Genomic DNA, 72,089 nt, shown 5'->3' with positions numbered 1-72,089 from the left:
ATACGTACTCTTTTACTACTGGTTGTGAATGAAACGGAATAGGAGACCCTTTATCTTATCGGGGCTGTAGTTGACAATGAATATCTGTTAATAAGTTAGTATTTCAGCACAATCGTAGTTAATCTGAGAAATTTTCTAACAAGTCTACTAATCCTCCCCCGCTTACATTCTCTGCGTAAATCGGATTTATCTCTACATCCTTTGATAGTTTCTGTACCCTGCTTTGATAGGACACAAAACTATATTCCTTTCTACTATATGAAACTCAGCACTCTTTCATGCGGATCTAAATCTATCATAATCTCTCGGATCTCTCTACAATAGCTGCCCAACTTACTTAATATTACCTTATCTGGTATAGACTTACTGTATCATTCCTTTCCACAGTAGTTTGAGCATGTTTGCATGAAACGTTTTCACTTTCCGTTCTACATTTATCCGTCATCTAGTTCTATTTCGACCTTATAATACGTAAGGACCCTTCCAATGTAACAACAATTTATTATGTTTCGTAGGTAAACAATACAAGTACCGTACTACTGCCTAACTCTCCTATCATCTGCCTTCTATTGTATAAGTTGTTTCTAGCACTACTTTTTGCTCAACTGTTGGGAGCTATTCTACACGTATCATCCACACTTTTCTTGCAAATCCATCATAACATACGGTAAGTGGTTTTAACCTCATATCTCCTCTTCCCCCCCATTTTTCCCCCATTTCGGTCCACATTTTTCTACCGGAAATAACCCAGGGAGTCCCCCTTTTTGCGGCTTCGGTGCCTTGTTCTCCTTCCAATTCTGGTCCCCCACTCACTACCTTTTAAACTTTGTTAAAACTCCCTTAAATTCTCTCTCTTCCTGGGTTTTGGGGTGTTGTTGTTCTGCCTTTGAAAAACCTACTAATTTTTTTCCATAAGTTTCTTTTGGCCCCTCTGCTTTCCTCTGGCACTCCAAAATCTTGTACATATTTAAGGCCTTGCTACTCTCTCATTTTAATACTGGGAGTGTATGCTTTGGTATTAGTAGATAATCTACCATAGTAAAAAGTCCTTTTTTTTCCTATCGTTAGGTTCGACGGAAAACGTGTCGCAGAACTCTCTTAAAGGGGGATCATAAAAGGCATTTTTCCTAAGGGAAATTTCTTACTTCCCCTTAGCTATAGTACTTTGAAAAATTTCTACGATGACGTCCCCCTAACCTGATTTCCCCCAGAAAAATTCCCCAATCCCCTATCACTAGTTTTCCTTATACCAAAAATGGCCGACAGAACGAATCATTGGGAACTTCATCACATTTTCTTAAGACATTGGGGTAAATCAACGTTATTTTTGTCTAAATTTGGGGGGGAACTCTATTAAAAAATCTTTCCTTTTTCAAACTAACTAAACCTTTACTCCCTGTTAATCGCCTTCCCAGCCTTCTTTCTCCCAACATCAAAAAGTGTATTTTCGTTGCTTTTTAAGATTCCTTCTAGATACATTAAAATCTGAGAGGGAATTTTAAAAGCTTTACTTGTTTTCTTAACTTGGCTTGCCCCCTATTTTTTTTAACTGCTGGCTGCTACTAAATGGGGTTCCCTACGCCCCTTACTTTCCCCAATTTTAAATCTTGGTAGGTTATTAAACCAACCCCTTTATGTCCCCTGAAATACGGACAATCAATTCTTTTAGTACATCTCCTATGTTCACTCCATCTATTTTTACTTACATCTAGGGGTTTTTCTCTAAAACCTAAAATTGTTTACTAATTTCCGTTTCACTATCACACGTAACCTTTTCGTAGCGATTCATCCTCTTTTACAAGTACCGGGTTTGTAGGACTGTACTTACACAAGATCCCTAACCCCTAACACACTGTTTATAATATATTTCCATCTCGACCTATTGACTTACCCTTCTTATCTCTATTTTCCTCCCCCTTACCCCAGACGGTCCGGCCTTTACCTCTATTTTATTTTTATATTTCTATTCCCCTTTACTATTTTCCTGTTCCTGCCTACTTCTAACTGTGTCCCATTAGATGTTCCCGCCGTACTTTCCATTGCAGTAATTGAGCATCCCCTTTTCGACCCACTTATTACACTTCGAAAAAAAAGGGTTGAAAACTCTACTCTTTAGACAGTGCTACTACCTCTTTATAGTCCAAATTTAGACTACTAGGATACTGTCTTGAGGATTTCATAGGTTTATAGCTGGCCCTTTTTGGTTCGATTCACAAAATATTGGCCTCTGGTTTGCCCCCTTGCATTTCTGTACATCTTTAGCTTTAACAACTTCTTACTACTAAATTCTGGTTAGTGTTATAAAACATCAAAAAATTGGTCCAAAATAAATCAACATTTTGTCGTTTTCTCTCCCTTCTCAATTAAGCCAACCTTTAAAATATCTACTTTTTTGGCTAGAAACACACAAGGTCTCATTATCCGGGGCCTCTCAGTTTAAACTTTTTTTATAGCCTCGCGTGAGTTCAAAGAGTAGAAAAGGGTTTTCAGTTTTTTCAAAACCTTCCTATCTTCCAAGGAAAACCCTATCAAAAACCTTCTGCGTACCCTTTAAAAGGACGGTAATTTAAGTGACCATATCTTTTTTCCCATTGCGAAAAGGTATTTTGTACAATTCAAGTACGCACCAGGGAATCTTTTTCCCATAAAGGGAGAATTTTAACCCTTTACCTTTTCTTACTCATTTTCAAAAGTCTGTTTTAAAACTTGCTCGTTTCTATTTCCTACTTTCTGTTCCTCTTTTGTTTTAATTTCCCTAGCAACTTTAATTCCCTTTTCCATTTAAATTAATTCTAATTAAGTTTAACTCAACTTTCCTTCTCAGTTAAAGTACTAGTCTTATATTCTATTTTTTCTTCTGCAACCTAACTTCTAACTCTAATTTTTCCCATTGTTTAATCTTCTTTTTCGTTTACTCTTAATCTCTCTGCTTCTAAAACTTTTTTTTTTTCTTTCTATCTTTTTTTTCTGCAACCTAGCCCCAACTCAAATTATCTTTTCGCCTTTTATTTGTCTTTCCCATTTCCCCAGCCTGCTCTTCCTTAAAAAGTTACGTAACCCCTCCTTCAAAACCCTAAACCCCTTTCCACCTTCTTTAACTTATCCCTGGGCTGTTTCCCTACTTTAAACCTATTAAAAACACTACAGAAAACAGCTACTTAAAAACCGGAGACATAGTTAAACAATCGTGGGGATAAGACTACTAGTTTACACTAAGGTTTAAAAACTTTACACTGAAGCCAAAAAAAAAGTATAACACAGATATTACACAAAACGTCCCACTAAAAATAATAAAACACTAATTTGGAACGTCATGTGAATAAAGGTTTGCATAGGAAAACAACAAAGGAGTGACAGTAGGCTGCAAAAATACCCTACCCTTACAAATTCAATCAACTGTAATGGTGTTAAATTTAGGAAACAAAAAAAAACCCCCCCCCCCAAAAGTGTTTACCCAAAGAAAAAGATGGTAAAAAAACAGTGTAGATAAAACAAAGAGTGGGTTAAAAAGTATATGAAAGTAAAAAAGCTTTAACACACAAAAAAAAAAAAAATCTGTATTGGTATGTAACAGCACATATAACCAATAGGTCACTGGGGAGTGGGCGAGCAAAGTAAAAGGAGTGGTAATTCCTTGTCAAGGGCGGCCCTCAGCCCAAAAGGGATATGATGGTTAATCATGGTGACACAAAATAAACCCAAAAGAAAAAATAAAGGAACGAAAATCACCCAGAAACCCAAAGGGCGTATCAAATGTCACAGTCTGTGACCCCAAAAAAATGGTTGCTGAAGTTTGGATTGTCCTTTTTGTCTGGGTAAGCCCCTCACTCTGAAAAAATTAATAAAAAAATTTTTATGTGTACAATAAAACAAAACAAGAGGAAACTTTTAAAAAAAAATTTGCAGTTAAAAGGGTGTTATATGTTCGAATAGCTACTGTGTTGGGCGACCAATCCCCTTTGAACCTGTGAAGGAAAGGGGCCCTACCCCGGGGGACATAAAAATCGAAAAAATCAACATTTTTCAAATTTTCAAATTTATTTTCAAAAAATGATTATTAAAAAGAAAGTATGAAAAGGGAAAAAAAAAAAAAAGATTTAAGAAAGAAAAAAAAAAAAAAAAGTTTTAGTATTTCCCCCCCCAAAAATTTTTATAGCCATTTAATTGAGGACAGGTCTTTTTGTAATTTTGAAATTTAAGTGACAAACAAAAAAGTTCAAATTCAAAATCAGTCCCCTTTAAACCGGAATACGTTGATTTGTGTTTTGGTCCCTATGGTGGAGGGGATCCCCCTGGGATTCAGGGATAACAAAAATCATCGTCTTTTGGGGTTTTCGGCAAACCTGGCGAAGCTTGGCTGGGAATATCCAATCCAGGCGAGTGAAGACAAGGACCCCGGGGATTGTACTCCGGGGTTTTGACATCACCAGGTAAAATGTTTTGGGAAAAAAGTAAAATATATAACTATGGTAAGCACCATAGCAAAAAAAAATAAGTCAGGGGGGGGGATTTTTAAAAAGCTTTTTGGGTACACCCTACCTCCCTAGGCTCCCTAAATAATACGTGCTATTATCAAAAAATGTGTATAGTTCTAGTCACGATTTTAAAAAACGTCACTTATTTCTTCCATTTTACAAAGATTACTTCTTAAAGATTAAAAATTAAGTATGAAAAAAATATGAAAGTTATGATGAAAAAAATTTTAGATACGGACATGATAAATGCAGCTATTATTACAACTACAAATAACAAAATTCAATTTTAAATCAAAGTTAATGATAGTTGGCATCCTTTTAAAATTTAAGCCATACACTAAAGGACAGTATGTGTTGCAATAGCTGTCACACAATTCAAATTTCAAAAAAATTACAAACTGGACTAGACTGCCGATAGATTTTTACATAACAAAAATGCATAAAGGCCGTTATAAAAACAAAAGTTTTAAAAAAGTTTTTTAAAAAAAACTTTTTAAAATCATGTTACCCCAAATTTTTAGTACAAATTTTACATCTTTTAAAAGAAACATTTTTGATTCTCTTTCCAAAAAAATTTTCAAAAACTGAAAAATTTAATAAATCATTTTACATACCGAAATAGCTAAAATCAATGCCGAAAAAAAAAATGTTACAGAAATTTTAGAAGAAAAAAATTTACCAAAAAAAAATCGTAAAGCAAAAATCTACCAAAAATCTAAAAAAAAATTTTTACCCGTCGGCATAATTTCTGCAAGAAAATTCAGAATTTGATTTGTCTTAAATGTAAGGGGTGTGCGCAAGGTTTGCCAGCTATTTAAAAGGGTAATGTCCCCCCAAATATAAATTTATGGTTCACGGCTAAGCGTGGGCTCTTACATTTCTATTTTTTCCCGGGGTTACGATAGCCGGGGGAAAATTTAATACTTTGGGGGGGAATTTAAATTGAAATTTGAGGCCCCTTTTTGTGGTTTTGGGGGTAAAAAAAAAATACTGAAGTTTTTAAAATAAAATTTCTTATTATGAAAGAATTTAAAGGAATTTTAAAGGAAAATTTTAAATTAGAATAAGAAAAAAAATGGAGGTATTTATGCGGAAAAATAATTTTCCTCAATAATCAAAAATTTTCAAAAAGATGAGCAATCCCCCATTTTCAATCAATAAAATAAGGCCCCTATGTAATTTTGACACCAGCGAAATTTGGTACCCACGGGCTGTCGGACTCCGTGAATTCGAACACTGTCGATGATTATTTAAATTTTTAAGGTTTGTGTAAAATCATATCCTTATAGGGATTGTCATCATTTGGTAATGAAATTCAAGTTTTAAAAGTACCAGAAGTGTAAACATTTTTCGTGGCCATAAATAAGATAAGTAAGATAATTTTTTTTAATCGGAAGAAAGAGAAAAAATACAACTTTGGACGGCGCTTTTTTCCGATATAAACTTAAAGGAAACCTAAACCAGTTTTTTTTTGTTAAAGACATCAAAATTCTCAGATCACTTATCACAAACCCTAATACTTTTTTAAAGGGATTAGACAATTGGAATAGTTTTTAATAGATTTTAAAGACTTTTAGAAAAACATGCGCAGGAATTAAATAGCCCCCAAAAAATTTTTTTGTAATGAAAACCCCTTGTTTTTCAGTGCAAATGATTTGACCCAGTTTCATGGAGGTAATTTTTTTTAAGTTTCAGATGTTAGGGAAAGGTTAATTCTTTACAAAAAATGATAAACATTTTTAAATGATATGCAAGTGAATTATGTGTCAAAGTCTGTCTTTGGTTAGGTTTTTTTTTGTAAAATAGGTTTTCAAAAAAACTTTGTCTTAAGGGGCATGAAAAAGCTTGCGCACGCAATAGTTCAACTTCGAGGTATCGGGGGGAAGATAATTAAACTAATAATGACTGTTGCGATAACATGTGCTATTTTAATTTCAGGGTAAAAGTTTCATAATGCAGGGCAGTTTTTTTGCACCAGTTGGAAAAACAAAAATTTGTTTTGGAAATTGAGTTTTTTTAGTAACTTTTGGGTTTTCTTCGTTTGTGCATTGAAAGTTTTGGGTTTTGTTGTGTGATTTTTGAAGAGTTTAATGATAAGAAATGTGTAAAAATAGTTTAATTCTTTTCGTATCAAATCAACAGCAAAACACCCCAAAAAATTTTAGGGTACGGTTTACCACGGGGAAAAAAAATTCTTTAGGGCCCTTTGGGCCCCTGGAACCCCTATTTAGCAATCGCAAAGTGTACAAATGGTGGTTAGGAGCTGAAGTTTGGCGTGTGGCTCATTTATGTCAAAATTTTTTTAGGGAATAATGGAGTAAAATTTAAAAATTTTTTAAACCCTTGCAGAAATTTGCCCTAAAAAAAATACATATTGGCTTTGCTTGGGGGTTTTTTTTGGGTTTCTTTAAATCATTAAAATTTTTCATTTTTCTGCAATTGTAGGGGGAAAAAATTTTGCTTTTTTTAAACAAAAAAATTGCATTTTTTTAAAGAAAATTTTATCATTTTGAAAAATTCATTTTTGCAAAATTAAATAAGCTTAAAGTTACATAAAAATACTAAAAAGCTTTAATGGTGATATCACAGTTGATTTCATGAAAATCTTTAAAATTTTCGGGAAAAAGGAAATTTTTGTAATGTCCCTTTTTTTCTTAAAAATTCCCCGGTTTTCCCTCGACCCAAATTTTTTTCCTCCGCAAAGTGGGTCAAATTTTTGGGAAATGTTTTTTTGGCGGGACAAAATTTTTTTGCAATGACATGTCTTTTGTAACTTTTCTGAAAAACCCCTAATTTTCAAGTTTTTTAGGGGAAAAAATTTGGGTTTAAATTTAAAAATTTGATAAGATTTAGGTGTCCCCCCCGGTTAAAAGTATTTCCCGGGGTCTTTTTATCCTAGAAAGAAGGTTTTTGAAATTTTAAATTTCCCAAATTAAAGTTAACGTTTACCCCTTTACTTTTGACATTTATTTTCCCAAATTTTATTTTTGATACTGTTTTAATTTTTTTGGCCCTTTTTTGGATGTCTTTAATTTTTTGTTTTATGTGGGGTTTTTTCGGGATTTCATTTCGGGTGGGGAAAGGTTTTAAAAAAACTACCCCAAGACGGGTTTGGCCCCCATGACAGATGTCATTGGGAAATTTTAAACAGGGACTAAAATACTTTGATGGGAGCAAAAAAGTTCATTCTTGTGGGGGTTGTTTTTTTGTGATTTTGACTGGGGTTTGTATTACTTTTTAAAAGAAATACAAGCGGGTCAATGCTGCAATTTTGTTGTGAAATTCACAATCCGGGTCCAAAAGTGCTTGTTTTAAATACAGCAAAGAAGGAAAAATTTTGTCCCGGGCCGACCCTTACTAATCTGTAAGGGGTTTGTAAAGGCATGAAATAACATTTTTTAAACCAAATTTGGTTAATAATAGTTTGGGCAAACAAACCACAAAATCGATTACCACAAAATTCACAAACAAACACTCCTCTTTAGCCTTTTATTCACTAAAAAGGGTTTTTTTTTTTTTTTTCAAAATATCGAAGAAACGCCCGCTCTTTCTGTTGAAAATACTTTGTCCTTTTATCCAAGATATTTTTAAAAAAATATGTTTCTAAAAGTTTTCGTAACTTTTTATAGAATAAAAAAAACCCACATTCGCGCAGAATGTTTTATACGAAAATTGGGAATTTTGAACCCGGGGAAAAATTTTCCCTTACCGAAATTCACCAAACTGCTGTTTTTTTGTTTTTTTTTTTAAAAAATGGTTTTTTTTTGGGAAGGGCTTTGGCAGCATTTTCCCTTTTAAAATATGAAAAAAATTTTCTTTCTTAGGAAAGTAAAATTTCATCCGTTTAAAACGTTTTATAAAAGTTTGAAAATTTTCCCCGAGACACCGAAAAAATTTTTCGCATTCGGTAAATGAATTTCCTTTAAAAAACTCCCATAAAAAACTACTTTTTTTAAATTTTTTTTGGGAAATGTCACAACCCTATTCAAACAGATTGGGAAAATAAAGTTTGGGGAATTTAAAAAAACCAAAAAAAAAGGGGAGGGGAAATTTATTAAAAGTTATTTCTGAACGTTGCCCGCGGAAATATTCTTCGCTTACGTGAATGACCAAAATAAGTTTTATATCTTGTCCCTTGGGTTTATTTTTTAAGAAAAAAATCATGGTTTCCCCTGCTTTTTAGTTTAAAAATAAAAGTTTTTATGTATTGATTTTGCTTTCAAGACCCATTCAAGGCAAGATTCTTTGAAAAGTTCGAAGCATTTAGTTTTTATTTAAATCCTTTTTTTTTTTTTGGGTTTAATACTACATAAATTTTAGTTTAAAATTTAAAGAAATTTGGACATTTCAATTTTTTTTTTCCTTTTATTAAAAAAAAGTCCTGCCCAAAAACCCCAAAAATAATTGAATTTTTTAAGACTAAAATGAAAATGACCTTTTTTAAAAATTAGGGGAAATGAAAAATTTCACGTGGGCCGGTTTTTTGATTGCAATTTAACCCTACAGAGAAAAAACATTTTAATAAGAATTATACCGTCTTGCAAATGATCCCTATTCTGAAAAGGGCTTAATGTAAATTTTTTTTCACTAAAATTTATACAAGTTTATAATTTTTTTTCCCCAAAAAAATTTAAAACTATACCAATTACTAAAGAAAACACATTTCATTGGATGTCTGAACCAATTTAAATTTTTATCATAATATATGCGACTATGCAAAAAAATGATTTATCTGTTTTTCGTGTAATTTCGCGAAAAATTTTTTTTACCTTTAAAAGGCAGTGTTTTTTTTGGGTTTTTTTTTATAATATATTAACACTTTACTGAAAATTATTTTAATTTTTAAAGTCATATATTTTTTTTGGGAACGGGAAGTTTGGGTTTTTTTTTCCCGACTAGCTTTTTTTTTCCCCTTCTTTTCCAGACAACACACCCCCCTTAAAAATGTTCTATGGATAAGGGTTTTGGCCTTTAATTAACTTTTTTTTATGGAAATTCCTTTTTATACGTGTTTTTGTCGGGGGGAAAAAAGTGTTTGTTTTCCCTAGTCCTAAAAAAAAAGAACCCCACCAAAAAGGGAAATTAAAAAAGGGAAGAAAAAATTTTCTCATTCCCCAAACCCCGTAAAAAACCCAAAAAAAACCATTCTCAGTTGGTTTTTTTTGGGAAGAATCACATACGGTTGAAGGTTGAATTTCCCTGAAAAAAGTGCTAGGTTTAACTAAAATTTGTGCAATGGGTTCAAAAAACCCCAAACAAACTTTTTGCAAATTTTTGGGGGCTGGGGTTTTTTTTTTTCCCACCACATTTTTGATCGGAAAATAAACCGATACCAAAATTTGAAAAATTTTTTACTTTGGGGGGGTTTCCCCCATAGGCTTTGTTGGCCCGTGCCTCGGAATGCATAAAATTGCCGAATATACATGCATTTTTCATTATTTTTCTGTGGGGGAAGCCTAAAGGGCCCTAACCCAAAACCTACCTTTCCCTTTTCTTTATTTATGAAAGCGTGTACCCAACAAGAAAAATTTCTTTGCCCCATGTTGTCTGCTGTTTATTGCTGGCCGTTCTAATTTAAATAAAAGCTTCCCGAAGCACAAAAAAAAAAAAAAAAAAAAAAAAAAAAACCCCCAAAATGTTAAAGGGAAACCCCTCGTTTAACACTTAGGATACCCCTTGATAAATTTGAAAAAAGAGATTGTTGTGACGCTTTTGAAAACCCAAATTTCGTTGTGGACACGTTATTTCTTTTTGGGGGGAAAAGAATCACGTGCATTCCCTGGGCGGATATTTTTGTCGCGGGAAAGGGTACTCCAGACTCATTGGGGTCCATGTAAACAAAAGCGGAAACTAATTTTCCCGTCCATTTCCCTTGGGGCCCTTTGAATAATCCCGCCTTCAATTTTTAAAAACACCTTTCCCCATTTATGGGAGGGGTGCCCAAACCCAAAACGTGATGGATCCCCCATTTTTTATTCGACGGGAACCCCACAAAATTATCAAATTGGTTGGTTTTGGAAATTTAAAATAAACCCCAAATCACTTTTTACGTTGAATTAAGAAAATTTAAATCCTGAACTCCTGAAAAAGAATGTTGGCCCCCCCTCGTCGGCTTTAAACATCCAAAAAAAATTTTTTGTAAAAAAAAAAACCTTTTTAAAATAATTCTCCCAAAAAGGGTAAAAATATATTTTTTTTTCATTTTTTTTTATAGGGTTTTTAAGTACATGAAAATTTTGGGGAAATTTACAGATCTCCAACTGGGGGAAAATTTTTAAATTCACAGTCACTTATTCTTACGTTTCGCACCATGTAAGAATCTTGACTGTGGGTATTTACAAAATTGAGCGATTTTTTAATTTAACGGCCCATTTTTTTTTTTAGTTTAAATTTTCGTTTTAATACACCAAAAAGATATATTTATGTTGAAATATATTTTAAAAAATTCCCCCAAACTACGAAAATTTGATCATTCCTATCAAAAATTTGGGGAGATTTTGGGGTAAGATTTTTTTAATTTTTGGGGATTTCGTTTCCCCCGTCTGGGTTTGCTCGTACTCCCAGTGTCCTATCAAAATAAAAACTTAAACCGTATTAAAGGGGGGATATAATGTGCTTTAAGTCACCCCTTTAATAATTGGTCCCCCCCTCCGTGGCCCCCAGTTTTCGGAAAGGGCGCTGCCCTTGGGTTACCATTTTGGTTTAAAAAATCCTTTAGACTGATACACAGGGTCTTTAAAAATTTTTAAACTTAGTTTATTTCCCATACATGCTTTGCCCGCTCGGGGGGGGGAGCATGTGAAAATCTTAAAGGGGTCGCGGAGTGTGAATTTGATCCCCTACGAGGTGGGATTTTTTACGTGGAAAACCCGCTAAAAGACATTTCGGGGCCCGCAATCATTTTTTTTCCCCCTCTGATTCTGGGTTTACTTGCGGAAAAACGGTTTTGTACTATTTCCCCCGAATCCCGGAACACTGGTTTTGGGTTAAAATGGGCCCCCCGTTCATAATTGAAAATCGGTTTAAAAACCCGGGCCCTGATCCTAAACAAAAAACAAAATACCTATACGGGCCCAAAATAAGACAAGGGAAACAATTTACCTTTTGGGGTTTAACTTTTGTGAAAGTTTTTACCAGAGAACGTATTTGCTCTTAATTAATGCTCTTATAGGTCATTGAAAGTTCTATTCAAGTTAAATTTAAATTAAGCGAGATCTGTGAAAGAATAGGAAAGATTCTTGTTAAGAAATTAAGATTGTCCAAATCAGAACCAAGATGCCTTTCACAAACGGATATAATAATTGTTATTGTTTTCATTAATTTGGTCCTAAGTTTATTTACATTATGACTTAAATCGTGTTGGTGTGACTCTAAACCCAGAACTTTATGACTGTCTGTTATGTGCCATTTTACTGTCCGAGGAGCGAATATGGGTACTGTCAGACCTTTCATCGGTCTCTTTTACCACCGACTTCCCGTAAGCCAGTTGGTAGAATGACAAATTCTACACCCCAAACGAGACGTGAAAGCACGGTTTGTAAAAAATGGACTCAGTAGGCCTATTTGAAGACTTGCAGAGAGAGAAAACTTTCAAAAATATTAAAAAATGTAAAACATGCATAAAATCAGGCAAATTCTGAATTATATATAAGATAAGATGTCGAAACAGAACCCTATATTTTCAGCTTGGAGGCATTCCATCTTAATCACAAACCAAAGTTTCTAGAATCCATGTGAAGTACAAAGAAATGACTTATCGTAAAGCAAAAAACACTAATTCATGCTAAATGTTTGATACATAAATTATCAATGTGACCCCTGTATGCAAAATTTAATGCACTGCTAGTTAAAACAAGACACCACTGTCTGCCCTTCAATAGCGGCTATGTTTATATGCTATATTTGAAGGTGTTGGCTGGTGACGTATAACTCCATCCTGTCCTTTAAAGTCCGTTATCGATCTGTCATTGTTTACCTGAACCCCATTTCTCCCTTTTTCGTCCATCGAAAAGTCATCTTCATTATTACCATCATCTTCAGAGTCAATGTCACTTTCGACTAACTGTCTTAATCTAACATTACCATACTGACGTGATTTAGGCTTTGGCAGAGGTGAATAATCAGAATGTCTGCGTTTTGCACCGATTTCCGTTGGTCCTGAACGTTTCTTTCCTTTTCCGTTTGAATCAGACGACGGAGGTGCCGGTAACGGTGAAAATTCAGAGTGACGGGTTTTATTATCTCCATGTCTGTTGGAGATATTTCCCGAATTAGTTTCATCATACGTAAAGAAGTCACTTTTTGGTACAAATGGATCCGCCTCCAGCTCTGGATCTAGACCCTCTAACTTCTTTCGGAGAATATCTCCTTCTATGTCAGTCGATGTTTGATTGATATCTCTTTCCAAAGCATCTCCAACTGACGGCCTACCTCTTGACGAATCTCGGCTGATATCTCTACTAGATTGCAACTGGAAGGACGATCTTCGTGCTGCTTGTTCAAAGATATAACAGAAAACCCGATCAAATCATTAAATCATACTGATAATATATTTCTAAACATCGTTATTGTAAACCGGCTTACCAATTGCACCTGAAAGAATACCTACATATGTGCAAAGACTATTTTCATTTTGTTTGGCATTTTAGAAAAACGAGTGTCACATATGCCTTTTGGTGCAGAAAATCCTCGTACATTTCCAAATACATAGGGCAAAAAAGGAAAAGAGGAGCTACTTAAGGTAAAATGTCACGCACTGTTGATAATATTTTTGATAGAAATTGCTGTGAACGTGTATAAAATGCATGTTTTTAAACTTACATAGTGGTATTTCGAGAATTTTCGTTCTCACTTTGGCTCCGACTAGTTGCTTACTGTTTCCGACTATATTTATTGCTGCTACCCTGAATACGTATTCGATGTCTTCTTGTAATGAAGATACAATTATCCGATTCTTGTCCGCTTCACACACTCCAGCTTTATGCCACCTTTTTTCATTCTTTTCCTTATATTCGACTGCGTACCCGGAGATAGGTTTGCCTCCATCTTGATCTGGTGGACGCCATGACAATGTGATTGCATTATGGGATATTCTTGAATACCATGACTGGGACCTTTTGGTTTCATGGTTGTTCTGCATATTTGGAAAATGTGAATACGTTTTTATTATTATACATCTGTTGTGAGTAAATTTATAAAATTCTATATGAATAAAAACAACAAAAAAAAGTAAAACATGGCGGTATTTGATAAATCGTTTATTAGGCGCGCAGATACTCGCTTGACGTACTTCTAAGTTATTCCGCGGGACGTGTTACTTCCTGTATTGTAATACCGTTAAAACGCGTTTACACATTGACGTCACTTGATTTTGCGTCATACATGCACCATGAAGTAATGCTTTACTTGTTTACAAAAAATATATATAAAACTTTTCGAATTCAAACAAAATACAGCAGGACCATGTTTTAACTTCCAGTAGCGAATCGGTTATACGCCGCGTGTATTAATTCACTTGGGCAAAGCCCAGCAGGTGTATAACCTCTTCGTGTTATTTAATAGATATATTAAAGCATGGTTCTGATATATATTATGTCTTAATCATTTAATGCATTAGAACATGTAAAATCACTGTAATTATCAAAGCCGCTTATAGGAAGACAACCATGTGACAATATAATTTATATACAGTCAAACCTGTGTTTTAGACCACCTATGAACAGAGACCACCTGGCTCTAAAGACCACATGTTTTGATTCCCATTTGAACATTTACAGTATATTTTAACCTGTGAATAAAGACCACCTCCAAATAAAGACCACATTTTGGCTATCCCAAGGGTGGTCTTTATAGACAGGTTTGACTGTATTGAAAACTTAAAAAAATAGGTTCTCCTAAATTGGTCATATCGACAATATTATCTACCAAACAAACAGTCTCTGTCGTTTTACAATCTTGAGAAGATGCGGAAAAAAATCTTTATGGATTGTATACATCAATCTTTCCTCTGTCTGATGCCTAAAACATTGTTATAGTGGATATTTTGACGTTTAAGATGGACCATATTCACAAAAAGTAGCGACGATTGCAACAGGACGATGTTCGAGAGCAGTTATTGTAAACTTCATCAACTATAGTGCATGAAAAGAGACAATAGCATATACTGTACAGACAGAAATTAGGGAGTGTCGTTGACAGTAAAAGAATGATTTATTACCATATGTACATGACGTTATATATACACCAGCGTGTAAAAATTTGCACCCGCGTAATAATTGAGTAAGCGCAAATACTTGCATTAAAGGGTTCGGGATGCAAATAATTATTTTGCTAATGAAATTCATTAGTGTTGAATGGATTACCTGCTTCAACATCAGTTGTTTCCAATGTTATTGTTTCTGCATGAGGCCCAAGGCCGGCGGAATTTTCAGCATTCACTCTAAACCTGTATTGATGATTAGGTTTCAGACCTGTGACTTTATAATCCATAAACCTGTCAAAGGCTTGTAATGTTGTCAGGTACGTCCAGGCCGAGTTTCCTTCACAGTCCTTCATCATCAGGTAGTAGGTATGAATCCTGGAGTAACCACTTTTCCTGGGAGGCTTCCAGCTCAGTGTTATGCTTGAACTGGTTCTTTTAGCCACGTCTAGCTCTGTTGGTGCTCCGGGTCTCACTGGAGCATTTTGATTATTGATTTTTACATAATAAATTATGTTAAGTAAAATTTAAATCCAACTTTTCAATTGCCTTTATGTTAAAAAGTACAATGTTGTCCAAAAAGACAATATGGCCGTCGAAATCAGCATCAAAATAAACTTTATCATTTTGCCTAATATCTCCTGCATAATTTAATTATTATAATAATTTTACTGGATATTCCTTTTTTTTATACATAATTCACAATTTCAGTTGAAGTATAACTCGTCCCTTTGCCACAAATGTAAATGTCATTGACTGCTTAATTTTCTAATGACACTAGTATACAAATAAGGAAAGTTAATTATTTTTACTACCTACCGGGCTGTTTCTTTAGAGTAGTCGACTGTGTTTCAACAATTGTGCTTTTCCCATTCTTTCCCTTAGAAGAAACACCAAATATGTATCTCATGTTTGGAGTCAAATCAGTTATACGAAATTCTAGCTCGTCTGCTGACACTTTTCCCACTGCAATAGCAGAAAAAGATTCAAATATATTCATCCTGTTTTAATCCAGAAAAGAAATGTATATGGAACTTTTTAATCGAAGGAATTCACACGAATTTTGATACAAAATCACTGCGCCCGATCCTCGGTGTTTTGATGCATTAAGGTAGGTTTTGTATGAGGATTTTGGAAAGACCGAGTCTGGTTGTAAAATAAACAGAAAACAAAACAGAAAGGAAGGTCATGTTTCTACACAATCAAAGTAAAAAAGTACTAGTATCTCATTGAACTCCTGTTAGTCTGAAGAAGTTTTCGCAACAATATTACATAGCAAAGCCATGACAAGCGCTTGATTAGTATTGTCAAATGATGCACAGAACGTACTGAAACTGTACACGAGTTTCCAGCTACATACAGTTCAGTACAATTTCAGTTATATAAATCTATCATATACATAGATGTAGACAACTGAAGTTTCTTAGTCTAAATCTCAAACTTTAAATACGGACCATGGTCTTCTAAATCGTTGGAAAAGGTTTCAGTCAGTTAAATTTGTTTCTATGTAAAGTATTCAATTGCAAGAACATATTTTCATATTTCTGCTACCACATTGCTGTGTTAAAATACTTAAATAATCACTAGTATGGAATTTCAATAACATTCATTAATCTTGAAATATCTTATTGATGACGATTAAATCAACTGCCACTGAAACGTATAAACCTTTTGTCCAGCCGTCTGGGTTCGTTTTAAGCCGTCTGTATATCCGGTATCCTAGTATTGGCACGGCGTTGTTTTCCATCTTAGGTTCGTTCCACAAAATTGTTATTTCCGTAGAGGTAGGATCTTGTAACTCTATCCCAAACGGCGGATCAGGAAATGCTGAATAAAATACAGTATAGAGAAACGTGTTCTTAACCTTTAGCCTGCCGGCGGCAAGTAATTCTCCCTTTGCGACCAGTGCAGACCAAGACCAGCCTGCACATCATGGTCTGTACTGTTCGCTATTCAGTTAGTATATTTTCAGTGATCACCCCTTGAATGATGAATGGTATTGCCAAAATTGAATGATGGACCAGTCCATTTTAGAAACTTAGCTGGATAAAGGTTAAAGACCACCTATGAACATAGACCACCTGACTGTAAAGGCCACTTTTCCGATTGAGGTAGCTCTCACTAAGCTCTGCACGTTTGATAAACAGGCAGTATTTTGCGTAACGTCATTTATTCGGAAAACGTAGAATAAAGCCTGGATTCGGCAAACGGAAACGAAAATAATTTTATAAATTAGTGGAAAACCGTGGGTAAATCTATCAATACAACAACGTTACTATGTATCTAAAGGTAAAGTATGATATTAAAACGTGTCTTAAAATCAGCTTGAAATGTGCATCTTGAGCAAATATCTCAACAACGAGCACACGAGACATCTGTTTGAAATAATTCAAATTACCATTGCTATGTATAAGAAATAAATACAGTTTTATTTTGAAAATAGAAATGAAAAACCCACGTTAAGTTGCAATACGTTTTGTTTATTGGATATACACATCAATATTTACCTTACAAACGAGTAGAAAGTACGACATATAAACACATTGTAAAGATATAAAGAATTGACAATCATTTCCACTTAAACTTGCAGAATCCTGAGCGCCTTACACCCAAGTTGCACGTGCGAAATATGTACTTGAAAGAGGGGGACAAAGTTATTCAGAGATTGATGCCCACGGAGCGATGTACCCTGTTTTCATGTACGGAAGCCTGCACACTTCAGAAATTGTAACATTTAATTTAAAAATCAAAAGTGTCGCTTGAATAAGCAATAAACAAGACAGATAATGATCTCGAATATGGGATACCAGCGAAAGCGTAAACTTACAACATTTAAATTTATATCATCATTTAGATGAAAGTTTAAATCAGCAAATGCCACCGAAGCAAATTCGTTATTTTAAACCATTTAAAAGATATAGCGAATAAATCGAAATTATCCTTCTTTATCTAATATGTCAAAAAGCCGATAATACCGATTATTGGAAAATTGAAAGTTCAATATGACTAAGTAACCATTTGAAGAAAGTTAATTATTAACTTAAAGTTTAGTTATGATAATGTTATTTAGATATAAATGACAAATAAAGTTTCATTATCAAACTCAGCTGAGACTGAAGATGTTTTGTGAACACCGGGGGAGGGGGGGGGGGGGGGTCCCCATACACCGGCTACGCACTTGATGTTGATGTACTAACATCAACTCCATCCTATCCCAGGTATAAAGTTCAAAAGTGAATATTTATCTAATTTTTATCATATTGTTGTATCTGGTGATAAAACGGGGTGGTATGTGAGGATATAACCGTTCCCTTAAACTAGGATCTGGTTAGTCATTTACTCTTTGTTTTCAGATATTTATTTCTACCCTCATTAATAACGTCATGGTGCCTGTGATGGGACATTTCCAATGCATTTTGATTACAAGTCCCCTCCCAAGCACCAAATTATTAATACGCATTTGTTAAATCAATTAGAAAGGACATATAATGTACTTAGTTTATATTAATTTATTTTAGCTCGACTGTGATGAAATTTTGAGACTTATTTAAATTGCTCTCGAGCTCGTTCCCTTGAAAACAATCCAAGTACTAATATCATATGATAAGACGTGGTCATGATCCAAATGGGGCCCGAACACTTGTTCTCCTGACTGTGCGGCCGATAACCCTACCACTAGATCACCGTCAAATATAATGTATTTGATTCTGGCATTTCCGAGTTTTGTATCTGAAAACGAAAGTTATGTCTTTCCCCAAAGAGTCTCATTTTGAACTGTCTCATATGTAGGTCACTGACCGTAGCTGACTTGCATTTCACTGCATAATATTCTATTCCCCGGTTATAAGATATTTTTTCGGGGGAAAAAGGTATAAGACTGAGTGAGTCTTTAAAATATTAAAAAGCCTGCCGGGGAAAGACTTAAAATTTACCGTAACTGGAAACTACCTGTATACCGAGTCGTCTGCTCGCATTCGGAAAAATCCGGAAAATTCCGAGTCGGCCCGAGTCTTCAATTTAAAAGTAATAGTGATGTTATAAAACACTCAAAGGATAAGTTAAATCAAATACTTTTTTTAATTATTTTTACACAGTTGAGTCGAACGATAATTTTTCTGTAAAATATCACCGAAGCAAAAACGATTATTTTCTCCGTTTTTCGTACTTTGTACAATATATAAACAAAACTTACCCTAAATTTTGGCAAAAAATAGACATTTACAATTGACATCAATGGAAAACAAGGGTGGTACGATTAAAAGTCCAAAGGGTAAGTGAAAGCGTAAACTTACAACATTAAAAATTATATCATCATTTAGATGAAAGATTAAATCAGCGAATGTCACCGAAGCAAATTCGTTATTTTAAACCATTTAAAAGATATAGCGTATAAAGCGAATTTATCCTTCTTCATTGAAAGTGTAAAAAACCGATAATACCGATTATTGGAAAAAACTGAAAGTTCAATATGGGAAAAAAACAAGTTCTTATTTTTTTAAGTTCTGTCTGGAGATGTGCAGAAATTCAAATTTGATATTTTAGAAAAATGTGACATTTACTCATCTAAAAGTTTTGTTTTAATGCTTGCAGAATATTGTAAATAACGTTTGTCTGAGATTGAAAACCGAATGTGCATTTCAGTGTTATAAAAGTAAAGCATGAAAAGGTACACTTTAGGCAACTTATTATTGAAATCGAAAATTCAGTATAGATAGAACACAATAACTTGATTTTATCCAGTAATATTATATTCCAATAATGGTGATTACATGTGTATGAGAAAATCATTTTCCCATTCTTTTTGTAAGTTTTCTATATAAATATAATGGAAGGATCACCTTCATGGGTATGGCCTTTTCACTATAGGCCTAATTATGATATTATAAGATATTGTTTGTCAGCACAAAGAACTTGTTGAATTTTAACTATACCTGAGTTTTATTATCATTATTATTTCTTAGACTAATATTATTACTATAGCTTTTATAATTTTTATTTGTAATATTAAATAATAACAATAATAATCAGATAATAATTATTATCTATAAAAGAATAATAATAATAATAATAATAATAATAATAATAATAACAATAATACTATTATTATTATTATGATTATTATTCCACATTCACAGAAGGAAAATTAATTTCTTTCAACTCAACTGCACACATCTTCATGGTCTAGTTGGGACCCCTGCTCCCTGCTGTGCTAATTGCCCTCTAATTAGCTACTGTTACATTATCGCTGATAAGCAGCAGATAAGACGGGAGTTGTTTATTGGATTGGGGGAGGGGGGCACTTATATAATAGTGGATTTAGGCCTTTAAGATCATTTTTGAGATTGTATGATAATAACAGGATAAACAATGACTGAAACAGATCTTTATATCTCTGTGGACTTGGATAAATCGATTAGAATTAAAACGTCTTGAGCTAAGAGAAATGCGCTTGTAATCAAAGTAGAATTTTACACTAAAAGGAAGTAAACTGGGGTGTTTTACATAAAACGCTATATTTGGGATGTGCATGAAATTATTTACCGATATATGTGCTTTTTAATCTAAAATATGTATCAAATGTTTACGTGCGTCAGAAAAGACTCAAGGACACATCAAATTTTATCAACACAAACGCTTTTATCTTTCATGTTTATTGTTCAACTACAGAAACATATCCTCGCATGTTTAACCAGCTTACAATTTGATATAATTAGTAACGTTTTAATACGACTAATTCAAATTAAGCCTACGTTTTTAATAAAACTTGCTTATAGCTATGTGAACTGTCTGTATTGTTCGTACGAATACGTCAAGAACTCATAACTGTCTTTATATGTACCTCTGTATTGCACGGTCAAGTAAGTCCGTGAACTCATAATATCTGTTTTAATATGTACCTCTGTATTGTACCGACGAATTATTCTATGAACTCATGTCTTTATACTTATCTCTGTATTGTACGTCCGAACAAGTCATGCAAAGCATATCTGTTCTTATACGTACCTCTGTATTGTATGTTCAAATAAGTCAATGAAATCATAACTGTCTTTATAGGTACCTCTTTGTTGTACGTTCGAATAAGTCAATGAACTCATAAAGTTCTGAATTTATATGTACCTCTGTGTTGTACGTGTATAGGTATAAGTCTTTAAAGTTTAAACTATGAAGTCGTAACTTTCATTAAGAATGAAATAAATCAAATGAAATATTTCCCAGAGAGCTAATCAACTTAAGCTTTAAACATAATTTGTTATATTACAACAGATTAAAATATGTTTCTTATTTAATTAAAACCTTCATCTTAATTCCAACCAAAACCCTTTGTTGTATTTGTGTACTTTAGTTAAAATAAAATATACTGTTAGGTTGTATCACACATGTATAATGTCAATTATATTTTACGTACAGACATAAACATGAGCTATACAGAGATAACCATGATTTCTGAAAGTAAAGAAATAGAAAGTATCGATGGAGCGGTTGAACAGAGAATATATGTAAATGACAGACCAAGACTTGCAAACGTTAGTAACAATCAGCATATTGACAATAGAAGTTTACCAGGGTTACAAGAGTTTCATAAGAAGTCGTCTGCAGCTGACCTTAGATCCCCATCACCGTGTCCGGGAAGTAGAGCATCGTCGGCAGATAGCATGGTACAATTATTATATATAAATTGAAACTCAAATTTATATTAGAATTTAGTTAGCTGTTTGGTTTAGTATAGCTTGAAAAGTATTTTGTCAAGCTGCGACACCCAATATCACACTGGAGTTTTGTTTTTTGTTAAGAATGAACATGATAAGTTATGGGAAGAAAAGTAAACATCCATACGTTTAGTTTGAGTACAGGCCGAAAAGAGAGGACTTCTAAGACCAAGAACAAATGTCTCCGTTGACAGAATTAGACATTTCTTTTTTTTCAAATAAAAACGCATTTTAAGAGCCAAACGACTGTCTAAAATATACCCCCGTACTCGGTCCGAGTGTTGTAACATTTTCCTGAGCTTTAGACATTATTGAGTTCTTTCAAAGCTCCCTCATCATCGATGTGCTCTAATATTTGCATTAACATTATTGCATACCGGACGGAATCTTCCGATGGTTTCGCTGGTGCTGGAAAACTCTTATTTGCCTATCTAGCTGAAAAAGACAAGATGAACGGATAGGAGATCACCTTATCTTTTCCCAAGCTACACGTTATAATTTGAAAAAATATTTTATTAATTGTAAGCAAGAAAAATGAGCTAACATGACTGCCTGAGTAAAGCAGATGTTTTCGTAACCATCGGGAAACAAGGATAAAAAACTTCACTGGTGCACGATTTTTCATTCAACGTTGTCCCTCTGGTGTTTGGAAAACCCTGTCTTACACAGGCAATCATATAGTATTCTAAAACTGGCTGTAGGTGCAGTTGGGCACACCCGGCTCTCCGGTAATTGTTAAAACAGTTCCCCTTGGTCCTGATATTCCCATCTGTACTTACAGCCTGTGAAGGTCCCCTATAGTGCACTGTACTAAGTTTTTGGTTAATTGTCGTTGCGAGGCACTCTCAGTGGGCTTGTCGATTCAAGTATATATATACAAATGTAGACAAATGCATCTATTTTTTCAAGGAATAATAATTTCTGATTTTCAGCCTGTATCAAGTCAAAGTGCGGTCCAGTTAAAAGATGATATTATTAAAGAAATTCAGACAGAAGTTATGAAACCAATCCAAGTCATGTATTCAAATATCCTCGAAGAAATACGAACTTTGAAACTTAGAAGTGAGATTGTCAGAGCAGATGTGTCGTGTCAGACTGACTTTCCAGGTAATAAACAGTTGTCGGCTGCCTGCAACACGAATTCAGTTGCATTGGGTGGACCACACAGTCTATCTGGTTCGGAAACTCCAGATTTCACCGCTGAAGACGTTGAAAATGACATGTCAACTACAACTACGGTTGATAAGAAGCCAGTTCCATTATTAAGGAAAGATGATTACAACAATCGCAAGACATCTACTTTGCCAAGAACAACTCAAACTTCAAATAAATTCCGAAGTAACTCATCCAAGACAAGGGGACAAATCGTACAAGTTAGGCCTAGACCAAAATCCGAGGTGAATCCAACAATAGGTGAGAAATAAGCTATCAAGTTTTGAAGTCGTATTTTTATCTATTCTATTCTATCACGTTTTATCTTTTAACGCTTTTCAGAAAGAAAATCACTGCTTATCATCATAAAAATTAAGAAAAGTTTTGTTCTTTTGTTTGCTTCATTTACGATTAAACTGAACGACGCTTCTCTAAAGATACATCAATTTTAAACAGGAACAGTAAATAAATGAAGGGAACCTTAGTCATAATGAAGTATAACTTAATCATTTTAATACGAGTTTAATATCTAAATTGAGATACTGTTACATCTTAAAGGAACTAGATTAACTTTCTAAAAATCTAAAGGTGACATTTATATAATAAACACACTAATGTCATTCTTTTACCGGACGACTATATCACTGGTATCCAGATGATGTGATAAATTATTCATTTATCTATATACAGTTAATACAGTCGATAAAAGAGAAAGTCTTGCAAACGCTCTACAGTTTCATATTGAGGACATTGTTGATGGGCTAGCTTTTAATGAGAGCGATCTTCTTGACTGCCTTGTAAGGGAACGGTATCTGACAGAGGACGAATACACATTGGTTAAAAAAATGAGTGTCAGGAAAGACCAAATTAGAGCTCTTGTAAGCACCATCAAAGGACGTGATCTACACGTTTTGGAAGGATTCGTGAAACACATCAAACAACGTATTCCAGCAGTCGCTGAAAAGTTTGAATGCAATATGGGTAACGGTGCGAATGGAAATACTTGCGGCCTTTGTAAATTAAAGACACAGTTCAATGTTAAACATGTGGTTGATAGTTTGTGGTCGATACAAGTTATAGATGATGGCATTTACAATCAAATAATTTCTTCTGTTGCAACTGTAGGAGCACAAAGTACATTATGGGTGGACATATTTAATTCTCTGAACAGTCTTAATCCCGAAAATGCTAAATTGGCTCACGCAAAATTGTTGAAGGCAGTCTCAGAAGATCACATGCTTATGCATTTAGAAAAAGATATAAAAGAACTGCTGATCAAGAATAATGGAAAGCTGATTTGCTCGTGTGAACCGAAATTCAATTTACCTAACACAGATTCAGTTATGCTTCCGACGTCAGGCCGATCTGTTTTACACAATTCTAGTTCCACATTCAGCAAAAATGGGAGATCAAATGGTTCTGCACCTGGTTGCACAAAAGCTAACATCTCCGAAGAAGCCAGCATACAGGTAAACAGATTTCTAATCGTTATATTAGATATATTGTCATGTACAAACGCTTACTGACACAAGTAAAAAGCGTCTTCTTCCAAAAAAAAAAATCCGAAGCTGAACGCGCAGTGCATGTGCCGGAAGGACACGTCTTTATTTCATTTGGTGAAAATATTGGATCGATTCCCTTTTAACAGATTGTTTTTCTTCTTTGTTTTCAGACAGCACCTTCAGCCATTATTTCAAGAGGACATGATAGAAAAGGCAGTGATAATTCCTTAAAGCCTCCGCCTCTTCCGAAAAGACCATCGTTTGCAAAGAATTCTGCAACGGATGATCTTACAACGAAAAAGCCTTTCAATGCTCTCGAGCCTTCAAGTTTAAAAGATGTTTCAGTCCCCTCTTCAATGTCATTACCTGATCGGTCGCCACTGAACACGTCTTTCAAACATTCAACAAAATCAAAAACATCGAAAGAGCACAATACTGCATCACAGACATTGCTAGGTCCCCCGACAAATGACAAGAAAACCATGGAAACGCATGATGAAACTCCTTCAGCGAGCGGAATTCCACCTCTGCCTGTTAAGAAAAACAAATACTCAGCCTGGAAAAGAGCCGATGAACATGGCCCATCTTATGTGTGACATATTGCAAGACAAATTATATTACAACATGACGAAATATACATGTTTACTACTAGATTGTGACCTATATTCAGTGTTAATTTTGAAACATAACATCATATGACAAACGTTTTACCAAACTTTGAGTAATGGCAAGCAGTTTTAATGACAGTTCATTCCCGGGAAAATTATTGTAACTAGTGTCTTTGACGGGTATCTTAAAATATAACGACTTTGGAGAAGTTACAAAACTGCTTGCATATAGTAATATAAACATGTATTACATCTGAATAGATAGGATTAGAATGAAAAACAATGTCTTATAGAATTCTTCTCCCATGTTTTTACTTGAAGTATATCGAGGGTTCAACGCAATAAGGGCGTATCTACATATAATAACTATATGTAGATACGCCCGTATTGCGTTGAACCCTCGATATGTCATTTAAATTAGGTTGAATGGGGTCTATATTTGTATCAACCCTGACATATATTTAAAAATAAATTTCGCTGAAGAGGAGGAGCAGAATACATTTTTTGAAACAGTTAATTTTTAAAACGTGCAAATCGTTGGTCAAAGTGTACAGTGATGCCCAATTCTTTACACAGACTTGTCACAAATAGACAGTATGTGATTGCTCGTGCATATAAGAGCACCGTTTTGCACGAGGTTCGTTTATATAACTCCAACATGCCTCGTGTACCTTTGTCGTATTAAGTTGTTGTTCTGATTACTGGTATTACATAGATTTATTCGAATATACCATATTCATGTTTCAGACTTTGTTTTAAACCGTTTTTTGTTTTTCTAGAACAGCGTTATTTTAATTGTGACATTGAATTTAAAACTCCATTCGACTGTGTACATCACTGATACAATACAGTTTGTTTTGGTAGCATGGAAAATTTGAAAATACACTGAAGTGTTGGTATTATTCTATTCAATAATTTGTCACAATGGGGATTAATATAATGCAAAGACATTATGAATGTCTTTCTTTAATACAAGTGTGATTTTGTTTACTGATAACAAACTTGAATAAGGGATAGATTAAATGAACTAGGTCTATCAAAAGGCATTGTTAAAAAGAAGATATTTTGCCAAACCATCCGTTTTCAAAAAGGGTATAACTAACTGTTTAAACAGATTGTATCGTGTCTTTCAGATAACAAAAATGTTAAGATCCATATGAAACAATGAAGAAATATTACAGAAATTAAACGAAACCGTGGAATGCAACCCATCATACGATTTAACGTTTTGAATAAATAGCGTGACTAACCATGTTTTTAAGAGAATGCGTTATGTTGAATTAATGCCTTTAATTTTTTGGACTAGATATACATCAACATTCAAAGAACAGTACAATAACTATAGTATAATCGTACTGTCGTAAATTAATAAATGGCTAGCCCTTATCAACAATGTATTTTAAATTTTACACAAAATCATATACAACCTGTTACGAAATTGATTTTTGTTTGTTTGTTTTGGGTTTAACGCCGTTTTTCAACAGTATTTCAGTCATGTAACGGCGGGCAGTTAACCTAACCAGTGTTCCTGGATTCTGTACCAGTAACTGCCAACTTCCCCACATGAATTATCAGAGTGTTACGAAATTGAGCTCAGTACTGGGAAACAACGACAGAAGTCAGAAACACTGGCAGCCAGAAAGGTATTTCGGTAACTGTGTAGATTCAATTAATGCTGTAATAAACATATAATTACAAAATCGTCGGAGCTGGAAAAGGAAAAAATGATCCGTGCCGGCTGAAACGTTTGAACAGGTGAATATAACTAATATAGGAACTTTTTGACTTTGCAAGTGAAAAAGGTGATAATGTGTGATAAGGGTATATAAACGCCTTATCGTTATATAGGCGGCTATTGGAGAGGATTGGCTGGATTGTTTGATACTTCAAAATATTATAATATTTTGAGTTATTAAGTTAAAATACAGTGTGTATCAGAGTTATTTAGAGAAATACACCTGTTCACTAAACTGTCGATTATGGTTTGATTTTTGTGATAATTTACATTGATATAAGTTTACCAAAAATATTTTTAAAAATTAGAAGTTTATTTTTGTCTTTGCGGTTTTATGGTGTGTATGAAATAATTTTGCTTTATTTGCATAATTTGATCTTAAATATCCATCAAAAGCGTACAACGTTCCTAAAGATAAAATACACAACAAAAATCTCAAGGACAGACCGATGATCATGTTTACTTAAACGAATTTATCTATAATCTAGCTACCACAGTATATATGCTTGAAGATTTTATAAACTGTGTTAAACGACCACTTCAAATGCATCTATTTTTTTTATAAAGCATGGTAAACTCTGTATTTATGACTGTTGAAATTTAACAACATCTGATCATTTGGCTATTTTGTAAGATGTAAGTCATTTTCTGATGTAAGGACATAGGCACGGGCAATATGCGTAACCACCTTGCCATTTCCTGTTCTAAAATCATCATGTTTCAACGTTTTTTTACAATTAGGACTGCCGTTACGTTTAGTCCCAAAACGCTTATATCTTACGCACTGGCGAGACTTCTGATCTTTTTTGTCAAGGAATTTTCTTATAGATCCGCATTCACCTGCTGCCAAATATTTGTTTGTTAGGAAAGAACAGTCTAAACGTTCGCTACTTTACTCGGGTTCATTTGCTTTTGCAGAAGTCGAATGGTGTTTAACATTCAAAAGAAGGTTTATGATATCCGGCCGAAGGCTATCATAGCTAGCCGTTTGTTAAGGATACACTAAGCAGTGTGGGAGTGGTTGCTTTAACATTGTTTTCTTCTATATTTCCAAAGAAAAAGCAGGCATGAAGCATATCAAAATGAAGGCGAAAAGTTACGCTATACCACGGTACTATCTTGATAAGATTTTATATATCAATATTCTGTAAGGATAACAAAATACGTAAAGTTCTACTGTTATCTTCAAACAGATTCAACTCTCTCATACACTTTTATAGACTTGCCATTTAAATGCAATTTCCTTTACAAATAAAGAAACGGAAACATTTCAAACACTTCACCGAGTTGTGAGTTGTGAATTTCTGTTCAGACAAAAAGACGAAAATGTCTTGTATAACTTTGTTCTTAGGGTCTTCGCTCAGTAAAAGCTAAATTTCCTTTATTTTTGTGCCAGCGAATCAGACTACTCCATTCTTCAATCCTATATATTAATAGGCCGACAGTTTGAACATTTTAAACCTTATCTACAAATAATTAGACCTCTTGATCATGACAGTCAGTGGAAATCCGTTATATTTACTTTGTGAAAATCACCTATATAATTTCGGTCACATTAAAGAGCGAGAAAAACCATGACTTAATTATGGTTGTTCTTTTCAGAAAGGTGTTATTGTAAACACATGTCAAATGCTTACTGTTTATCCTGCATATTCATCAAATAAAGGTTTTATATTTAAACTTTTAAATTCATTTGTGGCCTCTGACAGAGGAAAGTATGATGAATTTATATAAAAAATTAAAAAAAGTGTCAAAAAAAGTGCCAGTTCACACCTTTAAATTAGTGTTTCCTTAATCTTTATCAAGCTTGGAACCATTGTCTTTTTGTTCAAAGCACTGCATTTTTTTTCATCATCTAGGCTACTTATTAAAGTCCTATTCTTAATATAGTATGTACATTTCATTTCCGAAGCCTCCAGCATAGATTTTATTGTCATTGCATGAATATGCTATGCACCCAACCGGTATATTCAGTATCCCCACTCTGCCACAGTTAATAGACAACTGATGAATGTTTGACATTCCCAGACTCGCAACAAAGACACAACCTTCATTGTCCACTACTATTCCATACGGCTCAGTCAGCTCCCTGTAGACATCCTTCACCTTTCCATCTAATGTAACCCTGGTTACTGTATTCTTAACGTTATCTGATACGTATATTGTTTCAAGGTCGGGACTTAAGACGAGATAAAGTGCCCTTTTAAACAAGCTTTCTCCATTCACATCAGCAAAGATATTCCGCTTAACAGTCCCTTTCAGGTCGAGAATTTGAACATAAGTGATGCAAGAGATGATCAGATTTTGTCTGCAACATGCAATCCCTGCACACTCACCCTGAACATTGATGTGATGGTCTTTACTTAGCGTACCTGCCTTAGATAATGTCAAAAACTGGATTTTCTTTTCATCCGGAAGCGTAACAGCCACTTGATTGTCTGCTACCTTGGTAACATTCCAAAGTCTTGTGATCATGTTCTTCTCTGAAACCACACATAACTTTTTCAAATCTACTACTTTCACTTTCTTGTTTCCATTATCTACAACAATAGCATTGTGATCGGATAACACGCACAGTCCACTTATTACAGGAGATGCCTTATCTTTGCTTGTGCGGAGATTGACCTTTGTCCTTACTTTTGCTGTGCTCATTTTCTCTGAGCCTTTAACTACAACACTGCCCATGCTGTTTATTCTTTTCATCATGTCTTCAATTTGTAATGAGGGTATGTATTCAATATTTTTCTTTTGAGGTTCTTTCTTTAGATCACCTCTTTTTCTTTCCAAGATATGTTTAGCTTTTTGCATGGCTATGAACAGTTCGCATTTTTGTCCAGTTTTCATTTTGGTTTCAAGGTCGGATTTAATGTTCTGCAAATCTGTTATTGCCATTATTTTGTGACTCAAGACGTCTTGAAGCTCATTGTTGATATCAATTTCCTTATCATTTATCTGTGTTTCCATCATATATTCAAGACTGTCAAAAAATCTGTTGACATCAGTCCTTTGTCTTTTAAGTTCTGCTTTCGCTCTGATGCACATTTTACTAAAATCTTGAATATTTGCATCAGCAGAGTTTGTACTACTGTTGAGCTGCTGACATATGTCGTCTATATTTTTGGAAAATTCTCTGACCTGCTCAATGCATTCAGTCCCTTTAGCTATGTCTGGAATATGATTTACGTTTTGACATTGTCGGTGATTGAGTGCAATGCATACACTGCATCCAAGGGAGTTGCATGATCCGCAGAAAAAATCAACAGTTACATCCCCATGTGAACCACATTTTTGCTGGCACACGTCCTTTACGGAAACGGACGTTGGTATTTGTGGCATTTTGTCTTTATCGAGAAGAACATGGTTTTGAAATACTTTCAGTTTTCTGTGGTAGGTATAGCAGTGTTTACACAGATATTCTGAACAGTCCGAGCAATATCCTGCCGCTTCAATCCGTTTACCATCTTTCTCACACGATTCACACAGAATATCCACTATTTCATCTGAAGTGTTTTTAACTGATGGGCTCTATTTGTCAGCCATTTTGTACACGTCGTTATCAGTTTCTCAAATACTTAACGTATATACATACTATATTACTAATCTGTAATGGGGTGTAAGGCATGAAATAACACATTTTAACTAAATTGTGGTTAATAATAGTTTAGGCTACAAACCACTAAATCGATTACCACATTATACACAAACAACACTCCTACTTTAGCCTTTTATATCACTAGAATTGTTTTTGTTTTTTTTTCAAAATATCGAAGAACGACGCTCATCTGTTAGCTCGTACGTCTAGTGTCATATCAAAGTAAAACTTATCCGTATATAATGGATATCAATGTGCTTGAAGTCACCTTGAATAATGTACAGGGCCTCCGTGGCCGAGTGGTTAAGGTCGCTGACTTCGGGTTACCATTGTGAGTTTAAAAACTCCTATAGACTGATACACAGGGGTAAAATATAGATTACAACTTAGTTTATACCTATACATAGCTCGCCCGCTCGGGAGAGCATGTGTAGATCTACGGATCGCGGAGTCGTGAATTCGATCCTCTAGCGAGGTGAAATGTTTCCGTGGGTGCTAAAAGACATGGTTGCAATCTTTTTTTTTTCCCCTCTGTTCAGGGTTTTTCTTGGGAGAAAGGTTTGTACTTTTTCAAAAACCGGAACACGGTTAGGTTAATGTCCGCCGTTACATAATTGAAATACGGTTGAAAAACGGCGTAGATCCTAAACAAAAACAAAATACCTATACGTCCTCAAAAGTAAGACAAGTGAAACAATTTACTGTGTTAAATTATTTTGTGAATGCTTGTACAGAGAACGTATTTGCTCTTAATTAATGCTCTTATAGGTCATTGAAAGTTCTATTCAAGTTAAATTTAAATTAAGCGAGATCTGTGAAAGAATAGGAAAGTTCTTTTTAAGAAATTAAAAGTTGCCCAAATCAGAACCAAGAGGCCTTTCCAAACGGATAAATTGGCGTCATGAGAAAACCCAACATGTGGGTTTGCGACCAGCATGGATCCAGACCACCTGCGCATGGGCGCAGTCTGGTCAGGACCATGCTGTTCGCTTTAAAAAGCCTATTGACTTAGAGAAACTTTTAGCGAACACAGGATCCTGCCAGACTGCGCGGTGCGAGCTGGCTGGTCCATGCGGGCGAAAACCCACTATTTTGGGTTTTCTCATGGCATGGCCCAATTGTTTTGTTTTCATTAATTTGGTCCAAGTTTATTTACATTATGATTTAAAATCGTGTTGGTGGGGATCTAAACCCAGAACTTTATGATGTCTGTTTTTGTCCCTTTTTACTGTCCGAGGAGCAAAATTGGGTACGTCAGACCTTTATCGGTTTTTTTACCCCCCGACCCCCCGAAGCCATTTGGGTAAAATGAAAATTTACACCCCAAACGAGACGTGAAAAAAAGGGTTTTTGTAAAAAGGGGACTAGTGGGCCTTTTAAGACATGCAGAGAGAGAAAACTTACAAAAATATTAAAAATGTAAAACATGCTAAAAATCAGGCAAATTCGAATTAATATAAGATAAGATGTCGAAACAGAACCCCTATTTTTTCAGTTTGGGGAGGCATTCCATCTTAATCACAAACCAAAGTTTCTAAATCCATGTGAAGTACAAAAAAATGACTTATCGAAAAGCAAAAAACACAAATTTCTTAAATTTTTATAAAAAATTATCAAATGTGCCCCCTGTATGAAAAATTTTAAATGCAGCATTTTAAAACAAGACCCCATTGTCTGCCCTTCAATACGGCTATGTTTTTTGCTATATTTGAAGGTTTGGCGGGTGACGTAAAACTCCATCCTGTCCTTTAAAGTCCTTTATCGATTGTCATTTTTTTCTAAACCCCATTTCCCTTTTTTTGCCCATCGAAAAGTCTCTTCATATTACCTATCTTCAGATTAATGTCACTTTCGACTAACTGTCTTAATCAAACATTCCCAAACGACGTGATTTGGGCTTTGGCAAAGGTGTAATCAGAATGTCTGCTTTTGCACCGATTTCCGTTGGTCCAAACGTTTCTTTTTTTTCCGTTTGAATCGCGGGGGGGTCCCGGGTAACGGTGAAAATTCAGAGTGACGGGTTTTATTATCCCAGTTTTTGGGAGTTTTTCCCGAATTATTTCATCATAGTAAGAAGTCTTTTTTTGGTACAAAAGGATCCGCCTCCAGCTCTGGTCTAGACCCTCTAACTTCTTTCGGGAATACTCCCTTTCCCTGTCAGCATGTTTTTATTGATATCTTTCCCAAAGCATCTCCAACTGCGGCCCACCTCTTTACGAATCTCGGCTGATTTCTCTACTAGCGCAATGGGAAAGGGCGACTTTGTGCTCGTGTTCAAAATATAAAAAGAAAACCCGACAAATCATTAAATCAACTGATAATATATTTTAAACATCGTTTTTGTAAACCGCTTACCAACTGCACCCGAAAGAATACCCCTTTTGTGCAAAGACTATTTTCTTTTGTTTGGCTTTTTTGAAAAAGTGCACATGCTTTTTTGGGGCAGAAAATCCTCGTACATTTTCCAAATAATAGGGCCCCAAAAAGGAAAAGAGGAGCATTAAAAAAAAAGTCACCCCTGTTGATAATATTTTTTTAAAAATTGCTGTGAACGGGATAAAATGCGGTTTTTTAAACTTTCATAGTGGTTTTCGGAATTTTTCGTTCTCACTTTGGCTCCGACTAGTTGCTTTCTGTTTTTCCCATATATTTATTGCGCTACCCCCAATAATTGTGTCTTCTTTTAAAGAAGAAAAATTACCTTCTTTCCGCTTCACACCCCCGCTTTATGCCACCTTTTTTCATTTTTTTCCTTATTTCGACTGCGTACCGGGGATAGGTTTCCCCCATCTTGATCTGGTGGACGCCATGACAATGTGATAGCATTATGGGATATTCTTGAATACCTGACTGGACCTTTTGGTTTCCCTGGTGGTTCTGCATTTGAAAATGTGAATACGTTTTTATAAAACATTGTGTAGTAAATAATAAAATTCTAAAATGAAAAAAAAAAAAACAAAAAAAACATTAAACATGGCGGTATTGAATACGTTTTTTAGGGGCCCCAGTACTCCCTTGGTCTTCTAAGTTATTCGCGGGACGTGTTACTTTGTATTGAATACCGTTTTAAACGCGTTTACACATTGAGCACTTGATTTTGCTAACATGCACCATGAAATAAGCTTTACTTGTTTACAAAAAATAAATAAAAAAATTTTGAATTCAAACAAAAAAACAGCGGACCTGTTTTAACTTCCTAGGAATGGTTTACGCGCGTGTATTAATTCACTTGGGCAAAGCCCAGCAGGTGTATAACCTCTTTGGGTTTTTTTAAAAAATAATTAAAGCATGGTTTGTTAAAATTATTTTTTTAATCATTTAATGCATTAGAAAAACTTTGTTAAAACCTGTATTTTTTTAAAACCCTTATAGGAAACAACCAGTGGACATAAAAAAATTTTTAAAAAGCAAACCTGTGTTTTTTACCACCCATGAACAGAGCCCCCGGCTTAAAAAACCCCAAAGTTTTTATTCCCATTTTAACATTTAGTATATTTTTAAACCCGTGAAAAAAGACCACCCCCAAATAAAAACCCCTTTTGGTCTCCAAGGGGTCTTTATAGACAGGTTTGTGTTTGAAAAATTAAAAAAGGGTTTTCCTAAAATTTGGTCATACGACAATATTTCTACCAAACAAAAAATTCTTCTTTTACAATCTTAGAAATGCGGAAAAAAAATCTTTATGGATTGTATACACAATCTTTCCTCTGTCTGATCCTAAAACATTGTTTTTGTGGATTTTGACGTTTAAGATGGAATATTCAAAAAAGTAGCGACGATTGAAACAGGATGATGTTCGAGAGCAGTTTTTTGTAAACTTCATAAAATATAATGCAGAAAGAGACAAAAGCTTCCTTAAATTGCATATACTTACAGAAAATTAGGGGGTTTCGTTGACTAAAAAAAATGATTTATTACCCTATGACATGACGTTATTATTCCCAGCGTGTAAAAATTTTAACCCCCCGTAATAATTGATAAGCGCAAAAACTTTGCATTAAAGGGGTTTGGGATGCAAATAAATTTTTTTGCTAATAAATTTTATTAGTGTTTAATGGTTACCTGCTTAACTCAGTTGTTTCCAATGTTTTTGTTTTTTGCATGAGGCCCCAAAGGCCCCCGGAATTTTCGCATTCACTCAACCTTATTGATGATTAGGGTTTGACCTTGACTTTAAATCCTAAACCTGTCAAAGGCTTGTAATGTTTTAGGACGTCCAGGCCCGGGTTTTCCTTCACGTCCTCTCATCAGGTAGTAGGTATAATCCGGGAGTAAAAATTTTTTCCCGGGAGGCTTTTGCTGTGTTTTGCTTGAACTAGTTCTTTTTGCCACGTCTAGTTGTTGGTGTGGGGCTCACTGGAGCATTTTGATTATTGATTTTTACATAAAAAATTTTTTAAGAAATTCAAATCCAACTTTTAAAATTGCCTTTATTTTTAAAAAGTAAATGTGTCCAAAGAAAATATGGCCGTCAAAATCAGCTCAAAAAAAAATTTTATATTTCCCCAATACTCCAGCATTATTTAATTATTAAAAAATTTTTACGGATTTCCTCTTTTATACAAAAATTCGCAATTTCAGTTGAATATACTCGTACGTAATGTCATTGCTGTTAATTTTAATTCCTAGTATAAAAATAAGGGGATTAAATTTTTTTACTCCCTCCGGGTGTTTTTTTGGTAGGATTTGTTTCAAAAATTTGCTTTTCCCATTTTTTTCCCGGGCCCCAAAATTGTATCTCTTTTTGGGAGTAAAGCGTTATCAAATTCAAGCTCGTCTGCTGTCATTTTCCCACTGAAATACAGAAAAAGTTTTAAAATTATTCCCCTGTTTTAATTAAAAAAGTGTTAGGGAATTTTTTAAAAAAAGGAATTCACACGAATTTTGTACCCTGCGCCCGATCCCGGTTTTTGGGCATTAAGGGGGGGTTTTAGAGTTTTTGGAAGCCGATCTGGTTGAAAAATAAACAGAAACAAAACAGAAAAAAAGGTCTTTTTTCTCACAATAAAGCAAAAGTACTAGTATTCTTTTAAACCCCTGTTGTCTGAAGAAGTTTTCGAAACAAAATTACAAAAAAGCCTGAAAACGTTTGTTGTACTGAAAGGATGAAGAACGTAGAAACTGTCCCGGGTTTTCCAGCTACAACTTCAGTAAAATTTCAGTTATAAAAATTATTATACATGTTAGACAATGAATTTGCTTACAAAAAAACTCTAAATCGGACCGGGTCTTCAAAATCGTTTAAAAATTTTTGTCAGTTAAATTTTTGTTTCTAGAAAAGTATTTAATTGCAAAACATATTTTCATATTTCTCTCCCCACTTTGCGTTTTAAAAACTTAGAAAATCACTATTTGGAATTTTCAATCATTCTTTAAAATCTTGAATATCTTTTTGTGACGTTAAAATCAACTGCCTAAAAACGTTAAAACCCTTTTGCCCCACCCGTTGGGTTCGTTTTAAAAACCCTCTGTATATCCCGGGATCCTGTATTGGGACGGGTTGTTTTCCATCAGGTTGTTTCCACAAAATTTTTATTTCCCCTGGGTTGGGATCCTGTAACTTATCCCCAAAGGCGGATCGGAAAACTGAATAAAAAACAGTATAGGAAAGTGTTCTTTCCTTTAGCCGCCGGGGGGGGAATAACTCTCCCCTTTTCGCCCGTGAGACCCAAAATCAGCCTGCAATCATGGGCTGTACTGTTCGCTTTTGTTAGTATTTTTTTGTGGGGACCCTTGAAGAAAGGGACCCCCAAATTGAATGATGGGCCGTCCATTTTAGAAATTTGCTGATAAGGTTTAAAAAACCCCCTAGCTAGACCCCCTGACGTAAAGGCCACTACTTGTTGTTCTTTTCCTACTGGGTAGTTCTGCCTTTTGATAACAGGGGGAATTTTGCGTAACGTCTTTTATTCGGAAAACGTAAAAAAAGCCCGGATTCGGCAAATGGAAAAGAAATTATTTGTAATTAGTGGAAAAACCCTGGGTAAATTTTCAAAACAACAACGTTACTAGTAAAATCGCTTGAAAGTGCATCTTTCAAATATTCCAACAATGAGCACACGAACCTTTTCGTTTTTTTCACGATATTATAGGCCCAAAATTTTTATTTTGATGGAAAAAGTTCATTAAAAACTACATTGTGGAAAAATTTTATTTCGAAAATGTTAATCAAAATTGTGATTTTCCTATTTTTTTTTTTATATATTTTGGGGTTTTCGGCGCACCCAAAACCCCTTAGGATTTTGGCGAAACAGGCTACAAAATTTTGGGTTTTAAATTCAATTTTTAAACGAAAATAAAAAACCAGGTAGGAATCAAAATTTTCATACCCGGGTTCAAGGTTCGCCAAAAACCAAGTGTTAAGACCCTATTGCCCCTCTTACGATCATGAAGGGTAAAGGAGTGGTTCCCCAATTTTTTTCATACACTGATTGTCCCAGAACCACATGGGGCGATTTTCCATATACCCACATTATAAAAACTTATGTGACGTTCAAATTTTTCTAAACAGTCTAGCCAAAAATGAAACACCCGGCCCTATCTTGTTTATTTGCGGAATTTTATCAGTATATTCTGAAACTTTGAAAAATCAGGGTTTAATCAAATTCTTCATTGTAGAAAATTTACTGATCTGAACTTGCAGAACTACCTTATTTTTATATCTACAGATTGAACCCAAGTGCAAATAAAACCACATTCATACTCTCGCAAGGTATTTTTTACATACAGGTTTCATGGTAGTTACAAATGAACCGCACCATGAGAAAACCAACATAATGCGTTTGCGACAAGCATGGATCCAGACCAGCCTGCGCATCCGCGCAGTCTGGTCAGGATCCATGCTGTTCGCTAACAGTTTCTCTAATTGCAATAGGCTTTGAAAGCGAACAGTATGGACCCTGGCCAGACTGCGCGGATGCGCAGGCTGGTATGGATCCATGCTGGTCGCAAACGCACTTTGTTGATTTTCTCATGGCGAGGCTCAAATTTTTTTTCCCAGAAAGGAAAGTGATATAGACCCATCTAACGCAGTACTTATTACTCTAAAATGAGATCTAAACAAAAGTAAAGAAGTCCTAGACCGACTTTCGGCTCAGTTCACATTGTCACATCTCGGTACACAGATTTGAACGGCCATCTTAGCGACTAAGCAATATCTTAATTCTATATATAGCTTTTCAGTTGTTCGATACTGTGAGATATTTTGATGTTGGCCAATCAGAATTGATCTATTTATAGTTTATATGATAAATATAGATATGTTATTAAGTCGTTGTAGTCTTCTTGTGTAAAAGTGTTCTTACATTTGAACCAACAAACATGAATGAGGTATCGAGAGTGAGTAATGTTTGGTTTTAAACTTGTTTCAACATTTGACCCTAATAAAAAATAGATATTTTGTATAAACATGTAATGTCTTGTAACTTACGTCCATCTGATCGTCCGCCTTGGCAGAAACCACAACATGAAGACTTTGATTTGTCTGCTTTTAGTTTTTCAGCTTTTCTTTCTGTAGAATTGAAATACGTTCTTTAAAAACAAGCAGCTGCTCATGACATATGTCCGTGTTACAAAATATCTATTAGTTCGGTATACATACTATAATATATTATAGGACAGAGGATATTACAGAGTATTTTTTTTTCATACTGAACCTCGCATTTTATTACTTTATTCAACTCGTAATAAAAGATTTGAATAAAGTAATAAAATGCAAGGCTCTGTCGAGCATTTTATAAATTTTATTTAAGGGTTTTAAAAAATTTTCAATATGAAGATGTTTACACTTTGTTTTCCCGGGTGAAATATTACAAATTTTTTTTCTTTACCTTTTAAGAAAAAACCACCCCAAATACTTTGAAGGATGTCAACAACGGGTTTTTTTACATTCGTGTTTCCAAAATTTGTTAGGTTTTATTCCACTCCCACGCGTCAAAGGTAGAATTAGAGGGCTTTTTCAAAAAAATAACATAGATTTTTGCTGTCAAATCCCGCATTTTGTGTAAATAGAAATGTAAAATATCGTTGAAATTTCCCCAACTTTTGAAATTTGGTCAAACTTTTTTGAAAACATTTTGCGGTAGACAAGCGCGTCGAGTTCTTATTACCATAGTACGCTTAAAAACCGGCAGTTGTTTTTTTGATCCCTCGTGTTTTAAATTTCGATCGCAAAGATTCCATTAATAAAAAAGTTGTTTCCCCCAAAAATATGTCAAGTGCAACAATAGTCGGGCGCTGCCCCAAGTAGGCGTCATACCGGGTGGGAGGGGGAATAAAAAAAGCAACTTTAAAAATTAAGTGAGTATTACTGTTTATAGCATGTAATGTCTTGCCGATAGATAATAAGAGGGTTGCTTATTTTACTGAAAAAATTTTGGAAAACAGCAACTAAAAATTCATAAACTAATAAAGCAGACCCCAAACCCAATGGTCCGGAATAGATAAAGAAGCGAAAAATGGAGGGAAAAAAGGGAAAAATCTGCAAATGGCGATAACGCCAAGTATGAGCCGACTGAAAAACCCAATACCACTTTTGGTACCCTGTCCGAGATGCGTGGCATAAGTGTTCATACATTTTTTAGTATTCTAACCAAAAAACTTATTATGACTTTTTGCTCATGAAAATTTTAAAAGAAATTTACAAATATGAAGTAGAAAAACTTAATGAAAACATTCAAGGAAGGCACGACGTCGTTAACGTCGTTGAAATATAATCGCCGTGCGCCGGGCCCGTGAAAGGGGACTGTTTTCGAGGAGGCGTAACTCCGGGGCTGCGGGGTCATAATCACGCCCAAATTTGCAGTGAGTTAGTAGAAAGATGAAAATCATGATGTTTTTTTTTTGTTTTGCTTCATTAACGTTTATAAAACTAGTGAAAAAGTCTAGTTATTTTGAAAAACCCCTTGTAAAAAGTTTTTTTCGTGTCATAAGTCTGAAGCATTCCGGGGGGTTTGGTTGGTACCCGACCCCTAGTAGGGGGGGGTACCAACGACCCCGAGGGATTTAAAGATGTTTAACAATATTTTAACACTTTCAACAAAAATGTGAAAAAATTTTAAAATTTGAATATTTTCCCCTAAACGTCTTTAAAATTTTTTCATAAAATGACCGGAAACTGCTTTTTTCTATCAGTTGCGTAATATTTCCCATTTGAATTTTTGTTTTGGGCCGTAATACGTTTACTCTTTGCCGAAAGCGATAAAAAAATAGTGTTTTAAAAGCACATGAGTGCGAGAAATTACTGTTAACACACCGTTTCTCTCAGAAAAGTGAAAAGAACAGCAGTTCTATTTTGAACATGTGAAAAATATGGTTATATAGTTTTGTTTGTGTTTTTTTTTTCTGAAAAAAAAAAAAGTTAAAAACCCGCGAAACACTGGTATTTACTTCTAAAGTAAAAAACTTTTTAGTTTTTTATTTTCGAAAAAATTTTCCCTTTTTGGAAGAAGTTAGCGATAGAAAAATTTAAAAGTTTATGAAAAAAAAAATTTTTTGTCAAATGACGCATTATGCAAAATTTTGGGCCCTTGGTTAAACGGGGGTTTAATGTGTTTAGTTTTACTCATTTTTTTTAGCTCGATAGTGATAAAGCTTCAAGCTTTTTGGGAAAATTCCGAGTCCGTTCCGGAAAAAACCCCGTACGGTGTCATTGGAAGTCATGGTTGTGCCCCCATGGAGCTCGAACCCCGCCCCCGGGATTGGCGGCCGGGCCCTTATCCCTGGACCCCCCGCTTCCCTTTTAATGTGTTTCTGACGTGGGTTTTTTATAGCCATTTTAACCCCCCAGTACCCAAAATTGAATGTATGCGCATTTAAGAAGCAGAAATGCCCCTTTAGAAATTTTTATGCCTAAATTTTAAAATGTTCCCTTTTGTACTGACTTCTAGGTACTGAATGTATTTGATATCTGGTGTCTATAAATATAATATTATTTCCCTTCTTATTTTTTCGGCCCTTTTTTTGAATTCCTCCCCCGGTGTTTTGGCCCTCGGGTTTCTTTTGTTGAGACCCCCTTTAAAAAAACCCCGGCCCACAATTATCAAAACAAATTTTTCCCATACGTCATCCCACAGCGAGTGCTACTCCACTCATTACACAACCTGAAAATTTCAAAATGAGGTTTTGCGTTACTGACAAAAACAACAGTGCTACGTTTTCTGAACACGTTCGGATTTGTTGGAAATCACGTAAAATATACGAGAACCGCAACTCTTGTTGCCGTTGAAGTTGTTTCCCTTTACACTGCTAGCTATTTTGAACATCGCATCTTGGTTAAGACGTGTGTAAACATAACAAAAGTCAAGAAAAATCATCATCATCATAATTTTATAATTATTGCTAAATCAAAATTATAAGACTACTTCGTCATTCAAATATGTATGCATTTTAGTAAATAATAATTTCAAGAAAATATATGTACAGTACAAGTTCTAAAATTCTATAATTCCTTAATTCCTTTCCCAGATCATTTGACAAAAGGTAGTACTTTATTATTATTTTGCATTTTAAATTCATAAGTAAAGTAAAGTCGTTTTGTTAAAGGGCATTGCAAAAATTTTTAATATCCGTGTTTAGTTTGTTACTTAATTTTTTTTTAGATGAAAACTACTTTTATTCGTATTTGGGGATAAAACAGTTTTAAAAATGGGATTTAAATTTTTTAATTAAATTGCTACAGATCAATTTGTTTTTTTTACGCGTGATGTTTTATGGATCTTTTTGCAGGTTTTGTAAGGGCCCCAGTGTCTTGATTGTCTCCCTTTTTTTGAATCAGAAATTTTGAATTCCCCTATTTAATTTCCCCCAATGATCATTTTGAATAAAAAAAAGACTTTTTTTTATCTTTTGTTTATTCACAAATCGGGCTTACATTTATATCGGGGGAATTTAAATATTTTTACTGTGGTACGATGTTAATCTTCCCCCACCCACTCGGTTTTCCATGGGTTTAAATGTTCATTCTGATGTTATTACAAAGAAAAGTATATTCATTTTAACCGTGTGTTTTGATGCCCTTTTGAACTGTTTTTTTTTGTTTACAAAATTTTTTAGCTGTGCACTGTATATTGGACTGTATTTTTGAATTTTTTTTATCGCTTGAAATCGCCAATAACTGTTCTGAGATACGAGCTCGTTAGTTTTTTTTAAAAAGTTATAAAATGCCAAAATACTTAGAAATCAATAATTGTGTTCAATATTTTAAATACTTTTCAAAGTTTTCTAAATCGTGTTGGTGCCCGTATTCGTGAAGAATGTGAATTTCCATTTACTACTGTGTTTTGTCCGCCATGATTGTTTTTTTAAAACTCGTGGCGCGTGCGAGATGTGACAAATCTCACAAATAAAAGTCAAGTGGCGGAAAAATTCGTCGTTACCATCATATCAACCAGTCACAAAAAGAGGTGGTCTTCCGTTATTGGTATTAAACAAAAAAAAGACAAAGTGGTGAATGTTATAAAAAAATTAATTTTCCTTATAGGAATTCCATCTCCAGTGTTTTAACGTGTATGTTTTTCTGGTCTATATTTAGTCTCAAGTGCCTAATAATTATTATCCCAAACCCCAAAAAAGTCCCAAAGTTGGTAAATCCTTTTTTTAGTTTTAAACCTAATTTTTTACGAAATTAATCAGATGAAGATGTTGCATACCAATTAAAAAATTATACCAAGTAGAGTTTACCAAATTTATAATCATACCAATTTTACAAACGGGTATATGTTATGTACCCCAATAGCCCGGATCCCTTTTGAAAACCCTTTTAGCATTATCCCCTGTTAAGATCTAGTGTACATGCGTATTTTTTAGTGTTTTTTTGTACAGTGTGCGACAAAGTATTTCCCGGATTTTTATCTAATATAATTCGGCACTATCTTTTGCGAATGTTGATAAACCCAATTTTTAAAAGTGGTGAAAAAGAGTTTCCCAAAAGTGATTGTTTCAATGATGCCTTTCAATTTATATGAAAAAATTGGAATAGTGGAACTTTCATCGTGTTTAAGTGTTTAAAAAAAACGAAAAGACGTGGTGATTAAACCAAAGGTGCACAGCAAGAATATTGTAAACTGTTTTAAAAAATAATATCTAACATTTTTACTAAGTCTTTTATAAAATTATGAGTTAAATATTGCAGTCAGTTATTTTATAATATTTTGGGCCTTTTAAACAGGTTTAAAAAAAGTTCTGTTATTTAAATTCACCTCCTTATATTTTAAAAAGTTAACGAATCTATCCAAAATCTTTTTTGCCACCACCCGGGCCCAGGCGACTGTGTAGCACCTCTATAGAGCCACCTCGAAACCCCGCTCGCAAAGGGTTCGCTAAAAATTTTGGTGGCACGGGGGGATCTCGCGTTTGATAATGGATTCCATAAACTAAATTTTAAAATATCGACGTCCTGGTCCCGGGTGGTAAACTTATTTGAACGAATGGGGGATTCCTGTATTGAACCCTTTTAACGATCATGCCAATTTATTGCCGCCCGCAAAAAACGATTTGAATCAATACAAGACGATAATGTAAGTGACAAGCGGAAGATGTTGACAGTTACCCCGGGGAAAATACCCTCCCCCGGAAATGTGGAGATGGAGTGGTGTCCAAATCTTTTAGAAATTTAGTCCGAGATCTTAGCAGTCAGTTAATCAAAGTATACAATCTTTTAAAATCAAGTAAGAGGTTCTTTATCCGAATTGAGGTAAACTGTTAGTCCAAAACCGGGAGATGACTTGAAAACTATTGCAAGAAACAAAGCAAACATTCATTGGTTGAAAATGACAAAAATTGTCAAAAGAGAAGTGTCCAATTGTGACGGGTATATACCACGGGGACCAAAACCGCAGTAACCAAACTGTGAGGGCACAAATAAAAGGGGCCCAAAAATACGTTTAGAGGAACCATTCAACCGATCGTTCTGTACATATCCCAAAGTGACAATCAGGAAAAAAACAGAAAACCCGACTAAGCATACCATTAAGTAGTTAATAAACTAAAACCACAAATTACACGGGCCTGCGATTTAGACGAATATTTAACCATTTTCAGCTTTGTTGCGATTTAAAAAAGGGGGAGTTATGATATAAAGTTTTATATTTGGCAAGTAGTATTGGGGGGCCCGCCCGTGCTTTTTATTGAGTTGGACAGTGACAAAAGACAGATTACGACTCTATAGTGTCAGCTTTGAAAAATGTTATGGCTCATGCAAAAAAGCGAAAATTTTCCGTTCTCGGCTAAAAAGAATCATTAGGTCGTAATGAAACAAAACCTGAACTTGCCTGTCTGTGAAAAAATTAACGCAAAAGGGCGTTTCCTAGTGTTTCGTAAAGTCGTTGATTTATGGCTTTAGTTTATTTCATAGATGCTTCCCGGGGCAGACAAAAGTTTAAAAGGCTTGGGAAGTGGGCCCAAAAATTAAGTGAGGCTGAAAGAATAGCAGTAAGGTTAGACGCCCTAAAGAAGAGACAAAGTAGGGTGGTAGAAGCCACTTTGGCATGAAAAACCCGAAAAAAAGTGAAACAGATAAGAAAATGATGAGTTTTTCTAATAAAAAAAAAACCCACTGATGGATCAGGTCCAGAGTACCAAAAAGAATACGGGTCAGTTTCCCCGATCTAATAATGGGGTTTGAATAGGGGTGGGACCAGTTGGGGAGGTGGTTAAAAATAGTTACCAGAGAGCAAATGGGTTGGTCAAACGGAGGGGAAAATATAAATCTTCAATAAAAATGTCCCCGGGGAAAAACGAAAATCGAATTTGAGGCCCGAAATTCGATCTCAGATGAAAGGCCAACTCGTAACCATTAACAGAAAAGATAAGTCGACGAAAGTGGGGTTTTTTTCATGCACAAAAATCAAAATCCCAATGTATCGATGTTAGCAGATACGGTTCAAATGAAAACCATCCTTCGCAGAATTGTATAAAAATTGGCACCTTTAGCAAAACCAAATTTAAAATCCCGTTTAAATATGTCCTTGACAACTGCCACTGGGGTAGGGCACCCTTTCAGGGAAAGATCGGGTAAAATTTTCATGGTTCTCGATTTTTGACCTAGGGTTATTTTTGGCGATTTTAAAGATGACGGTAACTAGGTAGGGATTTTTTAAAATCCCATAAATGTCAAATTGGTTAGCAAAATTTTAAAACCAAAATGAAGAAAAAAATCCTGTTACATGTGAGGTACAAAAGTTTTACTATTGTCGGATCAAATAAAAAAAAAACCCGTCATACCCCTGAAACTGGGGTTATTTTTCTTGGAAAGCCTACTGGTGTAGTACCTGAAATTTGGGCTTTGTCAAAACCTAATTAACTTTTAGAGAAAACGGGCTTAGGTTCAAAGGCTTTGGTTGATATTCGTAAGGGAGAGTTCCAACCCGAGTGGCAAACTTAAGAAAGAAACCTTATACAGTGTACAAAAACATAATGCAGCTTTTTTGAAGCGTAAGCCCCCCTGAAGTTTTAAGGGATCCTTTGATCTATCATCGCCCAAAGAAAAAAAAGATTTCCAACCCATTTTATGAAGTATATGATAAGTGTAAAACAACTCTCCAGGAAAAAGGGAAAAAGAGTAAAGAATCTTTTTCATTAAACCCAAAATGTGTTTTAAAAAAGCTTGATAAAATTTAGGAAGAAACATTTTGTTGAACATCAATAAAAACGGGTTTTCGGCAAGACCTTTAAAAAGCCCATACCGGTACCTCTTGCAAAACTCTGCAGCCAGAAAAAAAATTAAAAAAAGGGCTGAAAAGGGATAATCAACCATCGATTGCCCCTGGAGTACCCGGGGTAAGGGTAACCAAACCAAACGGTTCTATTCGTTTTTGCTGTGTTTTTCCGTAGGGTCAAATTGTACTTAAAAGATAGTCAACCATTACCAAAATTTGACGATCTCTGAGCTTTATCAGGTTCAGCTTGGTTTAGTACCCTTATGAAAATCAGGATTTTGGCAAGTTGGTAGGGCCCGAAAAAAGATAAACATAAGACGCGTTGCAGCCCAAAGGATGTGGTTGTGGCAATTCACCTTTATCCCTTTTTGGACTTTGTAATCCCTCGCCCTTTGAAGATTGATGGAGCGCTTTTTGGGTAGGTCTTACGGGGAAAAAATTTTTGGTTATCCCTTTGGACTTTTAAAATTGTTATTCAAAAACGTTTGATGAACATATAGAAGTCTTATACCATATTTTCAAAAATAAGGGGAAACTAACTTAAAACTCAGTCCTGAAAAAGTGTTCTTTTTCAACTCAAGTGTCTTTTTTTGGGCATTTGGGGAGTGAAAAGGGGATTACCATGATCCCCCAAAGTAAGGGTGTGAAAAATTTGGGGAACGCCCGTAACGTCCTGAAAAATGAGGACTTCTTGGGGCTTTTTTCATCTACAGAAAATTTGTCAAGATTTTTCTACAATTGCAAAACCGTTGCACAAACTTTGAAAAGGGCAAAATTACTTTTGGACAGTATTGTGAAAAAGCATTTTAAGTTTTAAAATGGGCCTTACAGGGCACCAATTGGCCCATCCAGGTCGGAAGGGCTTTATTTTTGAAACCCCCTGCTAGTGCAGTAGGAAAAGGGTGTGCTGTCCCCAAAAAGCCGGAGATACAGAAAAAGGGAAAAACCCCATTACAGTGTGTTTCCCCCTCAAAAACCCGAAAGACATACTGCGTGACCGGCGAGAGTACTTGTGTGATTTGTGCTGTTAAGCATTTCACCCTTATTTATTTGGCCCTCATTTCCTCTTAGAAGTGATCTGGGGCTTTGGTGGCTCCCCAATTTCAAAAATCGGGAAAGGCCAAAAACCCAAAGGGTAGAAGTATTATCGACGTATAATTTTGAAATTAACACAGAGCGGTAGAGTTTTTCAAAGCCGATGCTTTGTTGGCGACCCCGTATTCTAGAAGGTTGCGCTCTGCGTAGGGCTGAATTTGGTTTCCATAAAAGCAGAAGACACTTTGTGTCGCCCCTAAAAGTGAAATAGTGAAAGAAAAGAAAGTTCACGAAGACAAACTAAATTAATCTGAGTTAAAGTTTTTGAAACTTATGTAAGAGTGATAAAGCGGCTTAGTCACGGAAAAATTGTGGAACCCAGATCTGGTAGATGCTTGTCAGGGCCCGATAAACGTTTATCAAGTTTCACAAAGATACAATGTTTTAAAAACGTTGATAGTTCGGGGAAAGCCCTAGTGGGGCTGAGATGGCCCGGGCATGTACCCCATATGAGGATAACGGGGCAATAGTTGAAAAGAAAAACGTTTGGACAAAAGCGAGTAAGGGAAAAGAGGTAACGTTTTAGGACGGCATGTGATAATGGTGTATGAAAACCCACATGCAGAACACAGATAGGGAAAATGATGGAAATTTAGTCAAGAATCAATTTCCCCAAAAGGATAGGACACCCTAATAAAAACAGTAAAAACGGTAAATGAAAACTTAAGACCAACTGGTCTGAAGTTCACCCATTTGTTGAAAATCAAGTATTTCTGGACAGGTAGATCACTGAAAATAATCAGTCACATTTTGTCCCTCGGGGTTTGGAGTTATGGTAAATATTTCAATACGTGAAAAATTTCCTGAATTTGATTCCCCAGGTTTAAAGGAATTACACGACAGTCCACTGGTGGACATCTAGGAATACGTAAACCCTAGCAAAAAATAAGCAAGGTTCTTTTTTGGGTTTTAAAAAAAACATAATTTAAATAACGGGTCAAATCGTGTGATGTTTGTGCTTCCAGGAAAGGTCCTGTCAGAAAACCAAATCTGCTTTAAGAAATATAATGTCGGAGCTCCTTTTGAAAAAGTTGGGATCGTTAATGGGGGCCCTTTTCCCAGAAGCAACCATGGAACAAGTATGTATACAATAAAAGACTATTTTCTAAATGGCTGGTGGCTGTTCCCCCAAAAAAACCAGAAGTACAAACCCTAGCAAACAAAATAGTTGAGAAGTTTTTATCAGTGTTGGTGGCCCAAAAAAAATCATTCTGACCAGGACAAACTTTGGTCTCAGACTTTTAGGAAAAGTGTAAAATTTTGGGGTCAAAAAGACAAAAAAAAGCCTTTAGACCACAATCAAACGGATTGCCGAATCCGCAAAAAAAAGTATAGCCAAAAGTTTTCGAAATTTGGGGTCTGCAAACCATAAAGGGCTGGGGTCCTACTTGTCATTCTTACAATGGGAAAATTTTCCCGTACAAGAAAACCAAAAGGGTTTTTCCCCAAGTATGTTGATGTTTTGGGGGCGAAAATGGGTTTTCCGTTGATTTTCAAAGGGGTCCTGAAAAATTAGCAAATTATGAAAACCCATTTCGCGATTAATCTCTCAGAGATAAATTTAAAGGTACACAACGTAGACGAAGAATCTTGCGTCGCGAGGAGTCCAAAACGCAGTATACCATAGATTAAGTGAGAATTCAATGCGGTTTGGGACATGGAGGGATATACCCAAGATTAAGCGGGTTTAAGTGCAAAGCAAAACCGACATGGACTGGGGCCCTTTTAGGTTTTAAAGAAACTAAAAGAATAGTAATCAAATACAGCAGGAGACTGCTAAAACCCAAAGGGGTACATCATGACCCACTTAAACGATACGAAGGGCATCAGGGTCCAATATTTAGACCACAAGAAAAGGGGCTAAAGGTCCCCCTTCTATGAAAAATTAAAACATTAAAAAAAAAAATATATTATATACTTTTTTTTTGCATATGTTTTTCCCATGTTCTAAAAGGATTTCCTTTTTTTTCAGTGGTTGTGCGTGATATTCAAAAAGTAACTTTGAAAAAACACCCTATTGCGGTCGTCATGCCCAGAAAAACACAGCCACTTTTTGTTTCAGGCAGGAGTGTAACGACTATTCACCCGAGACATATAAGCCCCAAAAAATGTTTTTAAAAATTAGAACAGAAGATTTGAATTAAAGGACCCCGTGGTGGAAAAAAGGGGGAGTAATAAATTAATTAAATGGAAAGAGATGCCCCGCCCAAGATAATTTAAAAATGTAGAACCAAATATCTTAGAAATATTTGTTTTTACAAAAGAATGGCCAAAATGGTTGGGAAAAAGAGGAAAGTGAAGATCGGAAAAAGATGATGAAAATACAAGATGTTGAAGACTCCCAAATTAACCCAAAAGTAACCCCCGACAGGAAAGTAGTAAACAAAAGTTTTAAAAAGGAATTAGAAGTGTAAGGAGGAGGAGTTTGATTTTTCCGAAGGGACCCCTGTCAAAATGAGTAGATCCCGGTTAAAAAGAAGTAAAACTGATAAAAAGAAAAGAAACTGAAGGAAACATTCTCGGTATTCAGAGTCTAATGTAGTACATCAAATGAAAGTAGCATACGATACGTCAGAAACGTCAGAAAGTCAAAACGGGGTAAGTGACAGTGGAATTTTAAAGGGTTAAGAAGAAGAAAAGACATGGTCAAAATTCAAACTTATGATCATCCAATGGGGAAATGAAAGTGAAGGGGGGTATCCCAGTAATATTAAGAGAAGAAACAAAATGTAAAGAAAGTGTGATAGGAGGGTAGGCAGAAAAGGGACTGAAAAAGGAGCAAAAAGAAGCATGAAATTTAGGTAACGGCAGAAGGAAAAAACATAAAGAGGAAGAAAGAGAATGTTTAAAGACAAAACGACAGAGAAATACAAAATGCAAAAATGAAGAACGTGTTATTAAAACAAACAAAAGTGGCAGCAAAGGAAAGTTAAATATGGAAACCCAAAGAGTGTCCCCAGTAATAGAATTCTAAAAAAAGAAAAAAGTGAAAGGTGTGAAAAGAGGAAAAAGATAAAAGGACATGGAAATGACAAGTCCAAAAGTGGAGGGAAAAAGTTCCCAATAGTGCAAAAGTTAGTAAAGGCAAAAGGTTGAATAAAGGGCAGGGGCTTAGAAAAAGCAGAAAAAGTGAACCAAAAAGTTAAATAGGGCAAAGATAGATAAGGGGGAAAAAAAAGATAGAGATAACAAAATCGAAAATTTAAAAAAGCATGGGGAAATTTAAAATTTATCAAAGCGACATCAGAAAAAGAAAACTGGGGAAACATGGAAAGTGAAGTCCAAAAAAAGCAAGCAAAGGGTTTAAGAGAATGTAAGGGGAAAAGATGATAAAAATCTGAAAAAAAAACTACCTAATGGAATAAGAAAAGGCGGAGGATCAAAAGAATAGGGGAAGGGAAAATTCACGAGGAAAGTTTAAAAATAATAAATGTAATTTCCTAAAAAATACGAAAGTGCTGCCAGACAAACAAAAGGAAAAAAAAATACCGAGATAAAAAGGAAGTGAAACGACAGCAAAAGATTCGAAGGAAGAAAAGAAAAAACAAAAAGTGTGAGTATTAATACGTAAGGCAACTCAGGTTAAAAAAAAAGAGAACAAAAGAGAGAAGTAAAAGTAATTAAAAAGGAAAAAAAATTACAGTAAAACTTGTGAGTAAAGTCCCCGCAAGTGAAGTGATAGTAGTGAAATTGGACAAAATGCAAAAACAATGAAGGGGTAAGTGATCAGGGTTTTGGGAAAAAGACACAAGAGAAAACACAAATGATAGTGAAAGGCCAGAATGATAAAGGAAAAGTGAGAAAGAAAAGTCGAGTCAAATATAACTAAAGAGTTAGTGGCGCATTTAAAAGAAAAGCTCAATGCATCAGTTTTAACAAAGAGAAGTTGTTTGAGAAAGAAGTAAGTGACCAGAAGATAATCCCAAGAGCCAAATTTAGTGAAAGTTGTAAATGAAAAAGGGGACGCTTTAGAAAAAAAAGGAAATAGCGAGTGAACTAAAGGGGTCCAGAAAATGCATTGATAATCAAAAAGAAGTGGAGTTTTAATGATACAGACCAGACCGATGAGTGCCCCAGCACTGGCTCTATCCCCGGGCATAAACAAATAATTCCGAAAAGCAAAGACCCCGAAAAAAGGATATCCTTAATATCGGAGGGCAAAGGGTTTTAGCCTTCGTTACTTACAACCAAACCCCAAAATCCTTGTGGCCAAAATTGTTGGGCAGGGTGGGGAAAGACGCCAAAATATGGCAAAATACTTTATTGACAGGGACCCCGCTCATTTTTCCATCTATTAAATTTCCCTGGGCCTGTGACCTTTGAAAATTTTCCAATGTGTTCGTTATCTTACGAAAAAGTTTATGAGGCATGTTATTTTCGCCCCCCAGGGCTAGTGAACGCAACAAAACGCGAAGATAGAGGAGTGTAGTGTGGTTTGGGGCAAACTTTGCCAATGAAGGCTTATAAAATTGGGACGCTAGGAATTTCCCATTTTGGGGGGTTTAAAAAAAATGTTGGGTGGATTGAAACTTTTGGTAAAACTGATGAAATGTTAGGATTTAATTCATAATAGAGAGACTTGTGTGTTAAAATATGAGCATAATTAAAAAAAGATTATAAACATTGTATTGGGATTGTTGGCGTATCTGTTGTTGAATTGTTTTTGATTTCCCGAATAGTTAAGTTAAAGTTGACAGTTTTCCTTTTTAAAAGCATTTAATTAAAGCTGAACTGAACTTGTTCAATTTTGAATCTTACAAAGTTTAAGTAAAGGGTCATTTATTTATTATCAACATTAAGGTATATGTTTTGTCCGTTTAGGTATAATGGAGATACTGATTTTGTATGAAAAAAAGTTCTTCTTATAGTTATACTTTCAAGTTTATTATCACTTTATAATATCCTGTCGTTACTATATATTGCAAATTAACATTAGTTGAGTTGCTGGTGTCTTTGTCATTCGACAGTAATATTAGTTAAAAATATATTATGTTCATTGGGGGTTGTTCTTAGTATATAATTTTTTGCAACAAAACCTTTATCTGATATTTTTGGAGACCAAAATTTTATGGGGGGGGGCAAGTAACGGCCCGTGTCTTGATTGTCTCCCCATTTATTTTATTCATGAAATTTGAAGCCCTATTTTAATTTACAATTATAGTTAAAAATAGTAAGATTAGTTTTTTCATTGTTTTGATTTACAGAATCGGGTCTCATTTATATCGTAAGGAATTTTTATTTTTTCTTATCTGTGGGAGATGTTAATCTTACCCCCCCCCTGGTTTTCCATGTTTTTAAATGTTCATTCTGATGTTATTACGAAAAGTAAAGTTATTCATTTTAAAATCGTGTGTTTTGAGACATTTGAACTGTTTTTTCATTTTACAAATTTTTTTGTACGTGCACCTGTTTTTGGCTCGTATATTTGAAATTGTTTTCGCTTGAATCGCCCAAAAACTGTTCTGAGTACGATGTGTAGTTCTTTTAAAAGTTATAAAATGCCCAAATCTTTGAAAAAATAATTTGTTCTACTTTAAAACTTATCAAAGTTTCATATGACATCGTGTTGTGTGTTTTTTCGTGAAAAGAAATGTGAAATTTTTTCCATTACTACTGTGTTTTGTCCCCAGTTTGTTTTAAAAAAATCGTGGCGCGTGCGAGATTACGAATCTCACTATAAAAGGTAAAAAGGCGCGAATTCAATGGGTGTATTTTAAAAAACCCAGGCTGGCGGTCCGCTCACCAACTGGTATAAATACCCAAAACAAGTAGTCTAACCCTCGTTTTACCCTATATACCAAACCCTGTCACAAAGAGGTAGAGTTTACGTTATTGGTATTAAACAATAAACGACTAAAGGGTGTAATGTTATAAAATTTTTAAAAGTTCTTATAGGAAACTCCATCCCAGTGTTTATCCGTGTATGTGTTTTGGATCTTTTTTTAGTCTACAAGTGCCTAAAAATTATTATACCAACCCAAAAAGTGCCAAAGTGTGGTAAATCCATTTGTTTAGTGTTAAACCCAATTTTTTACGAGAATTTAAACAGATAAGATGTTGCCCTCCAATTATCCAAATTTCCAATAAGCATACCAATTTTTACCACTATACCAATTATCAAAAAAAATGGGGAATAGTTTGCTAACCAAAAGCCGGTACCTTTTTAAAAATTAGCATTTACCCGTTAAATCTGGTGTCGTCGTAATTTTTTGTGTTAATTTTACAATGTGCGACTGTATTTCCGGAGTTTTATCTAAAATAATTCGGGCACTATCGTTTCTGAATGATTGTGAACCTAATTTTAAGTGGTGTAAAGGTTTCCCAAAGTGATTGTTCAATGGGGTCCTTTCAAAATTTTTATGAATATAAAATTTGGGAAAAGTGGAAAATTTCCTCTGTGTTTAAGTAGTTTAAACAAATGAAAGAGGTGAGTGATTTTTAAACCAAAAGGCACGAAAAAATATTGTGAACTGATATATAAATATTAATTAACATTTATTACTAAAGTCATTTATGAATTAAGATGATATTGCATGTCTGTTATTTATAATATTTGCACTGTTACAGGTTTTTAAAAGTTCTGCTTTAAATTAATATCACCCCCCGTTATATCTTATAAAGTTTAAATGAATTATCCCTAATCTTGTTTGCCCCCAGCCCGGGCCCCGGCGAACTGTGTACACCTCTTTTAGAGCCACTCGTAACCCCTCGACTAGGGGTTTGCCATTACATATATAACACAACGTAACGTAACAAAAGTAACGTAAGTAACGCGACGCAAAACAAACAAAACAACTTACCATTTATTTGGCTTTATTAAACACATAAAAATAACTTATAGCCAAAATAAATTTTTTAAAATGCGGAAGTAGAACATGTGACCCTTTTTTGAGAAAGTCGTAAAATGAAATATGTAACCGAAAAAACCGGTATTAGATAATATTTATAGGGGAAAAAAAATATTGCAATAACAATAAGAATCATTCAAAGTAAAGCACAAGATATTAGACATTGTTTCGTTCCTTAGTGGGAAATACAGGTACTTAGATAAATTCATCAAGCCGAATCATGAGAAAGCCAACATAGTGGCTTTTCGACCCCTGGATCCAGACCCCCCGCGCATCCGTAAATCGGGGCGGATCCATGCTGTTCGCTTACGGTTTTTTCTAATTTCAAAAGGCTTTGAAAGGAACGCATTGACCTGACCAACTGCGCGGGTGCGCAGGCGGTTGGATCCCTGTGGTCGCAAAAAGCACTATGTTGGTTTCCTCATAGTGCGGGTCAAATTATTTAAATGTTAGAGGATTTGTTGAAGACTTTTAAGTTTTTAAACTTATGAAAAAGTTGGGTAGTGGGAAAATTGTTTTAAAAAATTTCCTACGTAAACTGTAATTTTTTGGGCAGATAACCAGAAAAAGAAATTCGTTATCTACTACATTTAAAGTTGCAATTAGGACACAGTGACACGTTCATACTCCCCGATTTTTTCTGTTAAATTTGAGGAGTAACCCAAGTTTTTCCCCTATACTAAAAATTTACACGATTAGGTGTCTTTAAATTTAAATGGTGTTTTTAAAGGCATACGTACCAATTTTGAATTTAAAATTTCGTACCACCTTGTTTTCATGGTTTCCCTAAACGTCATTAAATGTTCATAAAAATCCGGGAAACTGCGTTTTCTATCACGTTGACGTCATAATATCAATTTGAATTATCTGTTTTGGGGCCGTAATACGTTTACTCTTTGCCACGTAGACCAGCCTGCGCATCCGTGAAGTCTGGTCAGGATCCATGCTGTTCGGTAACGGTTTCTCTAATTGCAATAGGCTTTGAAAGCGAACAGCATGGATCCTGACCAACTGCGCGGATGCGCAGGCTGGTCTGGATCCATGCTGGTCGCAAACGCACTATGTTGGTTTCCTCATAGTGCGGCTCAAATTATTAAGTGTTAGAGGATTTGTTGAAGACTTTAATGTTTCAAACTTATGAACAGTTGGCTAGTGGGAAAATATGTTTTCAAAAATTTCCTACGTAAACTGTAATATTTTGGGCAGACTAACCAGAAATGAAATTCGTTATCTACTACATTCACGTTGCAATTAGGACACAGTGACACGTTCATATCTCCCCGATTTAAACTATGAGAAGATAACCTAAATATTTGCCGGTGTAATGAAGTATTTCGACCCCCATAGAATAACGACCCCCGGTCATTATTCTATAGAAAATGTGACTCTTTTCCTGTAAAATATTGACTCTCCTTATAAAAAACTGACTCCCTTTGAAAACTCTATAAAATAACGACCCCCCGGTCATTATCTATAGAAAAACTGACCCCTCCAAGTAAAATACTGACTCCCTAAAGATGACTCCCTTCGAATCTCATAGAATAACGACCCCGGTTATTATTCTATAGAAAAAGTGACTCCTTCCATGTAAAATACTCACTGCCGAAATTACTACATTCGAACTCTCATACAATATCGATTCCCGGACATTATTCTATTTTAAAAAATTTACTCTTTCCGTGTAAAACACCGGCTCCTAAAAAGACTTTCGACGATAATATCTATTAAAAAGTGATCCCCACCAAACCTAACGGAGAATTTTACTAGATCTACAACTCTAATACCCTCCATTGCCAATAGTTAACATTTTGATTGTACTACTACTACTACTGGTGCCGCTACTTCTATTGCTATTACTACATGTACTCCTTCTTCTTCTACTACTACTACTACTACTACTACTACTTTCTATTGTTGCCGCTACCGTACTTTACTGCCACTGCTAAGTATTGCAACTTCTATTAATACTAAGTTCTATGCTAGCAGTTTCTTGTGCAGTTTTCTTCTGAAGAATTACTTCATACCGAAGTTTGCAGAACGTATTATGAATTGTTATTTTCCTGAAAAATGTATACATCAAGATACAGCGTCTAGAAATAGAATCCCTATGCTCTGATTTCTGTGTCAAGTGGTGGTATCTGGGGCTAATGGTCAAACGGAAGGACGGACGGACGGACAAGGGCAAATCTATATGACCCCCTTCCCCGAGTGGGGGCAAAAAATGCAGCAATTAGGCCTTAAATACATGAGTTATCACTAAATTTGACCAAATGATCGGGGGTCGTTTTTTTATGGGAGTCAATATTCTTCGTGAGGTTTAGTTTACTTCACGTGGGGGAGTCATAGTACTATGATCTGGAGGTCATAATACTATGACCGGGGGTCACTTTTTCTATAGAATAATGACCGGGGGGTCATTACTCTATGGGGGTCGAAATACTTCATTACACCGGTACTAATATTTACACGATTAAGGTTTGTAAAGGCTATACGATACAAATCTGCTTGAATTATTAATATTTCAGTATTACCCTTGTTCATCATGATATAACTATTCTGTTTTTAACATTTTGAAAGTTGATCTGAATATTTTCTTGGTTAATCCATTAAGTATGTCATTCCGATTTCATTTAAAATGGATTTGATATGCCCAGTTTTTCTCCGCCATAAGAGTTATCATTATCAGCATCAGTTTTTAGTGTTCTATGCATGCGTTTCGGCAAGCAGTTATTATCTAGTGATATTAATTTTAAAAAATATTTTATTAAGATCAGTTTTCGCTGGATTCGCATTGGAAATCGCCCCGTTTTAGTCCATCTAGATTAGTTGATTTTTAAAGCACAAGATTTTTCGAAGGCACTTACAATGTATAATTTCTATATTTGTTCCTTCATTATAACCAAAAATTTCTGCATCATAGTTCAAAATAGATCCGACTATAGACTATCAAAAAGGGGCCTCCGTGGCCGAGTGCCGAGTGGTTAAGGTCTCGATGTGGGTTCGAGCCTCACTCGGGGTGTTGAGTTCTTCATGTGAAGAAGCCATCCATCTGGCCCGTGCTGAAATAATGCACGGAGGGGCACATGGGGTCTTCCTGCACCATCAAAGCTGGAATGTGGCCATATGACCTATAATTGTATCGGTGCGACGTTGAACCCAACAAAATAGATAAAGAAAGACTATCAAAAAGTTTACATTTATCAGTTATGGATAATTCTAACTGATTAAATAGTGAATGTTGGACATTGTAAGGAAGTGACGTATAATAAAGTGACGTATGATATAATGGAGAATAAGAAATATTTTTATTTCAAGATGAGGCCTTATGTGATTTTCTTTATGCTATTTGTTACTATTTTCATTGTCCGAAGGATAGGGCTAAACAGTGTTTTTAGACATATTCAAGGACTTTCAAAAAGATTGAGCATACTGGACTACTGATTACAATTAAACAGAACAGAGTTTCTATGTGATCGAATCTCTTGTAAAGAAAAATATAGGAAAATGAAGAATTAAGTTACTTCTTTAAGTTTAAATGCAAAATATAAATATTTAGAAAGATTGCTTAAGTCATTTGAATTTTCGCTGACATTAATGTTTCAAATTCTTTCATAGTCGGCCATCTACAGTAGTATGGGTCTTATGTCATAGCACTTTGGACAGATAAGCGTTTTCGAGGACATTCATTCATTGTACAGTTTTGGCATGTCCTTTCTTCCCGGGTTATTCCATGATGTCTGCCTGTCTCGATCACAAGGTTGTGAGAATAGAGTCTAAATATTCGAAATTGGTTTCATTTATGCAGTTCAGATATCGTTCTTGTGTGTATACTATATGAGGTTATTAATATTTGAATACCAATGTTATTTATACATGTCTAACAGTCTGGTATTGATAACACAGAAATAATTTTTGGTCTAACCCTATATTTGACATTCCTATTTTCATTTGATATCAATGTGACATGAAATGCCCAATTCTTTCCTCTATATGAATTATCATTATTAGCATAGTCCTAAAGAATATTATACATTTTTAGTAGGCTATTTCCATCAAGATTAATGTTGCCTGCAATTAAACGAGTTGAGAGAGATTGTTGAAGTGCATATTCTTTGAATCATTAGCCGACATAGACTGGTTCAACATTTTTTAAACCGGATGTGGTCCGTTCGTTTCTACTGCATGGCGGTAACTTTTGTGAAACGCCATAATTTTATAATAGATTATGATTTACTTTTACTGGTGCACATTAAAATTATTTTACGACTTGAATGGTATACTTTATTGCCATGTGAAAACCAACACAGTGCATTTGCGACCAGCATGGATCCAGACCAGACTGCGCATCCGCGCAGCCTGGTCAGGATCCATGCTGTTCGCTTTCAAAGCCTATTGTAATTAGAGAAACCGTTAGCGGATGCGCAGACTGGTCTGGATCCATGCTGGTCCCAAATGCACTACGTTGCTTTTTTCATGGCGCGGCTCAAATGATGGTATTTTATCTCAATCAGGGTAAAACGTCGTATCCCACAATATGAGCTCGATAGTCATACGATGTTGTACATGTTGAATACCAGTTTTACTCATAGCTTTTAGGTGTTTGCATGTGTCTGTTATGGAGGACAAAACCCCTCCCGCATTTTTTTGCGAAGTGGACAACACCTCTCCCGGTGCATCTTTTTTTTTTTTTTCATTTTGCGAAGTAGACAAAATCCCTTCTGCTGATTTTTCAAGTACGACAACCACTCACGTTAAGGAGATGTCACGGCTGACATAGTTTAGCATTATTACAGTACACAGTCGTTTCCAATACATTTGCTCATTAGATAAGTCCTCAATATCTATGTGAAAATAAGGGATGTGTTTTGTATGGTTGCAACACTGTGAGTTGCTCTAATTACTGACAAATGACTGAAACAATAGGAATTCGTACGAGAGATGGATAGACAAAACGACAGTGAGGTAACAATATATTCTTTTATTGTTTTAATGTACGAGTTGTAAGCTACAATAAAGAATACCCATTTTATGAAAATCAAACTGGAAGTTAGAAATAACAGAAAAAAATTAATTAGGTCATGAGTCATCATATACCTGTCAAAATTTGTCATTAGTTTTCACGAGCTGTCAAAATTACTTTTATCTCTCTATTCTGCAAATGCATTGTTTTTGAAAGTATCTTGAAAGGATATTGTAGTGTGCAACTTACTTTACATTCCACATTAATATTTGTGCTTGAAATTGCTTTGTTGAGCTCACCGACGTCACATGAATGTCTATTGTTTTAGTTTACGGTCTGTTATAAAGGTATCAAATCTCAATATTAAGATATAAGAATTGTTCCTTTCTGGTAGACAATGGAAACTATTTGGTTGAATCATAATATAACAGTTTTTGGAAAGAACTGAATATTCTTTGGTTTTTTGTTATTCGCCGGAAATTCAAAAAGTGACATCACCTTAAGTTTACAAGTTACAATCGTTAACCTGCAAGTGGTAAAACACTAGTTAATTTGGCTGCAAGTGCATGCAGTGCAATTCAAAGCATCTTTTGAATTGGTTTCGTTCGTTCTACTCAAACCCTAAGCCTAGAACTTCTGCAGCTGATACCCGCTACCAAACTGTGCTGGCCTAACACGTACTCGGACGGGCAACTCGTCGGATTATGGTATGAGAACATGAACAAAATAATGTAGTATTTTAGTGTGTGTGATAAATCTTTACGCCACATGTAGTTGATTCCTTTCAAGTTTAACCTCAAGTTTTTATTGTGCAGACTTTTACATAATTACATAATGTAATCGATAGGGTTTGCCATCCAAAGCAGATTTTTTTCATTACATCCAAAAAAAAGCACGTCTGATGCTTCGAAAGCATAATATTTACTCTTGATGGATAAAATAAAGTGAACCCTACCTGCTTTAGATACGAGTCTATGAAGTTATATCTATTTATATTCCTGCTCATTTTATTCCCAAATAACACAAGTCAAGCAAATATTCGTAAATCGTAAGTCACCATTACAAAAGAAATTTTACAGCTCATTGGGTAGCTTTTGTTTTACGGCATTTAACGTAGATCAATCGAGGCGAAAAAATAATACCAGAGTACATAACTGCAGGCCGAAAGGGTTAGTTACACACAATTAGGCATAAAAAATTGTTTGTTTCCGGTATCCTGACCTACCCTAAATTTTTGGCCCGACCCTAAATGTTTTTATGGCCTTAGAGATTTTTTTTTTTAACTTAAAAAAAAAATAGTTGCAAAACTGCACTTTTTAGGCTTTAAACATGGTCAGAGATGTTAAAATCAACTTACTGATGCTCTAAAGGCATAACCCCTTTATTTGTATTAATTTTTGACACAAAAATAACTTCCAAAAAGTCCCAGTTTGATAAATAGTTTCCCTTTGCATCTCAAGAGACACGGAGTGGAATTTTAAGATATATATGTACTCATTCACAACTTCTGGTTAAAAAATATTAAACTTCAGTTACACGCAGTTTGATTTAACAATTATACAATTATATATGATATTTATAGTAAAATGGGTGTAGATTATATAATTGTAAAATCGTTCTAACTTTAACTTCATTCAACATTTCAAAGGGTCTCGTGCGTTTTGTTCCTTATATTTCAAATCATTTGCAAACTTACATACGTCAGAAACCGTGTACAAAAAGGTGACACTTTACTAAATGATTGAACTTTGGAGAGGATTCCATTTTTACAAAAAGCGTGAATGAGTAACTTGAAAGATCTAGAATAGAACAGAATAGAACATATATTTTATTAGATTTGTACACTACAAAATGTTCGTTAACTTTACATATAATTACACATCACGTGCAACAGTGTGATAAATTATAAAATTTTACACAAGATGATCAGATTATATTTATGTATTTATTGCATTTATGATTGTATTTCAAAATTTCATTGATATATTTTGCAAAATTGTGTAATATAGATTTGTTGGAAGTTTGCAATACCTCAATAAATTGAAACATGGATGGTCGTACATACAAGTATTTCTGCATGTATTTCTTACGTAAATTATTGTAACAATGTTAAATTAGAAAAAATGATGCCCTTCTTCAGTATCAAGTATATTACAACACTGGCAGTGTCTCTTATTCCGTGGCAGTCTATTTCTATTATAACGACAAGTTCAGCTTTACATGTTGGAATGTTTGAAAAAAAAAAGAAGAAAAAAAGAAAAATGAAAAAAATGGAGGGGGTGGGTGTTTGACTGGGTGAGGGTACAAAACTTCACATGCTGATCAATAATATATATCGATGGAAAATTTAAAAAAATGAAGACAATGAATTTTTGTTGGGGGTGGGTACATGATCGGGGTGGGTGTGGAGGAGCGCGGTGGGGAGGGTACAACATTGCATGTTGATAGATATTCATATAAGGTTTAAGGTTACAAAAAAAAGAAGAGCAAAAATTTTGTGGGTAGGGGGTGTGACCAGGTGTGGGTACACAACTTCACATGTTGATAATAAATGTTCATGGAAAAAAATGAAAGAAGTTTAATGAAATTCTATCGACTGGTTAGTTTGTTATGTACAAATATGTGGATTTTTAAACAAATAAAGGCCAATAACTCTGAAGTTACTAAAGAGATTCTGAAGAAATTTTGTGTGCACTACCACATTATGGTGATCTAAATTAAGTTAAAATTTCATAGTTCATAGTCAAATATGTCACAAGTTATGAAGCAGAAATTGTCATATGTATAGCACCCTATATAGTTAACACTAGAAACTAATAAGGGTCATACCTCTGGTGTTACTTGGGCAATCTGACTGAACCTTGACATATCGCATTTCCCTATAGTGGTGAACATGTATATGAAGTTTATTTTACTTACTTAAATATTCCAAAGCACTTCCTAGATAAACGGGCGGACAACGCCAAACCTATATCTTCCGCCTTCGGCGGGGAATAAAAACAATACACCTGAGGCCGCCATTTTATACCTTTATTTCAATTATGTCCAGGAAAAATCTCCCCTGACCCTAGTGGGGACCCTCTCCCGTGCCTCAAAATTTAGACCTGAAAATGCACCTGAGGCCGCCATCTCATATCAATATTTCATAAATTTCCAGAGGGAGAACACCCCCACCCCCTTCAACCCACGTAGACGAGTGACTGCTCCTCCTGTACCTACCCCCACTTGGCGCTATGCGCCTCGCCACAGACGCCTTCATTCTAAACTGCTGCCTGTGCTTTAAATCGGGTCATACAACTTTCACAGCGCGCATTTACAACAAAATAAAAGTTATTACATGTTGAAGTCGATTACCCATTTTTCAATAATATAAAAGATCTACGTCTCGAAAGTAGACGTTTCTTTGAAAATTTTATTGAAACTTAATAAAGCTACAATATCAAGCAGCATCCATTTATTTCGGTGCTGGGAGAGGCAAATGACAGGCCGCAGTTTCAAATTTACGTCAACGCCACATAATGTTGACGTTTTGCATTATGATTATAAAATCAACTTAACCTTTTATCATTGGACCTTTTATTAATATGCAACTCCTGCCATTTGCATGCTTGTGTAATATTGTAATATGTATGTATTACTGATGATAAGCTGTACATGAACCTATGTTCTGTTCTGATAAAAACTGGTCAATTTATTTATTTTGTAACGATGTATTGTACTATTTATTTGAACTGTCAAAACATGTTCCCGGCTTTCATTATATTCTGTTCACACCTATACAAGATTAATATAAAAGCCAGAAGCATGTTTTGACTGTTCAAATAACTAGTGTCTAGTACAATAAAGAAGTACGTATTCGATATTCCTTTCCAACTGGAACGACTAGTACGTATGAGACCTTCCTGTTTCCAACGTCCCTATATATTTGACCGAAAAAAAAGACAGTTGAGAAAGGTCCCGGTAACTGTGTTTCTCCACTGTCCTTTCAAAAGCTTTTTAACTTCGACAATCAAGAAGTCGCTGAAAGATAATTATCTTAACGGAACACGGACATATTCGTTATAAATAAGATATTGATAAAGGAAAAGACACTTACTGTGATAAAATTTAATGTTTCTTAAAAACTTGTCAACAAATTTTCGCCATTTTGCACCAAAAACTTAACACATTTACCTCAATTTAACCACAGATAGATACTATACACGTTCTACCCTCCTTCATATGAAGAACAGGTTAAATGTTGAAAAACAATGTATAAAAAAAAAACGTGCGCAGCCCCCAGTGAGGATCGAACTCACGACCGCTGGTTTACAAGACCAGCGCTCTACCACTGAGCTATAGAGGCTTCGTTACTTTATACGCATCAAAATATTAATTTAAATCTATATCTCATCGCGTTTGACCTTTTACGCGATATGATTGGTTAATAGTTGGTAATCGCTGCGCCGCGGGGAAGTAATTGACATTTTACATTAATTAAACGTTCGTTTTTCAAGTTGAACAGCCCTAAAACATCTTGAAAAGTTCTTCAAGCTAAGTAATGATGATCCGATATTTCATGTTCATATAGGCCTAGATCAGCTATAGATCTACAGTACAAACATACACTACAGTAAAGAAAAGACAGCTTCGTCATCAAAAATATGAATGACACGAAACATTAAAAGCATGCCCATAAGGCCTAAAACATAGGCGTAGGAGCAGGGGGGGTGGGGGGGGGGGGGCAAGCGGGTGCCAGGCCCCACCAAAGCTAGGAGGAGGGGGGGGGGGGGAAACAAACTATAGTATTCTGACTTGTCTCTTTCCATAGTGTGAGTACTGAAATCTGTACGCGCCACGAGAAAGATTGTTTAAGAAATAATAAATATGTGCCTATATTTTATCAGTTAATAAAATATGGGCAGGAGTTCGGATGCGTAATAATTAAATCACGAGTGCGTAGCACGAGTGATTTAATATTCGCATCCGAACGACTGCCCATATTTTATTAACTGATAAAATTATTGGAACATATTTAGTCTATTATTTCGATTCTAACCACGTAAATTCTTCGCATTTTACAGCACTACATTTTAGCGCGATTGTCATTCAGCTGGCCATATGCTATTATAAAAACCTCCCCACGAATGGAAAGCGTTGCATCAAACGGAATTTTCCGATATTCAGTAAATTTTAATTAAAGTATTAAGTAGTTATTGCCGTGAAAATGTTATTTTCAATAACATCTAAGGTCGGATATAGAAAAACAGAGGTAAATACTTAATTCAAGGTTTATATATGCAGTTTCAAAAATAGTACACGTCACCTACAGATGGCACTGAAACATACACGCCAGAACATTGCGGCGGCATATAAACACGTAAAAACTTGAGTCTGGAAGATTGGAAAATTAATTATAATTTATTTACTGTCAAAGTAGAATCTAGTTGACATTTGTGGTGCCTACAACGCAGAAATTGTAAACTACACATAGATGCACTGGTGTTGAAGTTTTAACTTACCGGGCTGAAACATATTCTTACGGTAAAATATAAACAAATAAATTTATCAGTTAGATATTGTTTGTTTCAGAAAATTTGATGTACTTTTTATTACTACTACATTACACTGAAAAAGTCGAGTATTTAGTCGGTATATAACGGAAGCAGAGTAGAATCTCAGTCGTGTTACAATCGTAGGGCGGAATGGAAGAGCTATATTTTATCGTAGATTCATGTATAGCCGATTTCGCTAATATGTTTATATAGCAACTGCTGCGGATCGTGTTAGAATTGATTACATTTTATGAAAATAATATATCATTTCAAGCGCAATCACTTCAGTTCCGGTTTGAACGTCTGCAAAATCTAAACAGTAGTATTCTGACTTGTCTCTTTCCGTAGTGTGAGTACTGAAATCTGTACGCACCACGCGAAAGATTGTTTGATTACATTTTATGAAAATAATATATCATTGAGCGCAATCACTTCAGTTCCGGTTTGAACGTCTGCAAAATCTATGTAGGCCTAACTATTAAGCCTGTTTACCCATGTAAACGTTATGTAATTTTTTGGTTTTCATTGTCCATTCAAGGGAAATGATATTTCCACAACTTTATATCACAATTAGACAAATGCAGCGCTATTGATTGTATGTCCAGGGCTTCAACAGAAGAATGGAAAAAATGGCACACTTAATTAGAACAATAGATAATATGACTGATTAAGACAGTTCAGTGCCTAGGCGTATGTGTATCATCAGAATAACTCAATGATTGCTTAAACATAGAGGCTTGAGAGGGCCTATTGCCCATTTGGGCCCTGTACAAGGCTTTGAGGCCTTGTCATGAATATTATAATGCACCGGGGATACCTTGCCGCCCCCACCCTTCCCCACCCTCCGGTCAAAAAGGTCCCCCCCCCAAAGTTAAACTCGCTCCTACGCCCATGTAAAAAAATATTTGTTTCTGGTAACATGCTCAAAAAAAAGGCTGCGCCCTCGTGAAATTATTACGTCCGACGTATAACCGCCCATCGTGCATTTATAGTGTTAAAACACTCTTTTGCTTTAAATTATTTCTTAAATAAAACTCCTTAGATAAGTACATGTAAGTGAAAATACTAACAAAATACATGTATGACTCACTGATAAAAAATTATGAAAATAACCTTCCTACAGGTGGTTCTAATCTGGCCATTTCGTGTTTTCACATAAATAAGATACCCTAAAAAGTTAAAATAAAGCTATCAAGTATTCGTAAACAGCCAGCGCATCAAAGTGCAGTCGGAATGACCTAATTCTTATAAAATCTACAACTCCTGATTTAAACGCACATTCGTATTGTTTTGTATCTAACCCCGCTTGTAGATAAAATTCTTCTGTCCAGTGCGAAACCAAATTAAATGATAAGTTCTCAGCATAGGAAGCTTAGCCTCTCTAATTAGCGGAAAAGGTAACTGCGCACTTTATGATATTCATCTTGGCAATACGTGTCACGATTAAATGGATACTTAAAACTCTTACTGAACACTGATTGATTCAATAAACGGCATAATACTCATCACTCAATTGGCTAAGGTATGTCAAATCTACTTACACACTTACTTTTAGTTTATTGTCGCTGTTTTCACTGCTTACACTAGAATACTTTTTTTCGTGAATTTAAATGAAGTACAGGGCTTCCTTCTGTGTGTGTGCGTGCGTGCGTGCGTGTGTGTGTGTGTGTTAACAGTCTTATAAAAGCAAAGCCAAGGTAACGCCTCCCGGATCTCGGTTTATAAATACCTTTTTCCAGTTGTCAAGAAATAGATCGGTTCACAACATCTTTTTTATTTTATTTTATTTTTCGCTGGACTAGTCGAAGAATAGGGGAGCTATCCTACTCGCCCCGGTGTCGGCGTTAGCGTGAGCGTCACACAAATGTTAAAGTTTGCGTACCACCCCAAATATTTTCAAAGTCCATTGAGATATTGCTTTCATATTTTGCATAACTTGTTTACCACATTCTGTAAACAGGAGCAGACAACTCTATCAAGCATTTTGACTGAATTATGGCCCCTTTTCAACTTAGAATATGCTTATTGCAATGTTAATGTTTGCGTACCACCCCAAATATTTTCAAAGTCCATTGAGATATTGCTTTCATATTTTGCGTACTTGTTTACCATCATGACCCCAGTCTGTAAACAGGAGCAGACAACTCTATCAAGCATTTTGACTGAATCATTACCCCTTTTCGACTTAGAATATGCTTATTGGAATGTTAAAGTTTGCGTACCACCCCAAATATTTTCAAAGTCCATTGAGGTATTGCTTTCATATTTTGCATAGTTGTTTACAATCATGACCCCAGTCTGTAAACAGGAGCAGACATCTCTATCAAGCATTTTGACTGAATTATGGCCCCTTTTCGACTTAGAATATGCTTATTGGAATGTTAAAGTTTTACTTATAGCTTATATGATACTATCAAGCACTGAGAATAGTCGAGCGCGCTGTCAACTGACAGCTCTTGTTTTAAAAATGTTTTAGAAATAAAATGGCATGTATAGTATAAATAACAGATATATCAATTAAAGTAAGCTATACTTACCCGTCTATTGCAATTCTGTTAAGAATGGCATATGTATTTTAATAAGATTTTATTATGTTTTATTGTGACATACAGATGAGACGTAAATAAACTATTGAACTGAATTGAAATTATTTGCGCTGTTTGAAAATATTTTCACGAGTGCGAAAAATCCATAGGTGTAATTTTCTCAAATAATATTTATGTCAGGCACGAGCGGACACCTGGGTTGGACAACCAAGATCGGTGACTTTCTCAAATATAACTTGCAGGTCCCGTGCCCAAAGCCGCGAGCGCTTGAATGCTCCTTTTGAGGAAACTGATAATTCCAGTAAGGCGTTCCATAATATTGTATTCCCAGTGTTGCGGATCCTTGTGTTAATTGCCCCCAAAAATTTCATGCTCTCGGGTGCTTCATGATTTATTACATACGACTCTACCGAACTACAAGTAATAAAATTGCGTAAAATATAAAAAGAATGAAGATTCTTCCTAATGACCAGTAATTTGGCACGCAGCCAAAGTAAACTTTACAGAATATATTCGTGGGTCACCTGAATACACACAGATTCATTGCGTCTCTATGGTGTCGGTCACATGTCCCCGGTCTATGTATGTGTGTGATAGTTGCTGCTGCGCAAAAGACGGATTAAATCATAAAATTAAAATGGGATTTTTGGACACGGTAGGTAAGAATATTTATTGGTACTTTGTAGAATTCTAAGGGTGCGGTACTATATATGTCGCAATTTAAATTTCCTTTACTTGCATGTGTCATGCTCATTGTCTGTAAAAAGTGGAAGAAGTTGGAAAAAGTTTAATTAACTGAAAAATTGGAAATCATTATCACGATTATACTAGTATTCCAAGCAAATAAGCGGCTACTAGGTCGGTCTGTAGATACTCGTTTTTGATTTGTTTTCTTCAGTTGTTTTAATCAAAACTCCGTATATTTTTTTTTTTCGGAACATGCCGTTAAATTTAATTTAACGGTTAAATGTAGCATAATTATATTACCGGTATATCTGTAACTCCGGGAGATTTGACACATTATATGCCAAGTTAACTCTTATGCAATGTAATTTTATAGTATTCAATGGTGAGTACCGTTTCCAAAGAACGTAGGAATCAAATTAATATTTGAATTGGAATCTTCAGCTTTATTTTAGTGATATTAATTTTAATTGGTCGCGTCACAGACATCGAGAAAATGTTTGGCCTAGATTTTGGCGACTTCCGTTTGGACGTACAGCAATCTGACTAAAGTACTTGATCTTCTAAACGAAGATCTGAGAACGACCCATTCACATTCGTCTTCTGTATATTTTGGATTTCCAGTATTGCTATTTTTATTTTATCCAATCAGACGACATGTTCGAATGTCAAAGAGTAAGAAAAATGTGCAGTTATTCCAGGGCTCGAACCCAGGACCCCTCGCTTACAAAGCAAGTGGCCTACCGACTGAGCTAACCGGCTATCTGATACATTATGACATAAGAATTGTAAATATCAAAAGTCAAGGCTACAGGTAGATTTGCAAGATGTTGTAAGTTAGGCTCTGATTGGCTAGAGAAAGGGTCGTCAGAACGAGGCAATGAATAGGTCGTTCTCAGATCCTATGCGTAGCGTAATAGGATATGTACTTTAGTCAGATTGGACGTACAGAGGGTAGCTGGCCGCTACGTTTCGTATACCATTCTTTTCCCCAGTAAATAAAGTTGCCTGTGATGGTTTTATGGGTCAGCAGATCGGCTGGACTAGCCATAAAATGTGTCAAAGTTTTAATAATAACAGATTTTAATGTAGACTTACTCATTTGGCTTATCAGGATGACTTCTTTTATGATCTGATATTTTATAGTTGTCATCAGTGTAACAGTGACAGTCAAAAGTTGTCACGCTGTTCCGAAACGTCCTATCATTTGGACTGATTTTAATGAAGAAAACCAACTGCAGTTCCGTTTTGACAGGTCAAAAGATAATAGGGGCCTACACGTACACCTACCCTCTCAAAAAATATAAGAATCGGTTACAGTTTTCTTATATACATGTATAGGCAATGTGACAGGATTAGACTCGGGGAGGCAATAAGTACAGCGACCATTTATAACATGTCGGGAATGTAAAAGGAATAACGTTCTAATTTTCTATCCGTCTGATTACTTGTAGTAGATTCACGAAAAAGTATGTGCCCCGGGTGAGGATCGAACTCACGACCTTCAGATCGCTCTGTTAGCGTGTGATTATGAGACTGACGCGCTGCCTACTGCGCTACCGAGGCACTTGAGTTTCTGCACGTGTTTATCATTTATAAAGATATTCTGGATCTAAAGACTACATTCAGTTTGACATTTTATATTTTAGCAAAAAAACAAACAACAAATTACTAATAAATCTAATACTACATTTTTCAAGTACATTTGGTCAATTTTAATTAAACATGACTTTTCGAGAGAAAAAATCCTCCTGCGTGGACGTTTTAACTGACAACAAAAGTTGTTCGGTTAACGATCAGTAGTTGTGAAATTACGATCTTCTGTTACAAATTTAAGGCTGGTAGATCTAGGTTTTTATTAATCAACCATATTTTTAGACATCTACGGGAAGAAATGCTTGCATTATTTACAATGTCCACCCAACACAGGTTAAACTAGATTCTAGTCCATTAAAAATCTGTAATCTGTGAAAATCGACATCAGCCGTTTAATATTTTACCCCAAAGCAATTGTTTTTACACAAATACTTTAAATTACCGACAAGCAAGCTAATATTTTGTGATTATTGCAAGTAATTTGACTTTTTATTTGTTTAGTATGAAATATGCTTTAAATGAGCCATAGAGCTAATTCTAAAATAAATAAACCCTTGAAGTCTTAAATCTCGGGGTCCTTTAAATTGTGCACAGGCCGTGATTTGTGAAAGAAATATTAAGTGTTTTTCGGTACGTTGTGGATTTGCAGACGAGTATCCAATAGAAGTAGAAGTACGCTTTTGTGCAATATTATAATGCTGTATTCTCCTGTCTACGAACCTAGAATAGTGACTGCCGGTTTAAAATTTTTTTACAAAACTTCGTTTTATTTATTGTATCTTGTGTTTGTATGTGCCTCGCAATGTATGTATATTTGTTTGTACCTCATGTGTTACATGTAAAATGTACTGAGTGTATATGAATACATCTTGAAATCTTGAAATCTTGTAAATGTGATGCGAGGGTTGTTTAAACAACTTAATTGGTTCCTATAAATCGGCATCGTATACAATGAGGAAATAAGTAAAATTATTCTCTTGTTTCCTTTTTTTTTTTTGGGGGGGGGGGGGGGGGGGGGGGGCGATAAGCCCCAGAGTTAACAATACGGTCCAGATTCTTTTTAATATGATCTGCCTAAAAGCAACCATTAAACAATCACCCCCGAAATAGCCCTAACATTTCATCAGAATACAGTACTTTAATAACAAGTTCTGGCTACCATATAAAGCTCAGAGATCCGTAACAGCATATAAACATCTCTGAGCTGAAATTTTTTAGCTAAGTAATAACATGTATGGCATATAAATATGTATAGCTGTCCAAAATACATAGAATGCGCTATAACTTCTACGTGATTCTGTAAATCATACATCTCTGTGTTATCCTTTCAGATAACATTAGAAAATATAACATAATGAAGGTAAATTAATTCGCCCTCTATGAATGAAATAGCCTTATGAATGGAACTTTTTCGTCTTTGGTAATAGGTAAAACACAATGACATAGTTCACACAGTCTAATATGCAAAGATAAGGCTAATAAATCATGCGAAATGTAAGATGTATTTAACAAAAAATATCGAAACACTTTCATAATGTTTATGCTCTGGATTCCAGCGACCACCTCGGTTAATACTAGTAAATAGCTCATCGAGCAAACATTACGAAACCAACCAGACTTATTGGAGAGGTCTATTAAGACCTCCATAGTGTTGGCTTTCAAACTAGGAGGATTTAGACTAATCTACTAATTTTGTGGCGTTAGATTTCATTTTCTAGCGAAAATTACGGTGAGCCAGTCTAAAATGGCCAAATGCGCACAAGTAAGTTTTAAAAACCTCTAAGACGAAAATAATTGTTCGTTTAAAGTAAGAAATATAGTGTAATGCTATTGTTACAAATGTTGGAAACGGTTTAGTTATTAACAAAAAATATATAGAGATATATATATATTTACTATTCTTTGTTCGCAGTATTCAAAGATATGCATATGAATTGAATCACGTTAAAATGTACTATAGTATTTCATTCAATTAAATGAATTTATTGTTTAACTGGCGGGTTCGTTTGCCCCGTTCGGAAGATCTGCCGGAATAAGAGGAGTTCTTCCGAGCTTCTGTGTCTTCCACCCGATAGTCGGAGTTGTTAATCACGTGATCAAAACAATGCGGCAATTCGACATATAAACCTTCAAACCTGGAACAATGATAATGCACTTCCACAACGGTGTCGAGGCACGGCAATGAAAAATCAGTAATCTATCGGCTTATCAGTGGCGTTGCAATTCCCTTTCTATGTTCTTCCCAGTACAAACTGAGTAATAAACTAGAACAAAAAATGTTTAGAATTCCTTTTTCAAATAACACATTAACAATAAAAATCTCTGAAAAAATACATTTAAAAAAAAGAATGATATATTTCTTCACTTCCGACAGACGTCCGTTCGATTGGGATTTTCTTCTAAGCTTTTCTAAAGCTTCTCGGGGCCAAAACGAACGGGGCAGTTTGACAAACAAGCCTGCCAGGTGAGGTTCTCGCTAAAATAGTAAGATGCTGATTTGGCAGCTTTCACCAGGGCCAAGTTCAGTGTACAATTATTGCAGTGGTAGCTAATGAAATTCAGTAACTAGGCAATGCTTGGGGCTACAGTCCTCGGATTGTTGGAGGTTAATTATGAAGATGACTTATTGATTTTGAGGTCATTAGGTCATGGTCACAGTGACTATGACCCCTAATAGGTCACAGTGACCTGCAACAGGGAAAACTGTTTTTCAGCCTATCATATAACCAGAGACATAGGTAACAATTGTTGTCTATGTCTCTGATATAACTTTAAAAGGAGCAACACTGAACCTCTCCTAGGTTTCTTTTATAAAAGAAGCCTACTTGTTGCAGACTGGTTCCGAGCACAATTTCATTCATAATAAACGTCGACATGAATTATAGTGCCATTATAATTACATATTTGATAGAAGTATTACTTTTAATAGGTATGATTTTGCATATAACACAGCAAATAATAAGCACAAAACGTGTAGAATGTAAAAGGGAAGCATAAATTTGAAAAATCAGTTATTCCAAATCAGTTGTGACCACATGCTACGATTTGTACATACAGCGTACATGTTATATTATGTTACGTTATATTCCGTTACAGAAATGATATTTACTTTTACAACAGAAACTAAAATATTATTTGATTTAACGGTTTCAGGAAATTCTGACGAATGCTGAAAGTAATATATTCAAAATATTGTAAAACGTGCTTTGTCTCCAATTTGCTTCAGGGGGTAGATATGTAAGCGATATTTGTTTAAACATCCGTTTTCAACAGTATTTCAGATTATTATTATTATTTTATTATTATGTTTGAACAACAAACTTCTTACTTTTAAGAAAAATGCCAAAAAAAACAGAATTTTTAAAGTTATCACATAATTATATAAATATAAGTTTGATGATAAACTACACTTTACTTCTCTCACTTACTGATCAGTAAGTATCAAGTAGACACACTTTCTAATAAACAATGACCCCTGTTTATTGGAACCATACTGTGAAAGTCACTAGCTCCCAACTGCGCTAATGAAGACAGAAATCCCTTGGTCCAATGCCAAGATCTAGGTCTTTAGTTTTTCTAAACATCGTATTAAGGAAGGAACAGGACTAGACCACAATCATGAACAGTCCGGTTGGTAGCTGGGCTCGAACCGACTGACGAGACAATCGCCCCATCAGTACTTCAATGCTTTGATTAGATATATGTAGGCTAAAAAATAGGATGAAATGAAAATAAGAAACCAGCATCAGTTGTTAGAGTGCCAGTGTCATGTAAGCGAATCAGCAAAGCCCACACAATTAGGGTTGAAACCCGATTATAAACTGCGGCTGGTTCTTTTGATAAATCGGAGATGCTACCTAACCATGCTAACGTAAAAACCGCCGCGAATTCATTGTCTGGTAATTGGAATCAGGCCGACCAATGTCTAGAATTCGCTTTGGATGCTTAGGTAATCGGAGAATCGAGGCGACAACAACTGTTGATAGAATATTTAAAATGACTAAATCGGTCAAAATTGTAGTATTTTTAAAAGTGATTTAACCATATAAACAAGTTTTATCACGGATTACCATCTTTGTCAGCATGTTCGAATTTTGTTATTATTTTATTATTAAGCAAAAAAAAAAACACAACAGAACATAATACCGGTATACACACAAAAAAAAAATCATTTGGGCAACAAGTTCTTCCAACATTACTATT

The 72,089-nt window shown here is 35.1% G+C and overlaps 3 protein-coding genes and 2 non-coding genes across 5 annotated transcripts; 1 reads left to right on the top strand and 4 right to left on the bottom strand.

Annotated features, from left to right (window-relative positions):
* Positions 1 to 12,107: 12,107 nt before the first annotated feature.
* On the bottom strand, positions 12,108 to 13,614 carry LOC128547760 (titin-like). Its single transcript, XM_053520910.1, has 2 exons — positions 13,296 to 13,614; positions 12,108 to 12,965 (listed from the first exon to the last, which is right to left on the bottom strand). Exons 1-2 carry the CDS (start codon positions 13,612 to 13,614, stop codon positions 12,349 to 12,351), a joined length of 936 nt encoding a protein of 311 aa, XP_053376885.1. The 3' UTR covers positions 12,108 to 12,348.
* A 1,190-nt stretch (positions 13,615 to 14,804) lies between these two features.
* Positions 14,805 to 37,478, bottom strand: LOC123529195 (twitchin-like). Its single transcript, XM_053520908.1, has 4 exons — positions 37,399 to 37,478; positions 16,342 to 16,500; positions 15,493 to 15,639; positions 14,805 to 15,148 (listed from the first exon to the last, which is right to left on the bottom strand). The coding sequence occupies exons 2-4, from the start codon at positions 16,418 to 16,420 to the stop codon at positions 14,805 to 14,807; spliced, it is 570 nt and encodes a 189-aa protein (XP_053376883.1). The 5' UTR covers positions 16,421 to 16,500; positions 37,399 to 37,478.
* Positions 17,852 to 26,617, top strand: LOC128545943 (uncharacterized). Its single transcript, XM_053521892.1, has 5 exons — positions 17,852 to 18,000; positions 21,082 to 21,329; positions 22,313 to 22,793; positions 23,223 to 24,001; positions 24,205 to 26,617. The coding sequence occupies exons 2-5, from the start codon at positions 21,090 to 21,092 to the stop codon at positions 24,628 to 24,630; spliced, it is 1,926 nt and encodes a 641-aa protein (XP_053377867.1). The 5' UTR covers positions 17,852 to 18,000; positions 21,082 to 21,089; the 3' UTR covers positions 24,631 to 26,617.
* A 24,321-nt stretch (positions 37,479 to 61,799) lies between the features above and the next one.
* Trnat-ugu (transfer RNA threonine (anticodon UGU)) lies at positions 61,800 to 61,871 on the bottom strand. Its single transcript has one exon. It is a non-coding gene; the product is annotated as a tRNA-Thr (tRNA).
* Positions 61,872 to 67,764: 5,893 nt separating this feature from the next.
* Trnam-cau (transfer RNA methionine (anticodon CAU)) lies at positions 67,765 to 67,856 on the bottom strand. Its single transcript is given in 2 exon segments — positions 67,765 to 67,800; positions 67,820 to 67,856. It is a non-coding gene; the product is annotated as a tRNA-Met (tRNA).
* Between the last annotated feature and the right edge of the window lie 4,233 nt (positions 67,857 to 72,089).

The sequence above is a fragment of the Mercenaria mercenaria genome, chromosome 13 (assembly GCF_021730395.1).
Source record: "Mercenaria mercenaria strain notata chromosome 13, MADL_Memer_1, whole genome shotgun sequence".
Lineage (NCBI taxonomy): Eukaryota > Metazoa > Mollusca > Bivalvia > Venerida > Veneridae > Mercenaria > Mercenaria mercenaria.
This window is presented reverse-complemented; position numbering and strand designations above follow the sequence as displayed.

Bases quoted from the DNA above. Each gene is read 5' to 3' on its own strand.
- LOC128547760 (XM_053520910.1), bottom strand. From the start codon at position 13,614: ATGCAGAACAACCATGAAACCAAAAGGTCCCAGTCATGGTATTCAAGA. The intron at 12,966-13,295 runs GTAAGTTTAAAA...TTGAACAAGCAG, and splicing joins AATTCTCGAAATACCACTAT to CACGAAGATCGTCCTTCCAG.
- LOC123529195 (XM_053520908.1), bottom strand. From the start codon at position 16,420: ATGGAAAACAACGCCGTGCCAATACTAGGATACCGGATATACAGACGG. The intron at 15,640-16,341 runs GTTTATACGTTT...CTGCTATTGCAG, and splicing joins CCCAGACGGCTGGACAAAAG to TGGGAAAAGTGTCAGCAGAC. The intron at 15,149-15,492 runs GTAGGTAGTAAA...AAAATGCTCCAG, and splicing joins TACTCTAAAGAAACAGCCCG to TGAGACCCGGAGCACCAACA.
- LOC128545943 (XM_053521892.1), top strand. From the start codon at position 21,090: ATGAGCTATACAGAGATAACCATGATTTCTGAAAGTAAAGAAATAGAA. The intron at 22,794-23,222 runs GTGAGAAATAAG...ATCTATATACAG, and splicing joins CGAGGTGAATCCAACAATAG to TTAATACAGTCGATAAAAGA. The intron at 24,002-24,204 runs GTAAACAGATTT...CTTTGTTTTCAG, and splicing joins CCGAAGAAGCCAGCATACAG to ACAGCACCTTCAGCCATTAT.